The sequence below is a fragment of the Nicotiana tomentosiformis genome, chromosome 5 (assembly GCF_000390325.3).
Source record: "Nicotiana tomentosiformis chromosome 5, ASM39032v3, whole genome shotgun sequence".
In the NCBI taxonomy this organism is placed as follows: Eukaryota; Viridiplantae; Streptophyta; class Magnoliopsida; order Solanales; family Solanaceae; genus Nicotiana; species Nicotiana tomentosiformis.
This window is the reverse complement of record NC_090816.1, coordinates 30,069,478-30,130,425: the sequence shown is the minus strand read 5'-3', so window position 1 is coordinate 30,130,425 and position 60,948 is coordinate 30,069,478. Positions and strand designations below refer to the sequence as shown.

At 39.2% G+C, this 60,948-nt stretch overlaps 4 protein-coding genes across 5 annotated transcripts; 2 read left to right on the top strand and 2 right to left on the bottom strand.

Moving 5' to 3' along the window:
* Positions 1-1,352: 1,352 nt before the first annotated feature.
* LOC138892104 (secreted RxLR effector protein 161-like) lies at positions 1,353-1,883 on the top strand. The gene has a single exon (XM_070175799.1). It carries the CDS (start codon positions 1,353-1,355, stop codon positions 1,881-1,883), a length of 531 nt encoding a protein of 176 aa, XP_070031900.1.
* A 781-nt stretch (positions 1,884-2,664) lies between these two features.
* On the top strand, positions 2,665-4,720 carry LOC138892103 (uncharacterized). The gene is made up of 5 exons (XM_070175798.1): positions 2,665-2,726; positions 2,846-3,080; positions 3,230-3,514; positions 3,617-3,722; positions 4,008-4,720. Exons 1-5 carry the CDS (start codon positions 2,665-2,667, stop codon positions 4,718-4,720), a joined length of 1,401 nt encoding a protein of 466 aa, XP_070031899.1.
* Positions 4,721-29,740: 25,020 nt separating this feature from the next.
* Positions 29,741-35,247, bottom strand: LOC104090942 (protein trichome birefringence-like 14). 2 transcript variants are annotated; one of them, XM_009596156.4, is made up of 5 exons: positions 35,079-35,247; positions 34,206-34,458; positions 32,830-33,033; positions 31,390-31,585; positions 29,741-31,070 (listed from the first exon to the last, which is right to left on the bottom strand). In XM_009596156.4, the coding sequence occupies exons 2-5, from the start codon at positions 34,360-34,362 to the stop codon at positions 30,242-30,244; spliced, it is 1,386 nt and encodes a 461-aa protein (XP_009594451.1). In that variant the 5' UTR covers positions 34,363-34,458; positions 35,079-35,247; the 3' UTR covers positions 29,741-30,241. The 2 variants fall into 2 exon arrangements, with proteins under 2 accessions (XP_009594451.1, XP_009594450.1); XM_009596155.4 differs by having other exon boundaries at positions 34,206-34,417.
* Positions 35,248-51,590: 16,343 nt separating this feature from the next.
* On the bottom strand, positions 51,591-53,429 carry LOC104090941 (uncharacterized). The gene is made up of 3 exons (XM_009596154.4): positions 52,928-53,429; positions 52,298-52,737; positions 51,591-51,896 (listed from the first exon to the last, which is right to left on the bottom strand). The coding sequence occupies exons 1-3, from the start codon at positions 53,207-53,209 to the stop codon at positions 51,845-51,847; spliced, it is 774 nt and encodes a 257-aa protein (XP_009594449.1). The 5' UTR covers positions 53,210-53,429; the 3' UTR covers positions 51,591-51,844.
* Between the last annotated feature and the right edge of the window lie 7,519 nt (positions 53,430-60,948).

The following is a 60,948-nucleotide window of genomic DNA, read 5'->3' as shown; positions in this document are numbered from 1 at the left end:
TTGGTTTAAGTCATTGAAGTATTATATTGGTAGTTGATGCCTGTGTAAAACAGTTCAATTTTGGTCCTTGGATATGTTTGTGACTTTGTGCTGGTGGTGTGACAATGTGGTCAGTTGTCTTTTATTTTCTTTAAGTATTTCAAGCAATACTTATTTTTAGGGTCTAAAACATCAACTTTATTTGTTAATTGTAGGCCTAGATTATGCAGATTCAAAGAAGAAGAGCAATTTTGTTGGTAAAATTCTTATGGATGCTATGCTAACAGCACTATGCATTCTTATGCTTAAGCAGTCCCTATCTTCTAATGCCCCAAGCAGTCTACATTATTATGTATGAGACAATAACCATCCTATTGAATGTAGTTGATATATATGTATGAGAAATGTTGAATGTATGAGAAATGTTGACTGTGCTGAAGTATGTTAAGTTTTAGTCAACTGAAACTAAACCGATAACCGCCCGATAATAGCTAAACCGATACCAATCCGTCTGATATCTTATCGGGTGGCTAGCGGATTAATACATTTAAAAGACGATAACGGATAAGCCAAACCATTAAAAGTAAATAACCACCCGATCCGCCCGATAAGCAGCCCTGGATCAAAAGCAAGAAATTCACTTGCCTTTTCAGCCTTCCTCTCCCAAATAGAACCCAAAATATTAAGGAAGCCTTGAAGGATGCAGACTGGATCACAGCTATGCAAGAAGAGCTGCATCAATTTGAAAGGAACAAAGTATGGCATCTGGTACCTAGACCCTCAGATAGAACTATCATAGGGACCAAATGGGTGTTCAAAAACAAGCTTGATAAGCATAGAAACACTACAAGGAACAAGGCAAGGCTAGTTGTTTAAGGCTACAATCAGGAGGAATGGATTGATTATGATGAGACCTTCACTCCAGTTGCTCATATGGAAGCCATCAGAATTCTCATTGCCTTTGCATCACATATGGAATTCACCTTGTTCCAAATGGATGTCAAAAGTGCATTTCTGAATAGTTTTCTCAAGGAAGAAGTCTATGTTAAGCAAACTCCAGGTTTTGAATGTCATGAACATCCTGAATATGTGTTCAAATTGGACAAGTCATTGTATGGTTTGAAGCAGGCTCCTCGAGCTTGGTATGAAAGGTTGTCAAAGTTTCTCTTAGAAAATGGCTTTACAAGAGGAAAAATTGACAACACTCTGTTTCTGAAGAAACGAGGAAGGAACCTGCTCATTGTTCAGGTATACGTTGATGATATTATCTTTGTGGCAACAGTTGACTCACTTTGTGAGAAATTTGCAAAACTCATAGGAAGTGAGTTTGAGATGAGCCTGATGGAGGAGCTAAATTTTTTCTTGGGTCTTCAATGAAGCAGTCCACGAAGGGAACCTGTATCAGTCAGCAGAAATATATCAAGGAGCTTTTGAAGAGGTTTGATATGGAAGAATCAAAAGTGATCGACACTCCCATTGCCACTGCCACTAGATTGGACTTTGATGAACCTAGCTCTTTCGTAAATCAAACAATGTATCGAGGCATTATTGGATCTCTCCTCTATATCACTGCCAGTAGACCAGATATTGTATTCAGTGTGGGGCTATGTTCAAGGTTCCAGTCAAACCCCAAGGAATCTCACCTAAAGGCTGCCAAAAGGATTCTGAGATATCTTAAGGGAACACAGGACCTGGTTCTATATTACCCTTCAGGTGACAATTTTAATCTTGTTGGGTATGCTGATGCATATTATGCATGTTACTTGGTGGACAGGAAAAGCACATCCGGAATAGCTCACTTCCTAGGATCCTGTCTGATTTCATGGGGCACAAGGAAGCAAAACTTTGTAGCTCTCTCAACAGATGAAGCAGAATATGTTGTTGCAGCTTCTTACTATGCCTAACTCTTGTGGATTAAACAATATTTGGAGGATTTTGGAGTATACACTAACTGTGTACCTCTTCTATGTGACAACACCAGTGCACTCAACATGGCAAAGAATCCGGTCCAGCACAAGAGAACCAAGCACATTGATGTGAGACATCATTTTCTCGGAGACAATGTGGAGAAGGGGCTTATTTGCATGAAGTTCTGAAGTACATAAGATCAAATTGCAGACATCTTCACCAAAGCTCTGAGCAGGGAACATTTTGAGAAAATAGGATGGCACTGGGGTTAATCAAGCCTAATTGAGAACCTGATTTCCTTCCATATGGCTATGAAAGTTACATTCAGGTAAATCTAGCTAAAGTGTTTTCCGGCCAAGCCTAACTCACCTCTATACCGTTGCAGGTAGACACGCATGATGATTATAGAAGTTGAAGAAACAATGCACGAGCGGTAAAAGAGAGTTGAAAAATCTTTTCTGAAAGACCGGTCAAGAACCTGGTTCTTGTACCACAGGTTAGTAGTCGTGTGTTTTTTTCATGCATATCTCGAAAGAAACAAAATTAACTGCCGTGTCATCCACCTTTTTAGACCCTGTATATCACGTATTTTCTTTCAAATATTTTCACTTTCCTCTGCAACGTTGCATCTTCCCACAAACCTACAGCCGTTTCAGAACCTGTTTCTCTTCCCTCATAATTACCCTTCCCCTCCTTAAAACCCCTACATCTCCTAACCTTAAGCGATCATCCTTCTCTCTTTCCACTCTTCCAGAACCTTCTACCCAACTATCTACCATGGCTGAAGAGCAAGCAAACCTACCCACCTCTGAAGAGAAAACCCTTGACTCATCCGCCTTGTTAGAAACTCCACCAAACGTCCCCTCTTCCACCATTGCTGACCCAGAAACACCCAAACCTGATTCCCTTTCACCCCTATCTCTCTCATCACTCCCTATGTCGATACTCCTTCCTTAAGTGTGGAGGACTTAGAAGCACCAAAATTAGATAGTGTTTATTCTTTGTTGCATGATACTCTCAAAGAACAGAACAATGATGAAGAAAAGGTTGAAACTCAACAAGGAAAAGTGGTGTCCGAGGAAGATACTTATCAGTGTGCTAGTCCTCTGGTTACTGTTGCTGCTATGGAACCTCAGGAAAAGGAGGCCATTAAAAACATGTTGGCCATTGCTGCCGAGAAACTGGTGAATGAGGTAACTTCTTTCATGCCTGAGTCTTAGGGGGAAGGGACTCCGCTCTTAGGAGAAGAAGAAACAATGGTGCTCTTCAGATCTTCTGCATCTGAAGAAGCTACTGGGATCCCTGCTGATGAACATGATCCCCTCCTGAGGAAACAGGTCAGGAATCATCTTCCCAGGTCAGCTTCGATCCTTCTCTATCTCCTCACTTTGATGCTGAATCGTTGGAGTACATCCCTCCCGTTGTGAGATCTAGTGATGAGGATGAACATGGTGATATGGTTCTCAGTGCACGCTTTAAGATTAGAAAGCCCCTGGTCACTCCTGAGCCCCCTCCTAAGCGACCTACCACAAGGTTGCAACTGAAGGAGGCTTTTGAGTCTACCTTAAAGAAAAGCAAAAGGAGTAGCAAGAAAAAGAAGAAGATGCTGGTGAAGGACGGGGAAATTGTATGTGACAAAAGTATACCTGTGGTGGAAGTGGATGAGGATGATCAAGAGGAACCAAGTTCCCTGGTTAAGATATCTCAGAAAAAGAAACAATTTGTTTAGAGTGCTTCAAAGGAAGCTGTTGAAACATCAAGTAAAAAGTCTGTGAAAGGTAGTATCAAGTCTAAGCAAGTTGTGGAGGATATTCTAGTGAAATCAAGTAGCAAAGGTAAGTCCATTGAGAAGTCTGGTAAAAGTAAGTTGGAAACTGTTGGGGCACCCAGTTCTGTCAAAAGGATGAAAAGTGTAAGTGTGCTTGGGCAAGAAAGGCTGCGGTACCAGAAGGTACTGTAGGGTCGCATGTTTGACCCAGAGATTTCTGAAATGGTAGGTATGAGACAAATTCTTGAGATGGTGGAATTTCAGCAGTGGGGCCATCTATTCAAAGAGGATGTGCCCAAGGTGTATGAGGATGAGATCTAAAGTTTCTATGTTGAACTCTTCACTGTTGAAGATGACCACATCCGTGTCCTAATGAATGATGTGGATATTGTTATAGATGCTACTGTGTTGGGAAACATTCTCATGGTTCCATCTGAAGGGTTGTCATCTATAAGAGGCGCTTGTGGCTCTAATTTTAGGCGTGCCATTGTGAAAGAGAAAGCTGTCCAGCATGGGGAACGGGTACACAAAAAGGCTCTGCTTCCTGTGTACCAACTATTATTTGAGTTGGTTAATAAGGTTCTGCTCTCTCATGCTGAGAGAAGGTCCATCACATCCCGGTCTGATCTATACTTAATGGAAGCATTGGATGAGTTCCGCTCTATCAATTTGCTTGCCATTATGATTGAACATATGCAGAAAGTGGCATCTTTCAAGGATGGGAACCATGGACTCCCTTATGGATTTCTTCTCACGCGTGTCTTCAAGTTCTTTAATGTGCCCTTAGGACAGCCCAAGATGGGAACCGGGAAACAGACATTCTCGAAAATTACACTGGAGGAATGTGAATGCGTTAAAAAGGTTGGAGGAATGGGCAGCACTTCGACGATCTCCCAACTGATCAATGCCCAGAATAGTGCTACAGAAGAGATCAGGAAGCTGAAGTCAAGGAATGCCATTCTCGAGACTCATCTAAGTCAGGCCATAGGGGCACCAGGACCTTCCAGTTCATCAAGTGAAGAAGTTGCTCGTCTATCAAAAGAAAATGCTGAGCTCAGGCAATAGGTGGAGAACCTGCGAGAGAAACTGCTCGCAGAGCAGATGTACGCAAATGCTCGGATTGACCTTGTTCTCATCACTCTTGTGGACTCCTCCAAGCCTTCTTCCTCTAGTACTCCCTAGGAATATCTTCCAGTGACCAGTGACTAGTGTCAAGTTTCTCTCTTTTGTTTTGATGACTTGTGGTAGTTTTTTTTTTTTTTTTTTGTGATGTGGATGGATTTCACCTGAACTGCTCCCTCTTTCAACAGTCCAAACTTGCCTCTGCTTTCTTGGCAGAGGCTTATGTATTATAAATCAATGAAGACTTTTTTTTGCTGTTAAATCCTTGTGTTTTTCTGCTTCTCTTTTCTATCATGTTGTGTGCACAAATGTGGCATGAGTTAGCTGGGCTAGACTTCTTTATGCTGATCACTTGCTTTTGTATTTTTAATTATGCCAAAAGGGGGAAGACAAATTGAAGCAGGGGCATCTGATTAAGGGGGAAGGTATAGAGTCAGGGGGAACTTGTGAAGTTCCTAGTACTTTATCTGGTTTATTGTGTTCTACAAATGGTTTTCAATTTTTAAGTTTGTCATCATCAAAAAGGGGGAAATTTATGGGTTTAAAGTATCTTAGATTTATGTTTTGATGATCTAACAAACTTATTGTTAAGAACCAGATAAAGGACCTGATGTACACTTGGTATATATCTCTATCAACGGACTCAAGCTAATATGTGTTGTATGACTTCAGACAGAAAAGAATTAACTCAGGGACCTGATCCCTTTGAGTTTCCCTGAAAGCAGTACGAAGTCAACTCTAAAGTTGGAAAGTGACTGACTGCACTGTACATGCTACAGTGCATAAACAGTGCAGCAGTCACTTCCCATTGGGAAAGGCTTTTTACCAACCAAGTGTTTACATCATCCAAGTGATGTCATCCAAAGGATATTAACAAGAAGCATTACAACAAAGCATCACTTGAACACTTGTGAAATAATTCAAGCACTCAAGATCTGATAATCAAGCATTGAAGTCACAAGTGCATCAAGAACAAAGTACAATACTACTACGGACCAATTCCTACAATAAGTCTTTTGTATGTCCTTAGTTGAGTTGTATCTTTGTATTAGTTTTTCATTGTAATTCCTACTTTGCTTATTTAGAAGCTTTAACTAGGAACCTCCAAAAACCATAAACCCTTAGAGTTTATGTCGTGACTAGAGTTAGTCATGAGTTGAAGTCTTTGTAATAGGTGTATTGCAAAGTGACTTGTAATAGGTGTATTACAAGTTAGTGAGGGATTAAGAGTTTAATTCCTAGGTAACAATAGGTTGTAATCTAAATATTGCTCAAGTAGTGAAGTTAAAATCCTACAAATTTAGGTCGTGATTTTTTATCCCCTTGAGCAGAGATCTTTCCACGTAAAATCTCCTGTGTCATTTACTTACTGGTTCATTAGCTATTTCTGTGGTAACTGGTATAGGACCGGGTCTCTATACAGTTTGGCGGACTCATACATTCTATCATTAACAAATCAACTCAACCCCCAAGCCCAATTTATTAAATCATCAAATAAAATGGAACTATACTCAAAGACTTCAACAGTAATCAAAACAACATGAAAACTCAAAAGTTAAAATCATCCCAATGGCTTAAAAATTACCCAATAACAGTGATGGCTCGAAAGGTGAGCTTTCATGAAGATTAAGCAGTAAAATAAAAAAATTAAAGCCAAAAAAACATACTCACAAGTATTAAACTTCAATTAAAGCAAAGCACATAACTGCATGTAAACAAAGATATTTGCTACTTATAGATTGACAAATGAGAATGACTAAGCATTTAATCAAAGAGAAACAGTAAACATGATTGAAGCATGCAAATAAGAGATTAAACTGAAATTAATAACATGTTCATCAGTAACATAACACTTTATGCTCAAAGATATTCAACAAAGACACCCAAAATAATGTATTAATTGGAAGAGTAAAAGAGTGCAAAAGATGGACCTTTTATTGCTGAAATTTTTTAGTGTTTACAATAAAGAGGAGCTCCAAAAATGCAAACCCAAAACGATCTATAGACGAGAACTTTGACGAACCCGAAAACCTCGAGTTGAACCTCATTCTAGTGGTAGTTTCCAATAGCGTTTTGGTTGTGGATTCGAGGGTCGTTAGCCGAGTTTTCGTTGTTGTTTAAGGGTAGTGTAAGGCTAGTTTTTGATAGTGTTTCATCGGTTTTGGGTGCTAGTTTTTGGGACAGATTTGAGGTCATTTTTGCAGCTGTTCGCAACTGTTTTTGCTGCACTTTTGGGGTGGGATTTGAGCGGGTTTTAGGGAGAAATTTCAGTTGTGTTTAAGTGACGTTTTGGGACTGTTCTGCAGCTTATTTCAGTCGTGTTTTGGGGATGTATTTGGGGTGGTTTTAGGTGACATTTTTTTGGAGTTTTGCTGGTGTTTCAGCAGTGCGTTGGGGTCATTTTAAGTAGAGGAAAGCATCTGGTTTTTGGAGCTTGAAGGTGGCTTATTTTCCTGCGTTTTGGGAAGGTTTTCGGGGTGATTTTGAGGTTGTCTTGGAGATCATTTTTTGGAGGAGGAAGAAGGTATTTTCTGGCTATCTATGAACGAAGAAAGGGCTGCCCTTTAAGGGTGTTTAAATAATAAGAAAAAAGAGAGGAAGAGTGAGAGTTGTTAAAGAGGAAGAGTAGAGTGTGAGTTGTTAAAGAGGAAGAGTGAGACTGTAAGTTGTGAGGGAATAATTGTGTTGGTGGTAAGATGTGTGCTAAGTGATGTGAGGGAGTTGGGGGAAAGGGGTAAAATGAGTGGTGGAAGTGGGAAGTGAGGTATTGGTGAGATGAGTGTGATATAATTTTCTTAAGTAATAACTATAAAAGATGAAATAAGAGCTAAAACATGTAGATTAAACTTAAAATATGTTTACATATTAAAAAGTGGTGAAACATTCAAGCATGGTAAAGAATTAGGTACTCACAACATGCCCCTCTTTGCTTTGAAACATGAAGAGTTTTCAGGTAAAGAAAAGATAAGTGATATGACTAATATTTGGCCATACCATTATTCAAAAAGGAAGAGATAAGATAAAAGAGTGCAACAGAGTCCTGGTTTTGGACAACCTACATATCCCAGGTTATAAAGGAATCAGGCTGCGTGTAGTTCAAAGAAAAGGATGGAATGCTGAGTTGGAGAATCGAGTGAGGTTCCGGTTTGTAGTCATGTTATTACATCAAAATCAAAAGAAACTATACAATTCTATCAGCTATGAGTTACAAGATTCATATCTATAAGTTTTCTAAAACTTGATTTTGAGTCTTGACTGGTTCCTCACGCAGACTCTGATCTGAACCTTGATGCTTGCTAGCTGCAGGTGCTAGTTCATTCTTCTACAGCTTCTTCTGATCAAAACGGGAAATGTACAACTCATAACTTCAGTCATGTCTTAAGCAGTCCATATCCTTTCCATCTGCTTTTGCATTTGGATTCACTTCTTTTCCTTTTCTTTTATTTATTTTGGATCCATACCTCGAGGTAAAACCTACTCAGATACCAGAACAATCAAACGAACGAAATTTTTCTGTCCCAATTTTCACTAGAAAAATTTCGTGAGTTGTTATAACAAAATTCTAAACTACTTCTTTATTAAAAGCACCAAAGTGTCGGGAATGGTGTGCCTTAGGAACATGATAATGATGTTCTTTTTTGGAATGGTGTACCCTTCTTGTTAAAATAATGTCTTAACTAAGGATTGGTGTACCTTATGTTGGGGAAATGCGACTAGGGAATGGTGTACCTTGCATTTAAGCTCAAATCAACTAGAGAGTAGTGTACCCTATGTTACTAAAAAAAAATGTAACCAGGGGTTGACACCCTCTATTACTGAGAAGGAATGTAACCAGGGGCTGATACCCTATATTACTGAAAAGAAATGTAACTGGGGGTTAGTACCCTGTATTACTGATATGAAAAGTAACCAGGGGTTGACGTCCTGTATTACTAAAAAGTAAATATAACCAGGGGTTGGTGCCTTACATTACTGAAAAGGAAATGTAACTAGGGGTTGGTGCCTTGTATTACTGGTATGGAAATATAACCAGGGGTTGATACACTATATTACTGAAAAAGAAATGTAATCAGGGGTTGGTGCCCTGTATTACTAAAAAGAAATGCAACTATGGGTTGGTGCCCTGTATTACTGAAAAGGAAATGTAATCAAGGGTTGGTCCTGTATTACTGAAAAGGAAATTTAACCAGGGGTTGGTGCATGTATTACTGAAAAGGAAATGTAACCAGGGGTTGGTGCCCTGTATTAATGAAAAGGAAATATAACCAGGGGTTGGTGCCATGTATTACTGAAAAGAAAATGTAACCAGGGGTTAGTTCCTTGTATTACTGAAAAGGAAATGTAACCAGGGGTTGGTACCCTATATTACTAATAAAATATTAAATGTTTCAGGCAAAAAGGTTCTACCCGGGTTAAACTACGTAAAACAAACCTGGGCGAAGAGTACTTCTAGCCGGAAATATGATCTAAATCCCCTTAGGCGAAAAGGTTCTACCTGAGTTAAGCTACGAAAAACAACTTGAGCGAAGAGTACTTCTACCCGAAAATATAAGTTAGATCCCCCTAGGCGAAAAGGTTCTACTTGAGTTAAGCTACATAAAACTACCTGAGCGAAGAGTACTTCTATCCGGAAATATGAGTTGGATCCCCTTAGGCGAAAAGGTTCTATCTGGATTAAGCTACAAAAAGCAAGCTTGGGCGAAAAGTACTTCTACCCGGAACTATGAGCTGGATCCCTCTAGGCAAAACGGTTCTACCTAAGTTTAAGCTACGTAAAACAACCTGAGTGAAGAGTACTTATACCCGGAACTATGAGCTGGATCCCCTTAGGTGAAACGGTTCTACCTGAGTTAAGCTACGTAAAACAACCTGAGAAAAACGTTCTTCTACCCGGAACTATGAGCTGGATCCCCCTAAGCAAAAAGTTTCTACCCGAGTTAAGCTACATAAAAGAGCCTGAGCGAAGAGTACTTCTACTTGGAAATATGAGCTAGATCCCCCTAGGCGAAAAGTTTCTACCCGAGTTAAGCTACATAAAAGAGCCTGAGTGAAGAGTACTTCTACCAGGAAATATGAGCTAGATTCCCCTAGGCGAAAAGGTTCTACCTTGGTTAAGCTACATAAAACAGCCTGAGCGAAGAGTACTTCTACCCGAAAATATGAGCTAGATCCCCCTAGGCGAAAAGGTTCTACCTGGGTTAAGCTACGAAAAGTAGCCTGAGCGAAGAGTACTTCTACCCGGAAATATGAGCTAAATGCCCTTAGGAAAAAAAGGTTCTACCTGAGTTAAGCTACAAAAATGAGAGGTATGAACAATAATGATGCATGCTAAAAAAAAGGAAAGTGGATATTTTGAGGAAACTTACCTTTGGTGACATTCGACCTTTAGGAATCGCCATTCTGCACTGCTTTGTTCATGCTACAAACAAAGAAAAATTGTGAGTGTTCAAAGTGGTGGTCAGTTTGTGGCGTTGATGTCCTTACAGAGGTTGGGTGCCTTTTCAATGTATCCATTCGATTCAACCGAGAGCCATGTAATCGGTCTTACCATCATTTCTTTGCCTTTAATTTGACACGAAGTTATACCGAAAGGGATTCAAAGAAAAACAACAATGGAATGGCGAATGAGTTTAAATAAAAGGTGTCCCTTTCGGGGAACAAAAATTAAAGAAGGACTTATCTGGGAGTACATACGGACTTTAATGAACATGACATGCCTTTTGGACTGGATGCCTGATCTGTGTAAACCGTTCGACTCTTAGCAATTCATCATAAATTTTGCCTTAAAACCGAGAAACCTTGCCTAGGACTGTGTTGATGCCAATGGCTGTGAAGATCCTCATTTCGATCAGTAGTGCTCTTTGCGAGTTTTCACCAGCTGACCTCTCTTATTTCTTTTCTAACTATCGCCTTATAGTGCCCTTTGCGGGTTTTCACTAACAAGACTCTCTTATTTTTATTTTCTCTGCTCGTCATCGCCCTACGGTGCACGTAAGGATTTTCACCAATAAGACTCTTATTTTATTTCTCTTATTTGTTTGTATCAGATCCAAGTAACTGTATCCTCCTATTCTTGAACATTCTCGTTGATTGATCGGAAGGACTTGAAAAGTATTTGGGTAAAAAGGATTTGTATTGAATTACAACTTTGGAACCTTTCTGGGGAAACCATCGCCGAACCATTGTAACATCTCCCACAGTTTTAACTTTTTTTTTGTTTTTATTTTTTTGGGGAATATGGATTTTTATTTTGGTGTGACTGAACCCTATAGAGAGGCAGCCTATGTATCCTTTCGGAATCAAGTCGAACGTAGTTCAAGTAACTTTGTTTTTGATTTTCTTTTGTCTTTTTTCTTTTCTTTTCTTTTTGTTTTCTTCTACCAATTTTTTGTCTTCTTTGTTTTGGTTTTTTTCTCTTTTTTTTTTCTTTCTTCATTCTTTTTTTAGTAATATCTTCAGGTTCCAAAGAGGATAATCAAAAAAAGGTAACCGACTCAAAGGGTTGGCAAAAAGGTTAATGGTGTTTGGGTAGCGAGAATGAAAGTCTTCGTCATCCCAATCAGAGAACATTAATACTACATAGAGGGTCAAACATAATACCTTTTGGCTGCATCCACGTTGACAGTTATTTCAGGGACATTTCCTTCTATGCTTCTCAGGTACAACGCTCTCTTTTGGTAATGCTCTCGTTACAATGTATGGACATTTTCACATTTGAGCCAATTTTCCTTTAGCTTCTTCATGAGGTGGGAGAATACGTCTCAGAATGAATTGTCCTATTTCAAATTTCTTGGGCCGCACTTTCTTGTTGTAGACACGAGTTATTATTTTTTGGTACAACTGCCCGTGGTAAACTGCGATCGATCGTTTTTCATCAATCAATGTTAATTGTTCTAATCGGTTCTTGACCCAATCTTTATCCTCAATCTCGGCTTCAACAATGATCCAAAGAGAGGAAATCTCAACTTTGTTCCAATTTTCTATTTATTTTCTTACAAGCCTTGTCTTCAAAATATTATGTTTCTTGACTCATTATTTCGGGGTCTGACAGCGTTTTAGGATCTGGGCATGAAGTCCGCAAGTATGTCATGTTATGTCATTAAAATCTGCATTAAAAGAACTGAAAAGAGAATAAGAAAGGTGACAATATTAAGAAAATAAACATTCCTAGACAATGAAATATTAATTTCATTTGATTTTATTTATTTTTTAATTTGTAAAGACTTAAGGGTTTACATCAGAAAGCAAAGCAGTGAAGTAAAACATCCGGATTACACCCTGAAATAATCCGAACGCAGAAAAAATAGCAAGACCGGCTACTGAGACTCCCATATGACAGAGAAGTTTTCAGGTTTGGCGGCCGTTTTTAGGTTTCTTTTCTACCGCGACAATGACTACTATGGATTTAAATGCTGAATCATCAATTCTTCAACTGCCCTTTTGAGGTTCTGTATCATATCCCACTGCTCCAGAGTGGTATTTACATCTAGCATCAGCTTGATGCGAGGGGGACTCGGGGTTTGGCCGGTTCGGGGACACTGGCTGCAACAGACCTAGCCCGATTAGCTTTTGAAATAAATTTGAATATGATTCACCAATATGGGTGAACTGATTCCTTCTGAGGGGCTCTCTTGGGCGAAAACATTGGTTTGGGGATTATATGGAGTTTGGTAGGGACATGCATTTTTGGGAGGTGGAGCTCAATTTTGTGTATAATGTTGTAGTCGCGTGTAAGGTTGCGCGTTCATCACCGCATATGGAGGCGGTGCCACATCATTAGCAGCATCTTGATGGGGATAATAGTGTTGTGGGACCTTAGAAAGCATATATGATTGGTTGAATGACCTGTGGGCCCCCTTCGAGCTCGAAGCCATCAATGGCTCCCTCTTCCCTCCTGATTCTGTTCTTCAAACCCCTCGAACTGTTCTGAACGGTTTGTGATGTGGACTTAAAGGCAACATGACTCAAGATTCGGCCAATTTTTAAATCATTTTCGACCATCTCCCCAATTTTGATAGCCTCGGTGAATGGATTACTCATAGTGGACATCATGTTCTGGAAGTATTCCGCCTCTTGGGCCTGTAGGAAGACCGTAACCATTTCTGCTTCGTCCATTGGAGGCTTTACCCTGGTGGCTTGCTCGCGCCATTTGACAGCATATCCACATAAGCTTTCCGCGATTTTCTTTTTCAAATTGGACAAAAAGTTTTTTTTTTCCGCTCTTTGTTTTTCTTTGTTATTTTTTTCACTCCTTTCTTTCTTTTTCTTTATTCTCTTTTTTTTTCACTCGGTTTATTTAATGTCTATGATCGAATCCGATGGGGATTGCCTACGTATCATGACGCCACATGAATCAGATCATTACGTAGTTCAGGAATACCGGGAACAAAGTATATAAGCTAGATTTATTATTATTATTATTATTATTATTATTATTATTATTATTATTATTATTATTATTATTATTATTATTATTATTATTATTATTATTATTATTATTATTTCTTTGGGAATTTTTGAAAGAAAATACTTCTAAAGAAAAAATAAAATATTTTTCGGATTTTGATTTATTTTGGGAAATTTTGAAAGAAAGATTACTAAAGAAGAAAGAAAATATTTTTCGGATTTTGATTTATATTTTGTTTTTGTAATTTTTAGAAGAAAGATTTCTAAAGAAGAGGGAAAATATTTTGGATTTTGATTTGAATTTTTTTTTTTTAATGAAAGACTTCGGAAAAGAAGGAAAATATTTTTGGATTTAATTTTTTTTTTTGGATTTTGTAAGGAAAGAAGAGGGATTTTCTAAGGAAAGGATTCTAAAGAGTGAATTAATGAAAAGGAAAATATTTTTGGATTTTTTTTGAAAATTGGGGCCGAAACCGATGAGGTTTGCCTGCGTATCTCACATCCAGTGAGAATGAGACATGCGTAGTTCGGTCAAACTGACTATTTTTCTCCTTTTTGCTTTTTATGAAAATTAATCTTTACGCCAGACCACTACAAAATTTTAGTAAAAAGGGATTATTTGTACCAAACTAGGAGAGTGATTTTTTTTAATTCCGCTAAACTAAATTTCTAAAGCCGGTCAACAATGTAAACAAGTCTTCCAAATGATGTAGCAGCTAGCACATAAGTGGACATGATGGTCTCAAAGAGGATACCTGTCTTATACGGACTCGGCCCCTTTGCTGAGTTTTGCTAAGTCAAATGCTCATGATGCAAATAAAGCGAACCTACTAGAAATATCCGGCATGAGGTTTGTTCTTCTAGATTTAAAATCCTAGTGGAAAAAGTATCTAGACTGGCTTACTCGAGCGGACAACTCGAGCCGAGGAGGGTCAGCGTACCGATAGCATTGCTTTCCGGCTTAGCTGATGGTGCTCCTCGCTTAAAATATGTGTGACTAAAAATCCTTCATCGGGTGGAAAGCACCTCGGTTGTCTCAAAGAAAGCGGGTTATGTCAAACAAATGCCCAATTTAAATTTCAAGAAGACTCAGAGAGGGTGCGTGAGAAGACAATTTATAATGTACAGTTTAATAATATCAAAGCGGTAAAAAGCAGACAAGTAGCATATTAGGCCAAACAAATCACAGTATATACAAAATTAATAAAGCCAAATAAAAGTCAACATGTACAAGCTCGAATTTTGATTTTCCCCAGCAGAGTCGCCAGAGCTGTCACACCTCTTTTTTACCCCAAAAAGATATGTGTGTTTATGGATTGTTGTGGGTTAAAGAGTTTTTCTAATTAAAGTGACAAGTTTTTGATAGGGATTATTTTATTTGCAGAGTCGCCACTTGAAATTGAGTTTTGGTGTTCCAAGTCACCTTATTGAATTCCTAATCAAAAGGAAATTGACTATACTTATTATTGGTCTACGAAAATAAATTCTGGGTAAGGAATTCTGTTGACCGGAGAGAAGGTGTAAGGCATTCCCCGAGTCCCGTGGTTCTAGCACGGTCGCTTTATTGACTACATTTGGCTTATATTATTTGATTATTACATGTTTTAGACCTATTTTGTGTTTTTATCTTTTACCGCTTTTAATTGCTTGTTGTTTATAATTATGGAATTATCTTGAAACGAATCATGCATAAGTGTATTCGTTTTATTTGGTATGTCAAAGTCATGTCACGCGTACGTGTACACGACTAATAACACTTTATTAATTTACGATTGTTTTACACAAAGTTGCGCGAACGCATACCTTGGTTTTAATTTTGAAAATCATAATTATATCACGGGAACGCATACATAATCACGATAATTGATTAAAGGCGTGCCTAAAGCATTATACGAATTAAGAATTATTTTTTCTAAACTAGTTTTGAGATTATTGCAAGGTCATGAATTATGGAATATAGAATTATTTGATGAACAAAGTATTTTCGGAGAGATTGGATTGACTTATGATTTGTAAAAAGTGGCCAAATTATATTGTTCTTGACTAGTAGACTATTGCATTAATTAAAGAAAATGGCATCTTGTGCAATTACAAAAATTGGGCCAGCCTCAATTAATTGGTCTCGGCATAAACAAATTAACTGGCCCATTTATTTCTGAAAAAGTCTGCATCTTAACAGACCAACTCAACCCCCAAGCCCAATTTATTAAATCATCAAACAAAATGGAACTATAAGACTTCAACAGTAATCAAACCAACATGAAAACTCAAAAGTTAAAATCATCGCAATGGCTTAAAACTCACCCAATAATAGTGATGACTCGAAAGGTGAGCTTTCATGAAGATTAAGCAGTAAAATAAAAAAAATCAAAGCCAAGAAAATATACTCACGAGTATTAAACTCCAATTAAAGCAAAGCACATAACGGCATGTAAACAAGGATATTCGCTACTTATAGATTGACAAATGAGAATGACTAAGCATTTAATCAAGGGAAAAGGCCCAAAAATGACCTTGTGGTATTCGAAATGGATCAATTATAACCTCCGTTTAACTTGAGTCCAAAAATGACCTTGCCGTTGTAGAATGAGTCTAATAATGCCCTTGTGTTATTCGAAATGGATCAATTAAAACCCTCATTTAAATTTGAGCTCACCAATGACCCTGCCATTAAAGAATGGATCTAATACTGCTATTTCTCTCAGTTAGTAATGATTAGGGGTGTAAAATAGATATTTAAAAACCGACAGAACCGTGTCGAACCAATTTTTATGTATCTTTTAATAAAACCGTAGGTTTTTATATAAATCTATAACTGTACCGATAATTAGGGTAGGTTTTTTATTTTATAAAAATAAACCGAAAAAATATTGAATCGTACCGAATAAATTTACATGTGAATATATGATTCACATGTAAATATATGATTCACATGTAAATATATTCGAACCGTACCAAATAAATTTACATGTGAATATATGTTTCACATGTAAATATATCAAACCTATTATTAGACTCAGTATAAATATATGTTTTACATGTAAATTTATTCGGTACAGTTCGATAATAAGTTTAAAAATGATAATTGGTCTAATATTTATAAAGAATGGGTCGAATAAGTTTAAAATTTGAGCCCACTAATGACCATGCCGTTAAAGAATGAGTCTAATAGTTATATTTGTAAATAATAATGTATTAATATAAATAACGTATAAATTTTAATACATTATTATTTTTAAACTTAATATATAAATATATGTTTCAAATATAAATTTATTCGGTACGGTTCGATATTTTTTCGATTTATTTTTATAAAATAAAAAATCTACCCTAATTATCCGTACAGTTATAGATTTATATAAAAACCTACGGTTTATTAAAAAAAACCTAAAAATTGGTTTGACACGGTTCTGTCGGTTTTTAAATATCCATTTTACATCCCTAATCATTACTAACTGAGAGAAATAGCAGTATTAGACCCATTCTTTAATGGCGGGGTCATTGGTGAGCTCAAATTTAAACGAGAGTTATAATTGATCCATTTCGAATAACACAAGGGCATTATTAGACCAATTCTATAACGGCAAGGTCATTTTTGGACTCAAGTGTAAACGAAGGTTATATTGATCCATTTCGAATACCACAAGGTCATTTTTGGGCCTTTTCCCTTTAATCAAAGAGAAACAATAAATATGATGGAAGCATGCAAACAAAAGATTAAACTAAAATTAATAATATGCTCATCAATAACATAACACTTCATGCTCAAAGATATTCAGCAAAGACACCCAAAACAGTGTATTTTTTGGAAGAGTAAAAAAGTGCAAAAGATGGACCTTTTATTGCTGAAATTTTTCAGTGTTTACAATAAAGAGGAGCTCCAAAAATACAAACCCAAAACGATCTAAAGACGAGAACTTTGCCAAACCCGAAAACCTCGAGTTGAACCTTATTCTAGTAGTAGTTTCTAACAACGTTTTGGTTGTGGATTCGAGGGTCGTTGGCCGAGTTTTCGTTGTTGTTTAAGGGTGGTGTAAGGCTAGTTTTTGACAGTGTTTCATCGGTTTTGGGTGCTGGTTTTTGGGAAAAATTCGAGGTCGTTTTTGTAGCTGTTCGCAACTGTTTTTGCTGCACTTTTGGGGTGGGATTTGACCGGGTTTTAGGGAGCAATTTCAGTTGTGTTTTAGTGATGTTTTGGGACCGTTCTGCAGCTTGTTTCAGCCGCGTTTGGGGGACGTTTTTGGGGTGGTTTTGGGTGACGTTTTGCTGGAGTTTTGCCAGTGTTTCAGCAGTGCGTCGGGGTCATTTTAAGTGAAGGAAAGCAACTGGTTTTTGGAGCTTGAAGGTGGCTGATTTTGCTGCGTTTTGGGAAGGTTTTCGGGGTGATTTTGAGGCTGTCTTGAAGGTCATTTTTTGGAGGAGGAAGAAGGTGTTTTCTGGCTATCTATGGACAAAGAAAGGGCTTCCCTTTAAGGGTGTTTAAATAATAAGAAATAATAGAGGAAGAGTGGGAGTGAGAGTTGTTAAAGAGGAAGGGTGGGAATATGAGTTGTTAAAGAGAAAAAAATGAGAATGTGAGTTGTTTCTCGAACCGTTGCTCATGGGCCTCTGCGAACGCTGTTCTCGGGGTCAGTTGGCAGGTGGGCATCGATAGCAACCTGTGAGTTGGCGTTGATTGGATCGGCAGCTGGGACTCCGTTGGGATCAACAGGGGGTACCTTATTGCTAGGCTCCAAGTTGTTGTTTTCGCCATGATGGCCAGACTCAGCCTCAACGTTCAAGTGAGCAGACTGAGAGTTTGACATTTTTAAGCAAACCTAAAATTGGAAACTTAAAGAACAAGCATAAAATAGAGAGTGTTATAGAAATTCATATTAAATTACCACTACTATCCTTAGCCCTACGGTGGGCGCCAAACTGTTTACTCTTAAAAATGGATAATAATTGAATTTATATGCGATTTTTAGGCTATGTGGACTGATTCAATACGAGTGATTAATAACGTTAGATGAGCAAATTAGAGATAGAATAAACAACCAAACCAGTATTAGTATTGAGTCCGGGCTCGGTTATGAGCTTAACAATTAGCCTGCCTTCAGTTCGGAGCCAAACGCTTATGAAGAACTATGAGCATAAATTAAAGCTTTTTATCACTTTTAGAAGTAGAGAAAACAAATGTATATTGCTCTGGTATGCGTGTTACCATGCCTCTCGAATAAAAATTATCTCTTTTATATAGTAGGAGAGTTTCATCCTAAGTACAACTCTAAGAAAGGTAAAAATCTTCTTTTTCGTTAATCACCGATCCGTTGTCGACACGGGCCGATATTCACGTCGTGGTATCCGGTCGGGCGCGGATATCACGGCCCTTCGTTAGTCGAGTACAACCATTTGGTTATGCCTTTCGAGGTTTCGGAGCTCGAACCGGATCCGGGTGCATGGTCTCGATGGCTCTGAGGGCAGGTGTTTTGTTCAGGCCTTGATACGAGAGGCTACTAGCTTCGAATTTGATTCCTTGTAGTTACGTCCTTGCTTTGTTTGTCCCATCGGGAAATCGGGGTGCTCATTAGCCCCGGTTTTACCCGTATACAGATAGTCCCCTCGTTTCTTAGAGAGTAGGTTCGACGAAACAATGAAAAACGATAGATGTTCTCCGGTTCCCTCCTCCGTACACTACAACAGAAATGACGAAGAAGTCGGAATGTCCCATCAGTCGCATCGTTATGACTTTGGACACGTGTCAACTATCGGCTGGTTGCCTCCGAATGTGAAGCGTCGCAAACTTCCCCTATAAAATCTTTTGTCCCCTGTTCCTTTTTCACTTTCCGATCAATCTTCTACCTTTGAATTCTCTAGCTATCACCAACTTCCTTCAAACCTTTATATCTTTATCCTTGATCTTCACATTCTCATAGTTAGTCTTAGGTTCTTACCCAGATTTTCTTCAAATCTTCATAATCTATTCTTCAGCCTTCAAACCTTCGTATTCTTTCTTTAAATTTTCAAACTTTTCCAGATAACAATGGCTAAAACATCTAAATTAATTCCTTAACAGGCTGCCTTTTCATCTTCCCAACCGGTCGTCGGTACCGAAGCGGCTGCTCCCGAAATAGTTGTCCTCGACATGGCCGCTCTCGAAGTGGCTACCACCAAACCGACCCCCGACCCCCTTGAAAATGTTTATTCCCAGAGGATGTTCAATTGCGGATGACTTCAAGATCGAGAAGGCCTCGTCCAAACAAGACCGAGGTGAATGAGCATCGAGATATATATGATCTGCCACCGAAGATACTCTCCCTAATATCCGAGAGGACTGTAAATGGGGATATAAAGACGTGGTAGTCCCCGAGCCTGAAGACGATATCACTACCCATGTGAAGGGGTATTTAAGTGTTTACACTTATCCCTTCACGTTGGGTCCGGTGACCCAGTCGTTTTGGATTTTTGCAAAAGATACGAGGTGTGCCTGGGCCAAATCCACCCATCTCTCTAGAGGATCGTGATCCTCCTTCGTTATTTTGTGAACAAAATCGAGTCTCCTCAGTTCACCCTCGACTACCTACTTCATCTATACAGTCCCCAAATTTTTCGAGGAAGACTGATCAAGCTCGAGCTCGTCGGGCCAGCAAGGCTCCCTTCTCGAGTATTGACGAAGATCGAGACTGTGGTTGGCAGGGATGCTTCATTCGGGTGAAGATCGAAGACTTGATCCCTCCCGAGTTCATGCCATTCCCCGAGAAGTGGAATGCATCTCGTAAGTGTAGCCTTTCCTTAAATGTCAATTTTACTTCATTTCCTTTCTCACCATTCGTATTTGTGGTTGTACAGCTGTTGCCTGGGTTCCAAATGTTGTCCCCCGGCTCAAGGAGTGGATCTAAGGCATCTATAAGCAGATGTCATACTTAGAGCGCTCATGGAGAAAGCTTTCGAAGGGCCGATTGGAGGCCCGTTCTCATGGTAAGGTTCTCATTCAAATAGTTATTATCGCGCTCTTAACTCACATCATACTGACCTTTATTCTTTCTTTTATAGGTTTGCCTAGGACCACCGAATTTAGGCCTTTGGAAGGGGACGAGGACATGTACTTATCCGTTGATCCCTCCATTACGATACAGCCCGGGGCTGTCTCGGGGAAAAGAAGAAGAAGAAGAAGAAGAAGAAGAAAAGAAAGGCTTTGGGCTCCCCGAGCTACTAGATGAAGCCAAAGAAAAGAGTGGCTCGTAAGCCCAAGAAAAGCTCTAGCTCTGGGGTACTAGATTCCGATTTGCTCTTTCGGCTCAGGGATGAGTCTGAAGCAGATGATATTCTTATTGCCCACGGATCGACCCTCACCAGGGAGAAGGCCACAACTAAGGGGACGGGCCGTGAGACGAACCTCCCTCTGACTCAAGAGGTCGAGATGGAGACGGGGGTTGAGACCTTCCGAGAAGTCAGTTCTGCACTAAAGGAAGCAACCATTGTAATAGAAATCATGGGAATGCCCTCTTATACTGAGTCCATACTTAAGGAGGTCCAAGTAGGAAAAAGAAGTCAGGTGAGGGAGTCTAAGGTGCGGACGACCCCTTTCATTCCTTTTTCGATAGTGTGGACTCGTCCACTTTGGAAGGTTTTTTCCAGTTGGGCGACCTGGAAGTCCCGAAGAAGGATGAATCTTCAGAAGTTGGTGGGCCGAGTTCGAGCCCAAAGTTGGTTAATTAGTTTCCCGCTCCGAGTGTGGACCCCGGTCGCAAGAGAGTGGTTACTCTTACTGTCCTGTAGGATGCCCGGGTTCTATCTGCTCCCGTAGGCGTAGCCAGCTACCTCCGATGCCTGGTGATCGAGGAGGACCAGACAAAAATGAACGAGGTGGACGTGTCGTGTCTTTTTAATGAGGCACAACAGGCGCTGAACCGGGTAAGACATCATTTCATCTTTTTGAATTTTACTTAGGTTTTGATATCTCTCACGACTTTCATTGTTTTGTAGGCCTCGGTACTCCATCATGAGAACTTCCTCTGGTACCGTGTCGAGGTCAATCGGTTCGAGCTCGAGCTCAAGGAGCAGGCTCGAAAAAGGGATATGTATAAGATCCTCAGCGAGCAACAAGACCGGGCCATCAAGGACCTTCAGGTCGAGCTAGATAGGGCTCAGAAGGAAGCTTAAACCCTGAGGCGGGAACATGCTGACCTGGTCGAAAAGGTAAAATTCTTTGAAGTTTGTAACGAAGAACTAGTCATGGGGACTAACGACAAAACCTCGCAGGTCCAGCAGAAGATCATGATCGACCAACTCTGGGTTGAAATGAACGAGGTCCAAGCCATGGCTGATGGGTGGAAAAGCAAAATGGACCTGCTCTCTTTCGAGAAAGAAACCGCCGAGGAAAAGCTGGCATCGGTAGAGGTTCAACTTCGAGTGGCGAAGGAGAAAGTCGACAAGCGGTCCCAGCTTAATGACGATCTCCGAGCACAACTGAGCTCGGCTCTAGCATAGCGGGATGCCCTCGGTAAAGAATAAGAAGCAACAAAGTCCAAGTTGGACACAACCTCTGTCAATGCCAATGAGATGGTGGCCCAGTACAAGGCCGATGTCGAAGCAGTTGAGGCTCGCCTGAATACCAATGCCGAATATATGAGGTGGTTGTCTCGAAGGGAGACCTTATAAGATATCCATGCTCGAGGCTTCGACCTATCGGCCGAGATCGAGGAAGCAAAGAAGCTTGAGGCCGAGGCGAAGAAACTTTCTGAGCCTGAAGGTGCAGAAGGCTCCGAGGGTTCTGAGGGATCCGAAGGCTCTAACGGTTCTGACAACGAACCGGGCCCTGGTGAAGATCAGGCATGAATGCCTTAGAACCTTTTTAGTTTTTGTCTATTTTTCGTTTATTTTGAGGCTGCTTTTGTTAGGCCTTTGTAAATACATTCCGAAATATATAAAATTTCTCTTTCTCGCAATTTCGAGTCTCTACTTTTTTAGCATTTCTTCATAATTTCTGTTCTTGCAAATATTTCTAATGCCTTAGCATAGAATCAAATGTAGTAATAAGTCGCTCATTTTTCGGAGGTCCGAACAGAGCCTGACTTCGATACAACTTTATTTGCTCGAGGCTTTGAAAAATTGGAGTGAACGGAAGTTTTCCCAAGATGCTTAAGTGATTTTAGATGATGCTTTTGCCGAGGGTAACCTTTTAGCAGGTTTTGAATTTTTATGAAGGCCTTATATTTTGATTACGAGCTTCGGACGTCTCCGAGCTATTTTTTAGGGTGGCTATGGCCTTTTGTGTTTAGGCACTACCTAATAGGTTTTGTGCCTCTGGGATTTGTTAGCCCGAGTTGCCCGAGCTTCTTTCGGACGACAGTCCCCGAGTAGGGGTAGCCTTTGGGCTCGATAGTCCCCGGATAGGGGTAGCCCTTGGTCTCGATAGTCCCCGAATAGGGTTAGGATCTATGTTTTAAGAGGCAAAAATGTGTGATAGCAAGGTGGAAATCTTCTTTCATTTCTGTGTGTAAAGTACATGAACGAAAGCGTGCAAAAGCTTGTATCACAGTTAAGGTGGCCTATACGGGCACGGTTTACTTGACCGTTTGGACCTTACAATGAATCCTAACCACCAAGCCTAAGCTATTCAAGTACAAAGTTTCCTTTCGTCCTTGCTAAGAACCTTAACCCGAGGGTGATGGCCCCCAGTATTCGAGGTCGATCTTGAGAGGACTCAGATACTGTTGATGTGCCCATTGACTCCGATCTAAGATCGGCCTTCAAATCTAAGTTAGCACGGTTTACTGTTGCCTCATTAAAAACCTTACCGAAAAACCCATTTGAGACAAAACCGGTTCAAAGGAAAAAAAGTGCAACGCGTGCTTTCAGACCTAATAGTCACATTCTCCCTTGGCCGTTGCCTGTAAGTATTAGTCCGATTCATAATATTATAAAAGAGTAAATGCGATCATACCTTAGAAGTAGTATCGCTTTAAGTGCGTCATGTTCCAGTTGTTCGATAGCTGCGCACTGTTTCCTGCTTCGAGTTTGTACGAGCCTTTGCCGGTAGTTCTGATGATTCGATATAGTCCTTCCAAATTTAGCCCCAGCTTTCCCTCGTTCGGGTTCCGGGTATGCAGTGTTACTTTTCTTAACACCAAGTCCCCGATCTTGAAGTGTTGGAGGTTGGCCCTTCGGTTGTAATATCTTTCTATCCATTGTTTCTGGGCGGCCAATCGGACTATGGTGGCCTCACGCCTTTCATCCAATAGTTCCATGATCGTGCTCATGGCCTCACCATTCGATTCCTCGGTCGCATATCAGAACCTAAGGCTCGGTTCTCCTACTTCAACTGGTATTAATGCTTTGGCACTGTAGACCAATGAAAGCGGGGTGGCCCTGGTAGTAGACTTTGAAGTTGTACTGTATGCCCACAAGACCTCGGGCAATATTACTTTCCATTTCCCTTTGGCATCAGTCAACCTCTTTTTTAGGTTTTGAAGTATAGTCTTGTTTGTTGATTATGCTTGTCCGTTCCCACTAGGGTGATAGGGTGTCGATAGTATCTTTTTAACCTTATGGTCTTCGAAAAACTTGTTTACCTTGCTGCCGATGAATTACTTCCCATTATCAAACACGATCTCGGCCGGTATGCCGAACCGGCACATTATGTGGTTCCAAATGAAGTCAATGACTTCTTTTCCACGGACTTTTCGAACGCCTGAACTTCGACCCATTTAGAAAAATAATCGGTCATAAACAGTATGAATTGAGCCTTACCAGGTGCCCATGGCAGGGGACCGACGATTTCCATTCCTCAATTCATGAACGGCCATGGGGACAAGACCGAATGGAGTAGCTCTCCGGGTTGATGAATCATCGGTGCGTGTCTTTGACAGCCGTCACATCTTCATACAAAGTCCTTTACATCTTTCTCCATGTTGATCCAGTAATAGCCAGCCCTGATTACCTTCCGAACCAAAGATTCCGCCTCTGAATGGTTTCCGCAGGTACCTTCGTGAACTTATCTCAAGACATATTCGGTATCTTCCAGCCCCAAGCATATGGCGAGCGGGCCATCGACTGTTCTTCTAAACAAAGTCCCTTCGGACAGGCTGAACCTGGCCGCCTTCGTGCACAGAGCTCTTGATTCTTTAGGATCCGAGGGCAACTTCCCAGTCTTCAAATAGTCTATGTATATATTCCTCCAATCCCAAGTTAAACTTGTTGAGTTTATTTCGGCATGACCTTTTTCTACTACGGATTTCATGAGTTGTACGACTGTTCTTGAGCCGAATTCATCATTACCAACTGAGGACCCCAAGTTAGCCAGAGCATCGGCCTTACTATTTTGATCTCGGGGCACATGATGTAGGGTCCATTCCTTGAATTGATGCAGTGTTACCTGCAATTTATCTAAATACATCTGCATCCGTTCCTCTTTTACTTCAAACGTTCCATTCATTTGATTTACCACAAGGAGGGAATTGCACTTAGCTTCGACCACCTCGGCCCTAAGACTTTTAGCCAATTCGAGACCTGCAATCACGGCCTCATTGTTAGTCAATTTCACAGTTCTAATAGACTGCCTAACTACGTTACCCGTAGGCGGCTTTAACACGATGTCGAGTCTGAACCCCTTTGCGTTCGAAGCACCGTCCGTAAAGAGGGTCCAGATTCCCGAGAAAGTCCCCGAGGTTAACAACAATTCCTTTACGACATCGGGTATTAAGGCCGGCATAAATTTGGCCACAAAATCTGCCAAAATTTGTGATTTGATGGCGGTTCGGGGTCAGTATTTGATATCGTACCCGCTAATTTCTACGGCCCATTTGACCAACCGGACCAAGAGCTCGGGTTTGTGCATAATGTTCCTTAGTTGATAAGAGGTTACGACACATATGGGGAGGCATTGAAAGTATGGTTTCAACTTTCTGAAGGCGCTTAGCAAAGCGAGCACCAATTTTTCCAGGTGAGGATACCTCGTTTCGGCCTCGCCTAAGTTATAAAAATATAGTAAATAGGAAATTGCGTACCTTCCTCTTCTTGGACTAAGAATCCACTTAGCGCCACCTCGGATACCGCCAAGTAAAGGTACAGCTACTCATCCACCTTCGGATTATGGAGCAGGGGTGGACTCGAAAGGTACCGTTTGAGTTCTTCCAAAGCATGTTGGCACTCTGGAGTCCAAGAAAAGTTATTCCTTTTCTTCAATAGAGAGAAGAACTGATTGCTTTTGTTTGAGGATCTCGATATGAATCGGCCCAAGGCAGCGATGTGCCCGGTTAGTCTCTGAACGGCCTTGACACTATCCACCACGATGATGTCTTCTATAACTTTGATTTTATCGGGATTGATATCGATCCCTCAGTTGGACACCATGAACCCAAGGAATTTTCTGGATCCGACCCCGAATGCGCATTTCTCGGGATTCAGCTTTATATTGCATCTCTTTAATATGTCAAAGGTTTCCTGCAAATATTTCAAATAGTCCTCTGCTCGCAGGGATTTGACTAACATGTCGTCAATATAAACTTTCATTGATTTTCCTATTTGTTCTTCGAACATCTGATTTACTAGGCATTGATTAGTGGCACCGGCGTTCTTTAGTCCGTGCGGCATTACATTATAATAATAGGTGCCGAATTTAGTGAAAAAAGAAGTTTTTTCTTGATCGCCTGGGTCCATCCGAATTTGGTTGTACCCGAAATAGGCATCGAGAAAGCTGAGTATCTCGTGCTCTTTGTAATCTACGCACATTCTTAACTTATTTCCCTTTTTATGAACTACCACAACATTAGCTAACCTGTCCGGGAATTTAACTTTCCGGATGGAACCTATTTTAAGGAGTTTAGATACCTCGTCTTTGATGAAGGCATGCTTGACTTCGGACTGAGGCCTCCTCTTCTGTTTAACCGGGTGGAACTTCGGATCCAAACTCAGTTTGTGAGTGGCTATCTCCAGCGGGATCCCTGCCATATCAAGATGGGTCCATGCAAAACAAGATATGTTAGTTTTAAGGAAACTAATGATTTCTTTCTTGAGCTCGGGGGTCAACCCCATGCCCAGGTATACCTTTTGATCCGGCAGGTGTTCGGTCAATATAGTCTGCTCCAGTTCTTCGACCGTAGATTTGGTGGCATTGGTATCATCTGGAGCTATGAATGATCTAGGAACTCCGTAATCATCTTCCTTATCGGCTTGTCGTCCCTTCGGTCCGACCGGGACCGGCATCCGTGCTTGCTATATAACTTCGGCCTTTCTGGCTGGTTCCCCATTTTTTTATGCCGAAACGGCGGGTATCGGGAGTACTTCATCGACTGCGAATATTTCCTTTGCGGTCGGCTGCTCTCCGTACATTGTCTTGATCCCTCCCGATTTAGGGAACTTTAATGCCTGGTGCAAGGTCGAAGGTACCTCCCTCATGTTGTGAACCTATGGCCTTCCAAATAGAGCATTATATCTCATATCATTTTCGATCACATAGAATTTTGTTCCGTGAATGGTCCCGGCGGTGTTCACCGGTAGGGTTATCTCCCCTTTCGTAGTTTCACATGTCATGTTAAATTCGTTCAACACCCGGATTGCTGGCACTATTTGGTCTTGTAGACCCAACTACTCTACGACCTTCGATCTGATGATGTTGGACGAGCTACATGGATCAATCAACACATGTTTAACTCGAGATTTATTTATAAGTACAGATATTACCAGTGCATAATTATGCGGTTGTACGATGCCTTCGGCTCCTCATCGTTGAACGAGATGGTTCCCTCGGGGATATAATATCGGGTTCGTTTTTCCATTGTGATGGACACCTTAGTGCGCTTTAGCATTGGTCCCTGAGGGACATCGACTCCTCCAATGATCATGTTGATGACGTGCTGAGGTTCCTCTTGTTCGGTCTGTTTGTTGGAGTCCCTATTCCTGAATTGATTTTTGGCTCGATCACTCAGAAATTCCCGGAGATGACCGATATTGAATAACCGGGCCACTTCTTCTCTTAACTGTCGGCAGTCCTCGGTTCTATGGCCATGAGTGCCATCATACTTACACATCAAGTTAGGGTCTCTCTGGGTAGGGTCGGACTGCAATGGTCGAGGCCACTTGGTATCCTTGATTAGCCCGATGGTAGACACGAAGCTCGCAGCATCGACATTGAAGTTATATTTCGATAACCTTGGTGCCTCCCTGGCCCCGAGTGGCCTGTCGAAACTGTTTTTGCTCATGAGTCCTCGGCTATTGTGGCTTCGATCGTTCCTCTTTTCGTTTCTCGCAGGGTTACGCCTAGATCCATTACCCCTTTGATCTCCGCTATACGGTTGATACCGGTCTCTTTTCGGTCTTGGTTCATGATCGACGACTCTCTTAGACCTGTCATTAGTTCTGATGGGATAAACGGACCCGGATGGGGCCCCGAGCTGATCGTCCTCAACTCTGATTTTTGACTGGTACCTGTTATGGACGTCGGTCCAAGTTACCGCCTAGTACTCTATTAAATTCTATTTCAACTGCTGTGAAGCCAAGGAGCTTCGGGGGTTGAGTCCTTGAGTGAGCGCCTGAACGGCCCAATCATCCGACAACAGAGGCAAGTCCATCCGTTCTATTTGAAACCTCGATACAAATTCCCTGCCCTGAGCATTTCGTTATCTCTTTGTTTTACTTTGAAAAGGTCCGATTTTCTGATCTCGGCCTTAATGGCCCCGGCATGCACTTTCACAAAGGCATCTGCAAGCATATCAAATGAATTAATAGAATTTGGGGGGTAAGTTGTGATACCATATCATTGCTCTTTTTGACAGAGTTTTTCCGAACTTCTTTAGCAAAATCGACTCGATTTCGTCATCTTTCAAGTCGTTCCCCTTGATGGCGCACGTGTAGGAGGTCACGTGCTCATTTGGATCCGTTGTTCCGTTATATTTCGAAATATCGGGCATACGAAACTTCTTCGGGATTGGTTTCGGTGCCGCGCCCCAAGAGGAAAAGGCTTTTGGACAAATTTCTTGGAGTCTAGGCCTTTTAATATTGGGGGTGCTCCTGGGATTTGATCGACCCTGGAGTTGTAGGTCTCCATTTTTTTGTCGTTAGCCTCAATTTCCTTCTCCCCTGATTCCACCCTCTTTGTCAATTCCTCAAGCATTTTCATTATTTCGGGGTTGGTCCCAGGCTCAGCTTCATCCGCCTTCCCGGTGTTTTGCTCACTTCTTCGGGTACTCCCCCGAGACCGTTTGGGCTCGACCCTATCAGGAGTGTGGCCTTGATTTTGCAGTTGCGCTATCGCCGCCTGTTGAGTCTGCAACATTTCGAAGATCAGCCGCAAGCTTATCCCATCACCTCCGCCTTCGGGTGTTTCTCGAACCGTTGCTCATGGGCCTCCGCAAACGCTGTTCTCGAGGTCAGTTGGAAGGTGAGCGTCGATAGAAACTTGTGAGTTAGCGTCGATTGGATCGGCAGCTGGGACTCCGTTGGAATCAACAGGGGGTACCTCATTGCTAGGCACCAAGTTGTTGTTTTCGCCATGATGGCCAGATTCAGCCTCAACGTTCAAGTGAGCGGACTGAGAGTTTGACATTTTTAAGCAAACCTGAAATTGGAAACTTAAAGAACAAGCGAAAAATAGAGTGTGTTATGGAAATTCTTATTAAATTACCACTACTATTTTTAGCCCCACGGTGGGCGCCAAACTGTTTACCCTTAGAAATGGATAACAATTGAATTTATACGCGGTTTTAAGGATATGTGGACTGATTCAATACGAGTGATTAATAATGTTAGATGAGCAAATTAGTGATAGAATAAAAAGCCAAACCAGTAGTAGTATTGAGTCCGGGCTCGGTTATGAGCTTAACAATTAGCCTACCTTCAGTTCGGAGCCAAACGCTTATGAAGAACTATGAGCATAAATTAGAGCTTTTTATCACTTTTAGAAGTAGAGAAAACAAATGTATATTGCTCTGGTATGCGTGTTACCATGCCTCTCGAATAAAAATTATCTCTTTTATATAGTAGGAGAGTTTCATCCTAAGTACAACTCTAAGAAAGGTAAAAATCTTCTTTTTCGTTAATCACCGATCCGTTGTCGACACGGGCCGATATTCACGTCGTGGTATCCGGTCGGGCGCGGATATCACGGCCCTTCGTTAGTCGAGTACAACCATTTGGTTATGCCTTCCGAGGTCTCGAAGCTCGAACCGGATCCGGGGGGCATGGTCTCGATGCTCCGAGGACAGGTGTTTTGTTCGGGCCTTGATACGAAAGGCTACCAGCTTCGATTTTGATTCCTTGTAGTTACGTCCTTGCTTCGTTTGCCCCACCGGAAAATCGAGGTGCTCATTAGCCTCGGTTTTACCCGTATTCAACATGGATGAGTGTTTATTGTGCTTGATGATTGAGGTCAAAGTCTCCTCAATTTGACCAATTTCTTTACTTCATTTCATATATTTTCTATTTTTCCTCTTCTAGAATTTCGATCTATAGCAATATTTGTTGATTCTAACATTTAGTAAGTTTATTCCATGATATTCAAACCAAAAAGACAACTCTGTTAGAGACAGTGAGTTTTATAGTAGATTCAAAGAATAACAGTAATAACTAGATAAAAAGGACTGTAAGTAATCGTGAACTTCTATTGATGAGTAATAAATCGCAATTCTGTTACAACACCGAATCTATCAAGACTAAATCTCTAAAGAACATCTGTTGATGAGTATAGGCAATTGGTATAAATCCCAGAATTTAGGGACATGCTTGCAAAGCTTCAAACTAAGAATCCCTAATATTCTGATGAATGTGAGCCTACATAGAAGAAACTTTTCGTGGAAAAGAAAATCGTGGTATCGTTCAAGTACTGCAGCAGCTTCAGTATCCTTTGCGGATGAAGCATTTTATCCCATATCATGCATGCATTGTGTTTTGCACTTTGTTCTGTGTCTGATTTGACTTGGGAATAGCTGCTTCTTTTCCCTGGTAAATGAATAACTCTACTTACAAAAAGAATACAATAGAATACACGAGCGAGCAAGCTGGATTGGACCGAACACGGTTGACAGGTCATCACATTGGTCAGGTTGGATGAGCTTCATGCTTTCTCAGCAAATGCTATGGACACTAAAGTTGTGCATACAGGAGTTCATTCCACGTATCAGGTATGCCGGGTAGGCACCAATGCAAGCAGTCGTTTATTCCTTCTGATGATTTTAAACTGTAATGAGATATATGACCCTCGTCCCTTAGTTCAGAAATAGCTGTTATGTCCAATAACTTAACCTTTGTGCCCTTCACAGCACCCCCAATAACTGGATCACTTGATTCCTCTTGCTGGACTTCATTTCCTTTAGTAAGTGGAACAGTATTATCACAGCGACCTCCAGTGTTCCAGTCCCCATTCAAGAAATGTCTGGGTGATATGGTCCGGAAGAAAGCCTTAAGCTGTGGACGTGAAGTGATTTGGGAATCAAGCCATCTGGCAATACTATAAACTGTGAAGTTTTTAGCATTTCCTATTTCTGCAACCTTCCTGTCTACAACAGGCTTTCCATTTACATGCATCACCCATCGGTTTGCATTAACCTTCCCTCTGTTCCAGTGATGACCTGTATTCAGCACCACAACATCAAATTGATCAAGGTATTTCCTCAGAAAGGCAGGAGGTTGATCTAAGTTCATGGCCGACTCTGTGGCGGGATCCGTGACGTTGAAGGGCTCTATACCACAAAGACTTGCTGACCAGTAATACAAAATTGTGGTGTTTGTGTTTGGAAACCTATAAGCCCATCCATCGGGACGTACGGCTCCACGTGGTTTAACCAAGCCATACTTCCATCCTACGTTTTCAACTTCAAGCTTCTCCTCACCACCAGTGACCATACACATGAGAGACTGGAATTGCTGTCTGCCAAGTGAATCTCCGATAAAAGCAATAGTTTTGTCCTGCATTCTGAAATAAAGTTACATTAAGGGGTGAGGCTGAAATCTGCTCAAAACAATTGGTTCAGATTCGCCTTTTAATATCTCATCTCTTAGTACCACCTTTTACAGTGTTTATTTATATCAAATCTCATAACACATGGGTGACTACAGTTGCAGAACTGCATCTTCTTGAATATTTATGTGTGGTGATATGCAAACTTAGTAACCAATTCAAACTTCAGATAGCCACAGGCATAATGCGTAACTCATATACTTACCGCCTCTCTCCACCGCACCTTAGACAAAGATGGCAATCATTGAAAATGGAACAAAAAAAAAATGTATACCTTCTCAAGAATTCTGAACCACTAAAATCTGGCATCACACAATTTTCTGGTTGCCAACGATATCCCTCGTAGGAAAAGTCAGTGCGTTGGGTCAATCTACATGCCCACATTTCAGATAACCATTGCTTACATTTAAACCCAGAGTATAATGGTCGTCTACTGTCTGCAATCCACCTGCCTTTAGCAAAATTGCAAGCTGCAACAAAAGAACAGGAACATGAGGAATCATTCTTTAGTCTTTCGGATGAAAAACTAAAGATTTTGCTAGTATTTTCCCCTTACACATAAATATATTAAAGCCAATATCAGAAAAACCGGAAAACTTTTGTAGATTATAGAAGTCGGGAGATACATTGGTCAAAACCAAACTCAAAGGACATTAGAGATTCAAAGGCCAGAATCAGCAGTTTCTCCAAACTGGAACATTATGTTTTCTAATGCAATGGATCTCATTCAGTCTCTCACTTTTTCCTTTGATAGGAAGTCATAGAGTTTTACTTTGACTGAAACATGAACTGTACTTATGGTACAAGTGATCCATTTTCATTTATTTCTTTTTTGTTGTTTTGATAGCACTTAAAAGCAAAAAGTCCTCTGGCAGTAGCCCCCAGGGCTTAGTTCAAGCGGCAAAGGTTGAGGGACTTGTGACTTAGGTCACAGTCAGTGGTGGACCCAGGATTTTGTGCAAGCGGGTTCAATCTTAGAAATACATAACTTTAGTCGTAAAATAATAGCTGTCTAGTGGGTTCAAATAAAATATTTATACAAATTTTATGCAGCTTTAATCGTAGTTTATACATATACACAGTATTATTTTTTGACAAAGCGGGTTCAGTTGAACCCGCTTTCCAACATGTGCGTCTGCCACTGGTCACAGTTCGAGCCCTACGCCATGCGAATTAAGCTTGGTATTTAAGTGGAGAAGGATGGAGGGTGATCCCATTATCCACAAGTTATAAGGCTGCACGGTCCTAAGGGTCTGCCCCAGACGGATTCTCGGTCATAAAATAAAATAAAATAAAAACTTTTGGCAGTATGCAATCTTTGGTACAGTTTGTTAAAATAGAATTAATGCGTCTCTAATTATAACTAATTTTGTTTAGAGCATCTTTGCACTTCTTATGTTAAAAGAGAACTTGTAACTCTTTCTCTCAACCTAATATATATCTTATCTCCCCTTTCTTTTTTCCTAAAAAAACTTTCTTCTTGTAATTGATCCTTCAATGATCTCATAATATGGTATAAATACTAATCCACCAAAAAAGGGATTCCCAATTCTGGCAAAACATTTAAACAGATTAGTTCAAAAGCAATCAGATCTTCTAAACTTTTCTAAACTAGCAATGTGCTTTATAATAATCTAGCAAGGCAAGGAAATAGGAAAGAAGTCTACATATCAATTTTTTTTAATATAATGAACAAGAAAAACATAGACCTTACCTTTTCCTTCTAATTGGGTAGTCATAATCTTTTTATCATCTCTCCTTTTAGTGGAAGGCATGACTGTAACATTCTTAACAGAACTATCAGATACTGCCAATCTATTTTCCACTATTCTGCCTTCTGCTATTTGTGAATTTGAATGCTCGTCCATAATTTGTTCCTTTGATCTCAATGATACTGCAGATTCATCCACTGAAATCTCTACAACAAGAAATACAAAACAATAAGAACGGAAATAGTGAGTACTTCGAAAATAATTCATTGAGATCACTACCTTATTGACACAAGTTATAGACTACAACTTCACATAATGGAGCTATAAACACTAGACACGAGGAAAAGAGAGACAGATAAAGACATAAAGTCATGAAAAAATTTCCCACAGAACATATTCAACATTATAGCTCCAAATACAGGCAGAGGCAAGTCCAAACAGGCACACACACCTTCAGGAGTTTGAAAAGAATTGTTCCTTGGCACTGTTGTATCTGTTGCCCTGGTTTTCTTTTACTTTCTTCACCCCTATAACTAATTGCCTTTTAGGCAATTATTCAGTCAGAACCAACTAGGGCACTTGATTATTTTGGATGAAGAACATCCAAATTGGGGTTAAGGGGAAAATCAATTCGATTTTAGCAAGTATGTCATCCCAGAAGAATAGGCAAATATGCCAATCAAAAAAATCTATCAACATGATCAGATAGGCATGTAGATGAAGTTAATCCATCATAACTTCGTAGAAAAAGTTCAGCAAAAGATTGTACAGTACTTATCTGGGGAAATGGGAGGCTAAGAACCATAACTAATTATGGCACTAAGCCCAACCGTTCACTAGTCCCGCATAATACATTAATAACATTATATCAATGGCATTCATGCAGGAATGAAGCTTCAACGTGAGTCTTCTATCTAATCACCGCTCTCTCCCATCATGGCAGCTTAATTAAGGAAAAAAAATTCAAATTGGAGGGGAATGAGGGATTATCAGGAAACCAAACTGAATGATCAAGGTTGCAGTGGATCATTAGTGATCAACTAGAACAAGCACGGTCTTCAAATTATTTTTTTGATTATGCATAAAGGGTGAGGAAAAAGGCACTTAATAATCTAATTATCACTAGACGACTGCTAAATATCCTCCTATCAAAGTGTGCTATTCGAGTACGACATAAATATGGAGTGTGGATAAATGCTTGATTTTTCTAATAAAAAACTAAAAAGTCAAGACAAGAAAAAAGTTCACCGGAAAATAATAGAAGAGATCTTGACTGTTAAGTTCATACTATCTTCTTTGTCTCTGGTGTAATATCTTTTGTGAAAAATTCAACTTTGACAAGTTATTAACGCTCGCAAGTTTTCAATCGAGTGCAAACCTGAGGACTGCATTATGAACTGATCTTGAGCTGACAATAAGCTAGTAAGAAGTGGATTCTTCTCCCAGCACCAAAGAAATATAGTTGTAAATAAGATAGCAGCCAGGAAAAAGGAGAACTGTCCTCCCCAAAATCTACCAACATTTCCGCCTTTCATCTCTCAATGCACACTCCAAGCAGAGATATACTTGTGAGTCGCTGCTGTTCTTCCGCTACAACACAAATGAGAGTACATGTGTGAAGTGAAGAACATCTGGGACATTCGGACAACAACCATCACGATTTTAGCTACAACTTTCACAGGCCTGAGCTCTTGAAACTATATGATAGAAGCTAAAACAAAGAACCACGTCAAAATAACTACTCAAGCACTCAAATCCAAATGTACTTTATTACCTGAAGAAAGATATTGTAACAGATAAAATATCATATCAAAGTTTAAAATTCGAAAAGTTTGGGAGATTTCAATTCTAGAAAGCTATGAAAGTTGTACAGAGATCCAACTTCAAACATATTGGACGTTTCAAAACAGAAAGAACGTTATATAAATCAAGAGCAGATTAAAACATAACAGAAAAGAACAAAAAGAAAAAGTTAAGGAAAACTCATTTGACATATTTCCATCCTAAAGCTCACTTTCCAAAAGCAAATGTCAAATGGCAGCATTACAACGAAAAGAAAATGCCAATTCCATAATTTAACACAAGCAAATAACACAGAAATGTAAACGCCAATTTTGAATCAAGTTTTGTCCTTTGTTTCACAATTCTTCCAATTTCTTCTATAAAAAATCAACTCAAATAATTATATGAATCTAAATCACAGAAATGTAAACATTCATTCAGATATATAAAAGCATAAAAATAAAGGTACCTGTTTTTAGCAATGCTGATAGATTCCCCGACGTTTCTCCGTTCTCATTGGCTGCTATTTGATAGATCGGTGTATTTGAGTTTATTAATATATGTAATGTAAATACAGTATTTGTAAATTATGGGTGTGGCGCAGAGAGAGAAGAAGCCAAGAATGGAAGGTTTGCGGGTCGGGTCTGAATAATGGAGCTTTGAATTCAGGTGCCGACATTTGATAAGATAAATTGGAGAGATATCTGCTGTGACAGGGACTACAGAAAAGTTTTGTGGAAACGTGTTGGCCAATAGGAGAGGATATGAATAGGGGTAATTTGGTAAATTAGTTGAATAATAGGGTGACTTTCATGAGGATGGTGTAGTCAAATGTGTAGCCATGCATGGGAACGTGCACGGAGTGTGCTGTTGGGCAACGAGTGCGGCGTACGCGATGATACGGTTTAGTATTTGAGAAAATGACTTTATTGATTGACGAAATGATATTTCAAAAGTATGCTTGTACATTTTGATGTTAAACATGTTATATAAAAAAGTGTTAGAGGATAAATACAAATACTACAAATAAACAGTTTCTGAGTATAAGAATAAATTCAAAAAGTCTTTTATTCAAGGAACTTCGTCTATGTAAATCTAACGTAGTGGCGAAACCAGAAATTTCGCGAAAGATGTTTAAAATTGTCACACCTCTTTTTTACCCCCAAAAGATATGTGTGTTTATGGATTGTTGTGGGTTAAAGAGTTTTTCCAATTAAAGTGATAAGTTTTTTATAGGGATTATTTTATTTACAGAGTCGTCACTTAGAATTGAGTTTTGGTGTTCCAAGTCACCTTATTGAATCCCTAATCAAAAAGAAATTGATTCTACTTATTATTGGTCTGCAAAAACAAAGTCTAGGTAAGGAATTATGTCGACCGGGGAGAAGGTGTAAGGCATTCCCTGAGTCCCGTGGTTCTAGCATGGTCGTTTTATTAACTACATTTGGCTTATATTATTTGATTATTACATGTTTTAGACCTATTTTGCATTTTTATCTTTTACCGCTTTTGATTGCTTGTTATTTGTAATTATGGAATTATCTTGAAACGAATCATGCGTATATATATTGGTTTTGTTTGGTATGTCAAAGTCATGCCACGCGTACGTGTACACGACTAATAACACTTTATTAATTTAAGATTATTTTACACAAAGTTGCGCGAACGCATAACTTGGTTTTAATTTTGAAAATCATAATTATGTCACGCGAACGTATACATAATCATGATAATTGATTAAATGCGTGCCTAAAGCATTCTACGAATTAAGAATTATTTTTTCTAAACTAGTTTTGAGATTATTGTAAGGTCATGAATTATGGAGTACAGAATTATTTGATTAACAAAGTATTTTCGGAGAGATTGGATTGACTTATGATTTGTAGAAAGTGGCCAAATTATATTGTTCTTGACTAGTAGACTATTGCAGTAATTAAAGAAAAGGGCATCTTGTGCATTTACAAAAAATGGGCCAGCCTCACTTAATTGGGCTGGACATAAACAAATTAACTGGCCCATTTATTTATGAAAAAGTCTGCATCTTAACTGATGGGTTTAAAGTATCTTAGATTTATGTTTTGATGATCTAACAAACTTATTGTTAAGAACCAGATAAAGGACCTGATGTACACTTGGTATATATCTCTATCAACGGACTCAAGCTAATGTGTGTTGTATGACTTCAGACAGAAAAGAATCAACTCAGGGACCTGATCCCTTTGAGTTTCCCTGAAAGCAGTACGAAGTCAACTATACAGTTGGAAAGTGACTGATTGCATTGTACATGCTACAGTGCAGAAACAGTGCATCAGTCACTTCTCATTGGGAAGGGCTTTTTACCAACCAAGTGTTTACATCATCCAAGTGATGTCATCCAAAGGATATTAACAATAAGCATTACAACAAAACATCACTTGAACACTTGTGAAATAATTCAAGCACTCAAGATCTGATAATCAAGCATTGAAGTCACAAGTGTATCAAGAACAAAGTACAAAACTACTACGGACCAGTTCCTACAACAAATCTTTTATATGCCCTTAGTTGAGTTGTATCTTTGTATTAGTTTTTCATTGTAATTCCTACTTTGCTTATTTGGAAGTTTTAACTAGCAACCTCCAAAAACCATAAAACCTTAGAGTTTGTGTCGTGACTAGAGTTAGTCATGAGTTGAAGTCTTTGTAATAGGTGTATTACAAAGTGGCTTGTAATAGGTGTATTACAAGTTAGTGAGGGATTAAGAGTTTAATTCCTAGGTTACAATAGGTTGTAATCTAAAGATTGCTCAAGGAGTGAAGTTGAAATCCTACAAGTGTAGGTCGTGATTTTTTATCCCCTTGAGCAGGGATTTTTTCCACGTAAAATCTCCTGTGTCATTTACTTACTGGTTCATTAGCTATTTCTGTGGGAACTGGTATAGGACCAGGTCTCTATACAGTTTGGTGGACTCATACATTCTATCAATTGGTATCAGAGCGGGTTTTTTCTAAAAGGTTAACACCTAGAGAGGATCCTCACCATGGCTGCTCCACCAAACTTCGAGGAAGGACAATCAACCTACAGTCCCCTGAGATTCAACGGCCAATACTATGGCTGGGGGAAAACTCGAATGCATGACTTCATAATGACAGAAGACTCCGAGTTATGGGATGTTATTTGTGATGGTCCATATGTCCCAACAAAAAAGGTAGGAGAACCTACTGTAATGGTGCCAAAAACCAGGAAAGAGTACAATGATGCCGATAGGAAATCTATAGAAAAGAACTTTCGCGCCAAAAAGATTTTGGTGTATGGTATAGGACCTGATGAATATAATAGGATCTCAGCCTGTTAATCCGCCAAAGAGATATGGGAAGCTCCACAAATGGCACATGAGGGAACCACTCAAGTAAAGCAGTCCAAGATCTACATGCTCACCAATGAGTATGAGCTCTTTAAAATGAAGGATGATGAATCCATTCAAGACATGCATATCTATTCACTTCCATTATAAACGAGCTACACTCTCTGGATAAATCATTCCTAGGAATAAGCTCGTGAGGAAAGTTCTTCGCGTTTTACCCAGCTTCTGGGAGAGTAAGGTGAACGATATTACTGAAGCCAATGATCTGCAAACATTAACTATGGACGAGCTGGTTGGAAATCTGAAGACCTATGAGATGAAGTGAAAGAAGAATAGTGATAGAAGAGAACCAAAGAAGGAGAAGAACCTGATACTCAAAGCTGAAAACAATGATTCGAGTGAGGAGGATAGAGATATGGCATACCTTACCAGAAGGTTTCAGAAAATTGTTCGAAGGAATGGAGGTATACTAAAGAGAGGCAGTTCCAGCAAACCAAAGAATTATGACCTTTGTCATAAGTGTGGAAAGCCTAGGCATTTCATCAAGGACTGTCCTCTTCTGAAGCAAGAACATTTCAAGCACAACTCTGATAAAGCAGCCAAGAGGAACCCGGTTCCTGACAAATGCTTCAAAAGAAAAAACGCAGCTAACAATATTGTGAAGCAAGCTCTTGCAGCATGGGGAGACTCCTTCAGTGAGTCTAAAGAAGAAAATGATGCAGGTGATAGCTCCATGTTGGCAATTGAAAGTGAATCAAATGAATATAATTCAATATTTGCCTTGATGGCTCAGTCAGACGATGATGAAGACGATGACAATGATGAGGTAAATTTTAGGGATGTTCAGAGAAATCTGAAATCCTATTCTCCTAAAAAAACTCATGGCATTAGCTAATGTATTGATTGATGCATATCATAGTCTGATGAGTGATAAGGATGCCTTAACCATAGATTTAGAAGATGTTGAGCAGACTAGAGATGACTTGGTTGTTTGTGTAGTTGACCTGAAGGAAACTATAGAAAATCTGAAAAATGAAAAGGAGGTTCTAACAGAAAAAATTGCTAGTGTAGAACATGAAAGAGATGATTTGATAGTAGTTGTAGTTGACTTGAAAGAAACCACTGAGAACCTTAGTAAAGAAAAGAATGCCTTAGTGCAGAAAGTTTCTATCACTGAGCAAGAAAGAGATGATCTCCTAGACCAAAACTAGTTTATGTGTTGAGCTTGAGAAAAATAGGCAGCTTCAAGCAGAATTGAAAAAAGTAAAAAATGATCTTGAGAAATCTCTTAAGTGGACCTGGTCCTCAGATGCTATTACTGCCATGTATTTTAACAATGGTGAGCACCCTCCACTTCCAACCAAGAGGTTGTGAGTTCGAATCACCCCAAGAGCAAGGTGGGGAGTTCTTGGAGGGAAGGGAGCCGAGGGTCTATCGGAAACAACCTCTATACCCCAGGGTAGGGGTAAGGTCTGCGTACAAACAACCCTCCCCAGATCCACTAGTGGGATTATACTGGGTTATTGTTGTTGTATTTTAACAATGGTGGAAACATGCAGGGAATAGGGTTCCAAAGGGAGAAAGTTCCATATAACCCTCATAGCAAGTACGTCACTGTACCTGATAACTGGCTTTGTACCCACTGTGGGAACAATGTGTATTTCAAGGAAAATTGCCAAGCCAGAGTCCAGTCTGTTCAGAAAAATAAAGTTTTTGCTGAAAAAGTAACTACTGGAAGAGGACCAGGTGCCACTCACAAAAAATGCATGTTGCCTGTATGGACTAGAAGAGCTCACATTCATCCCTTTTTCTCATTACAAGGGACCTAAACTTATTTGGGTTCCTAAATCTAACCCTTGAATTCCTTGTGCAGGGAACAGTGAGAGGAAGCAATCAACAATGGATCATGGACAGTGGATGCTCTAAGCACATGACTGGGAATACCATGGACTTCCTTTCACTGAAAGCCCTGCAAAGAGGGAATGTATCCTTTGGAAATGGGAAAAGGGGTACATTCTTGGTGTTGGAAAAATTGGAAAGTCTCTCTCACACTCAATCGAGAACATGTATTATGTCAATGGTCTGAAGTACAGTTTCTTTAGTGTTTCTCAAATTTGTGATAAGGGAAACAAAGTGGAGTTTTTGTCAAAGATATGCACAATTACTAATCTGGTAACTGGTGAAGTGGTACTTGTGGCCAAAAGATACAAGAACATCTACGTTGCTGATTTCGAGTCCCTACAAAGTGGTGACATGAGCTTCCTGAAAGTTGTTGATGATGTCGAGTTGTGGCACGGAAGGCTGGGACATGCAAGCTTCTCTCTTCTGAACAAGACGATACAGAAGGACCTGGTTCGTGGCTTGCCAAATTCAAAGTTCAAAGAGCACAAAGTATGTGATGCATGTGCTAGAGGGAAACATGTGAAATCTTCATTCAAGCCAAAGAAGGATGTTAGCACATCAAATCCACTTGAACTACTTCATATGGATCTATGTGGCCCTATGAGAGTGCCAAGCAGGGGAGGAAAAAGATACATTTTTGTGATAGTGGATGACTACTCAAGATTCACTTGGACGCTATTTCTCTGAACAAAGGATGAGACTTTTGAAGTATTTGTAGCCTTTGTGAAGAAAATTCAAGTGAAGATGGAATCAAAAGTGGCTTGCATCAGATCCGATCATGGAACAGAATTTGACAATGGCAAGTTTGATGAATTCTGCAATGAAAATGGCATCACCCACAACTTCTCAGCTCCAAGAACTCCATAACAAAATGAAGTTGTAGAAAGGAAGAACATAGTCCAAATTAGGAAGGACTATATCGAGTCATCGAGATTACCGGTAAAGGCTCATACAAACTCGAAGCAGGAAACGGTGCACAACTACCGAATAACAGGAACATGACGCACTTAAAGCGGTACTACTGCTAAGGTACGATCTCATTCATATTCTATGATATTATGAATCGAACTAACACTTGTAGGCAATAACCGAAAGAGAATGTGACTATTAGGTCTGCAAGCACGTGTTTCACTCTTTTTCCCTTGAATCGGTTTTGTCCCAAATGGGTTTTCCGACAAGGTTTTTAATGAGACAACAGTAAATCGTACTAAAATAGAATCAAAGACCGGTTTTAAATCGGAGTCAATGGTCTCATCAATAGTATCCGAGCCCTCTCAAGATCAACCTCGAATACTGGGGGCCATCACCCTCGGGTCAAGCTTCTTAGCAAGGAAAGAAGGAAATTTTGTGCTTGACAGCCTAAGCTCGGTAGTTAGGATTTATTGTAAGAGCCAAACAATCAAGTGAAATGTGCCCACGTAGGCCACCTAGCACCAGCTTTTACATGCTTTCAATCTTTTACTTTACACACAGAAATGAAAAAACATGTCTACCTTGCTATTGCATATTTTTGCCTCTTAAAGCATCGAGTTATCCCTACCCGGGGACTATCAAGCCCAAGGGCTACCCCTATCCAAACCCAAGGGCTACCCCCACTTGAGGACTATCGTCCAAAATAAGTTCGGGCAACTCGGGTTATCAAAATCTGGAGGCACAAAATCTATTAGATAGTGCCTAAACCTAAAAGGCTACGGCCACCCTAAAAAATGTCTCGGAGACGTCTGTAGCCCGTAATCAAAATGTAAGGCCTTCGATAAAAATTCGGAACCTGCCAAAAGGTTACCCTCGGCAAATGCATTGTCTGAAAAACACTTAAGCATCTTGGGAAAACTTCCGGTCACTCCGAGTTTTCAAAAGTTTCGAGCAAAAATTGCATCGAGGTCAGGTTTTGTTCGGACCTCCGAAAAATAAATGACTTATTACTACGTTTGACTTTGTGCTAAGGCATTAGAAATATTTGAAATTATGAAAGGGTGCTAAAATAGTAGAAACTTGAAATTGCCAAAAGGGAAAATTTTATATATATTCCAGAATATCTTTACAAAGGCCCAACAAAAACGGCCTCAAAATGAACAAAAACTATGTACATAATACAAAAACTAAAATATCCTAAGGCATTCATGCCTGGTCTTCACCGGAGCTCGATTCGTCACCAGAACCATCGGGATCTTCGGATTCTTCAGAGCCCTCGGAACCCTCCGTACCTTCGGGCTCGGATAGCTTCTTCATCTCGACCTCAAGTCTTTTTGCCTCCTCGATCTCGGCCGACAAGTCGAAGCCTCGGGCATGGATCTCTTTGAGGACCTCCCTTCGAGACAGCCACCTCATATACTCAGCATTGGTCTTCAGTCAGGCCTCGGCTGCTTCAACATCAGCCTTGTACTGAGCCACCATCTTGTCGGCATCGGTTGAGGTTGTCTCCAGCCTAGACCTCATTGCTTCGAGCTCTTTACCAAGGGCATCCCATTCTGCGGCGGCCGAACTCAGTTGTGCTCGGAGATCCTCATTTAGCTGAGCTCGTTTTTCAGCTTTCTCTTTCGCCACCCGAAGCTGAACCTCTGCCGAAGATAGCTTTGCCTGGGAGGTTTGACTCTCCGAGGCCAGCAGATCCACCTTTGTTTTCCACCCGTCGGCCATGACTTGGATTTCGTCCATCTCCTTTCTGAGTTGGTTGATCTGGTCGATCATTTCCTGGACCTGCAAGGTATTGTCGTTAGTCACTATGACCAGTTCCTCATTTATAACTTTAAAGACCTTTACCTTTTCAACCACGTCGGCATGCTCCCGCCTTAGGATCGATGCTTCTTTCTGAGCCCCATCCATCTCGGCCTGAAGGTTCTTAATGACCCCTTCTTATTGCTCGCTGAGAAGCTTGTACATGTCCCTTATCTGGGCAAGCTCCTTGACTTCGAGCTCGAGCTAATCGACCTCGACCCTGTACCGAAGGAAGCTCTCGTGATGAAGTACTGAGGCCTGCAAAAAGATGAAAAACGTGAGAAATATCAAAACCTAAGTAAAGTTCAAAGAAACATAATGATGCCTTACCCAGTTCAGCGTCTGTTGCGCCTCATTGAAAAGGCACAACACGTTCACCTCATTCATTTTTTCCTAGTCCTCCTCGGTCATCAAGGCATCGGAGGTAGCTAGCTATCCCCACGGGAGCTAACAGGACCCAGGATCCTCCGGGACGATCAGAATAATCGATCTCTTGCGACCGGGATCCACAATTGGAGCACGGAACTGACAGATCAATTTTGATCTCGAACTCGGCCTGCCAACTTCCGAGGATGTGTCCTTCTACGGAACTTCTAGGTCGCTCAGCCCGGAGAAATCTTCCAAAGAGGACGAGTCCACACCATCGAAAAAGGAATGAAGGGGATCGTCCGTGCCATGGACCCCTTCATTGGACTTCTCCATTCCTGCTTGGGCCTCCTCGAGCATGGACTCGGTGTAGAAGGGCATCCCCAAAATCTCTTTTATATCGGGCGCTTCCTTCGGAGTGGAGCCAGCGTCTTGGGGAGTCCCACCCCGAGTCTCCATATCAACCACTCGAGTCTGAGGGAGGTCAGCCTCATGAGTTTATCCGTCGGATGCTTCTTGCCCTTGGGAAGGGTCGTCCCGTGGGTGACGAAAATGATATCTTTCTCCGGCTCAGGGATGAGCCGGAGAAGAGAACTAGAGCTTTTCCTGGGCTTGCGAGCTACCCTCTTCTTTGGTTTCTTCGCCTCAGGGCCTAAGGAGCCTGAAGGTTTCCTTTTAGAAAATGATTCTGTTGATACATTCGAGTAATTAAACGTTTCACAATTAGGAAACTTAATTTATTGTTATAACCTGGATTTTCCAACAAAATCGACCTATTTCTATTTAAACCATGATCATGAGCAAGTGCATAAATATACTCCTGAAAGATAAGTGGATATAGGAAGTTGTGTTGTTGCGATCTATCTGGCTGTAAATATCTTTGGATTTCCTCCATTTGAAATTCGATTTGAACCAAAGATGGAAGATTTTGAGGGTTATCAAATGATACATAGTGCGATACAGTTAAAACAAAGTATTATAGTAAGAATAGATACCTTGGATACAGGTAAACTTTTCACCGGATTCTCTATCATCTCTTTTTTTTTCGTTTCGTTTAATTGGTCTATGTTATAGTGTTATAGGATAATAAGATGGTTAGAAATCCTTTATTTTTTCAACCTAATCGCTCTTTTGACTTCGGAAAAAACTTTCTTTATCAATATACTGTTTCTTCTACACACACATCTCCATAATAGAAAACTTTTCCTCCACGGCATCCCCAGGCTACCCGCAATTGAGGGATTAACGTATAAGGACACGTCCTCATCCCCTTCCAAAGGCCTAAATTTGGTGGTCTTAGGCAAACCTGCAACAACAAAGGGGAAGGAAAGTTAGAAGCATGGTATTAACTATTCAGAGAGAGGACTTACCATGAGAACGGGCCTCCCATCGGCCCTTCGAAAGACCGCGCCATGTACTTCGGAGTATGTCATCTATGTACATATGCCTTCAATCCATTCCTTTAACCGGGGGACTGTATTTGGAACCCGGACGACGGCTGCACAACCACATGTATGAATGAGAAGGGAGAAATAATAAAAAAAAAGATAAAAAAAAAAAATGAGAAACTGCACTTACGAGATGTGTTCCACTCCTCAGATAAAGGCATGAAATCGGGGGTAATCAAATCTTTGGTCTTCACCCGAATGAAGCGTCCCTGCCAGCCCCGGTCTCGGTCTTCGTCAATGCTCAAAAAAGGGGCCTTGCTGGCCCGACAAGTAAGCTTGATCAGTCCCCCTCGAAAAATTCGGGGACTGTGTAGACAAAGTAAATGATCGATCGTGAACCAACGAGACTCAGTCTTGTTTACAAAGTAGCGAAGGAGGATCACGATCCTACATAAAGATGGATGGATTTGCCCGAGGCACACCTCGTACCTTTTGAAAAATTCCAAAACAATCGCGTCCACCGGGGCCAGTGTGAAAGGGGTAAGTATAAACACTTAAATACCCCTACATGTGGGTAGTAATGGTGTCCTCGGGCCCGGGGACTACCATATCCTTGCCTTCCCAATTGTAGTCCTTTCGAACCACGGGAAGAACATCTTTGGTTACAGAGCATATGTACCTTGATGCTCCTTCACCCTGGTCATGTTTGCGCGAGGGTTTCTCGACCTTAAAGTCGTCTGCAATTGAGCAGCCCCCGGGAATAAACGTTTTCAAGGGAGGGTTGGGGGCTGGTTCATTGGCAGCCACCTCGGGAGAAGCTGTTTCAAGGACTACTACTTCATGAGCAGCCGCCTCAGTACCGGTGGCCGGTTGGGAAGATGAAGAGGTGACTTGTTGAGGAACGAATTTGGATATTTTAGCCATTGTTATCTGGAGAGGTTTGAAAATTTAAAGAAAAACGGCGAAGGTTTGAAGGAACAAGTTTGAAGAATGATAAACAGAGTATGAATATTTGAAGGAAATTTGGGTAAAAACCTGGAAATCACTACGAAAGTTGAAGAACAAGGATGAAAATATGAAGGTTGGGAAGAAGTTTGATGATAGCTCAAAAACTCAAAGGTAAAAGCTTGGTCGAAAAGTAGAAAAGAACAAAGGATGGAAGCTTTTATAGGAAAACAGGCGATGCTTTGCATTCGGGGGCAACCAACCGATGATTGACACGTGTCTGAAGTCAGAACGACGCGACTGATGGAACGTTTCAACTCCTTTATCGTAACGTACGAAGGAAGGAACCGGAGAGTATCTATCGTTTCCCATCGTTTCATCAAACCTACTCTATGAGAAACGAGGGGACTATCTGTAAACATCGAGTCCAATGAGCACCCCGATTTCCCGGTGAGGCAAACGGAGCAAGGACGTGACTGCAAGAAATCAGAATCAGAACCAGGAGCCTCTTATATCAGGGCCCTAGCAAAACACTTGCCTTCGGAGCCATCGAGACCACATCCCCTGGGTCTGGTTCTAGTCCCAAGACCTCGGAGAGCATTATCAAATGGTTGCACATGATTAACAAAGGGCTGTGATATCCGTGCCCAACCGGATATCACGGTGTGAATCTCGGCCCGTATCGGCGAAAAATCAGTGACTAGCTAAAAGGAAGATTTTTACCTTTCTTAGAATTGTATCTAGGGTAAAACTCCCCTACTATATAAAGAGGAAGCTAATTATTCATTGGACACACTGTAACATGCATACCTAGGCAATATACTTATGTTCTCTCTGTTTTTAAAAGTTATTCAAAGTTCTTATTTTTGTTCATAAGTTCTTCAAATGTACAAGCTTGGAACCGAAGGCAGGTTCCTTGTTAAGTCTTTAACTAAGCTCGGACTCACTTATGGTTGTCCAACGGGACGGGACGGGACAAAATTAACGCGACGGGACGGGACGAAACAGGACGAGACAAATGGGACGAAACGGTAGGCCCATCCCGTCCCGCTAACAAACGGGACGGGACGGGATGGGACGGGTTCACGGGCCTTAAGTGCCGTTTTTAAAAATATTATTTAAGCATTGAGTTTGGCAATGGATATTCTTTTGACAATGACTAAGTTTTTAAAGTTTGCAACATCTAGTTTTTTGACTTATTTAATAAACTTAAAAATTAAACGGAAATTAGGAAACTAGTAAAGAATTATAAAATATTAAAATAAAAGACTTGTAATGAAATATTCTAGTAATTATAAATTTACAATAGTGTTATAATTTATTTAATATAATTTCAAGCCATTAAGTAACTAAGTAAGAGTGTAAGACAATTCATAGAAAAAATTCAATGCTTAGAGCCTTTTATTTTATTAATAAAACTTTCAAATCTCATATACAAATATAATTCTTTTGAAGAGCACCTAATCTACGCAGCTACCTTCTAGGAAGGGTTCTGTTTGAACTAGGCCTCTTAGTAGCCACCTGATCAGCGGGGATACCATTATGCATATTAAATACCTTTTGTATAGGCACCCGATAATCATAAGCAACTTTAAGCATTTCATAAGTAGAATTCTACCTAGTACAAAACATCTTTTGGAACTTTTCTATATGGAAGGTTAGCACTAGCATATTGTTGAGCAAATTCACGAATTCTACTCGCTTTATTAGCACGAAAAATATAGCCGCAAGCATGTTGTACTCTACTACAAGCATCAGAAAATAAATTAATACCATATTTTACAACCAAGTTAAAAATATGGCATGCACATCTAACATGAAAAATTGCCGGATTAATTGGACAAAGTCTAGTTCTTAAGCTAGTTTCTGTAGTTATGTTAGCTGAAGTATTATCTAAGGTGATAGTTAAAACTTTATCAACGAGTCCATAAAAATTAAGTATTTGTAGAAAAGTAGTTGCAATATATGCTCCAGTGTGTTTTGAATCAACAAATTTATAACCAATAATACGTTTTTGAATGATCAAGTGATGATCAACCCAATGACATGTAACAGTTAAATAATTACAACCATTAGAACTAAGACCTATATCAGATGTGATAGACACTTTACAATCTAAGTGAAAAAATACACAACGAATATACTTAAGATATTTGGTTTGAAATTTAAAAACATCATTTCTAACTGTAGTCTTAGGAAAATCTTGAAAAGTAGGATTATAAGTTTTTTGTATATAATGCACAAAAGCAGGGTGAGAAGGAAAAGTAAAAGGTAAGCCACAGACAGCTACCGTTTTTTGCTAAGTTCTCACGATATCTATCTTTGTTATATGGGCGTAAAATAGTACCAGAAGCAGGGTCAAGCTGTTGTTGTACAAAATCAGAACCCCCGCTAGATCCACTAGGAGTTAGAAATGATCTAGTTGCCAAATAAAAATATCATTGCCAAATTGTCTTTGTAAAGTTTCATGATCTAGTTGTTCTCCGAAATTAATATTATAACATGTGGGGGGTTGGAAAAATAAAGTTTCATCAACATGAGTCATTTCATCTATATGTTTTCTAATTATAGGAGAAGGGATAGGATTAGGACTAAGATTAGGATTACTACTACTTTCACCTTTACTAGTTTTTTTAAATATGCCAAATACATTTTTAGGTGCCATAATTTAAATACGAAATTAAATTTAAAAAGTGAACACAAAAATTAAAAACACAAATGAAATACGAAAATAGAACATGTAAAGTAAACACAAAAATTAAGCACTAAAATAATGCGCAAAATATATATATTAAAATTAAGATATGGAACGAGTGCACCGTGATTAAATATTGAAACTTGAAGAAATTACCCAAAATATTGCTCCAAATACTTGACGAATTAATTTGAAGCTTGAAAGTTGCTCAAAACATTTGCCCAAATACTTGAAACTTATCACTTGATTGCGAGAAAATTGAGAGAATAATATAGATAGAATATAAGAGATTTGAGAGAGAATGATTTATTTTTGTGGGAAAAAATGAAGAAGGATGGGGGTATTTATAGTAGAAAATAGGGCCAAAGTGTAATTTAATAAACTTAGAGATTATATTAAAAGTTTGGGGGTAGGGGTGTTTTGGGGGGTGGGGTGGGGTGGGGGGCCAAATATGACTGTTTTTTCCCGTTGGGAATGACTGTTTTTGTAATTATAGTTGTTGCCAACGGCTATAATTCAAAAATAATGTGACGCGGGACGGGACGGAACGGGCGGGACGGGATGAAATGGGACAAAATGACAATCTCGTCACATCCCGTGTCCCGTTTAACATGGGCACATACCGTTTAAAATTAAGTGGGACGGAACGGGACAGGACGGGACGACCCGTCCCGTTGGACAACCTTAGACTCACTATCATCGTTGGCTTGGCTATTTACTATATCTTTTATTTGCTTTATCTAACATCATTTATCACTTGTATTAAATTAGTCTACATATACTTAAAACCGCATATAAATTCAATTGTTATCCATTTTCAAGGATAAACAATAATACTGCTCATCTATTTTAATTTATGTGGCGTTTTTTCCTTTCTAGTCCGTTTTAAAAAGAATGATATTTTTTTAAACTTAAAAATAGTTTAATTTAAATTTTATATTTTATGATTAATGACAAGTTTTATAGTCGTACAAACGTCGCAACATTTAATATCATAAGACCACAAGTTTCAAAAGTCACTATCTTTCTAATTATGCCGTATAGACAATGGCGTAGCCACATGCATTGAAGGGTGGTCAACCGAACACTCTTTTTCGAAAACTTATACTATGTATATAGAAACTTATATTGTGTATGTACGTCAAAAATTATTTTTTATATGTGTATGTTCAATTTTTATGATCGCCTAATTTTTTACCATACTTGAATTTTTCACCACTTTTTAGTATGTAAATATATTTTAAGTTTAATCTACATATTTTAGCTCTTATTTCACCTTTTATAATTATTACTTAAGAAAATTATATCGCACTCATCTACTAATACATTACTTCCCACTTCCACCACTCACTTTACCCCATTTCCCCCAACCCCTTCACGTCACCTAGCACACATCTTACTACCACACAATTATTCCCAGAGGTGATGGGATAAGCCTGCGGCTGATCTTCGAAATGTTGCAGGCTCAACATGCAGCGATAGCGCAGCTGCAAAATCAAGGCCACACTCCTGGTAGGGTTGAGCCCGAACGGTCCCGGGGGAGTACCCGAATAAGCGAGCAAAACACCGGGAAGGCGGATAAAGCTGAGCCCCAGACCAACCCCGAAATAATAAAAATGCTTGAGGAATTGACAAAGCGGGTAGAATTAGGGGAAAAGAAAATTAAGGCTAACGACACAAAAGTGGAGACCTATAACTCCAGGGTCGATCAAATCCCAGGAGCACCCCCGATATTGAAAGGCCTGGACTCCAAGAAATTTGTCCAAAAGCCTTTTCCTCCGGGCGCGGCATCGAAGCTAATCCCGAAGAAGTTTCGTATGCCCGAAATTTCGAAATATAACGGAACCACGGATCCAAAGAGTACGTGACCTCCTACACGTGTGCCATCAAGGGGAACGACTTGGAAGATGACAAAAACGAGTCGGTTTTGTTAAAGAAGTTCGGAGAAACTCTGTCAAAAGGAGCAATGATATAGTATCACAACTTACACCCCAAATTCTATTGATTCGTTTGCTATGCTTGCAAATGCCTTTGTGAAAGCGCATGCCGGGGCCATCAATGTCGAGACCAGAAAATCAGACCTTTTCAAGGTAAAACAAAGAGATAACGAAATGCTAAGAGAATTTGCATCGAGGTTTCAACTGGAACGGATGGACTTGCCTCCGGTTGCGGGTGATTGGGACGTTCAGGCGTTCACTCAAGGACTCAACCCCCGGAGCTCCTTGGCTTCACAGCAATTGAAACAAAATTGAATAGAGTACCCAGCGGTAACTTGGGCCGACGTCCATAACAGGTCCCAGTCAAAAATCAGAGTCGAGGGCAATCAGCTGGGGGGCCCTCCGGGTCCGTTTATCCTTAAAATTGCGTATAAATTCAATTGTTATCCATTTTTAAGAGTAAATACATGCCTTTTGAGTCTACTCAATTCAATTGACTTCCATGTCAAGCTTCCAGGTTTTGACTCAAAAAAAGTCTAGTCATTTCTCAGTGCAAGTTTCTGACTTCATTCAAATTAATTGCTGGTTGCACGTTCACCCATTTTTCCACCACTATATTCTAATTTTTTCTCTATGAAAAATAATGTTGGACTCCGCCTATTGCAACACAGAGCTGGTTCTAAATCCTAATAATGAAGGAGTTGCGGCAGTTTGATGGTCAGTGTAAAAATAATCATATTATTGATGATACACAAGATTTATTCATTTATTTACCGATCTCAACTAGTTTGAGGCATAAATTGATTGATTTGACATATTGCCATTGAGAGGGACTGGTGAATGGTTTGGAATCCTCTACCCTTAGATGTCTCGAATTCAAGCTCTTGGAATGGAGAACCATTTGACAGGGAGCGTTTACCCCTTAGTAGGTCTACCAGGCAGAGGCGGATGTAACCTTTTGACTATGGGTTTTAATTACGTATGGTTAAACAGAATATAGAAAAATATGTAAGCTTATTGCAGGTGCTGTTGACTTTTTTTTCCTGTAGGCATCATTGCATTATCATATCTTAGTTTTTAGTTCCTTGAGCCTAAAACCTACTTGCAGAAAAGCAAGCAGCTTATCCCTCTATGAGGGTTAATTTGCCTATGTAAGGGGTTGTTTGGTGCGCTGGATAAGCAAAAATAATTATGGGATAAAAATTTAGTACCGTCTTATCTGTTGTTTGGTTACTATACCTTATTTAGTTATCTCAGGATTAAAAAATAGTACACGGATATCTTATATCGGCCAGATGGTGGAATAGTAATCCCAGGATAAGCAGTAAAATTGACAATCCCAGGAGTAATACAACATATCAAACAGTCGATAAGAAATAATATCACGATAACTAATCTCAACACAACTAATCTCAATATAACTAATCCCAACATAACTAAAATCAGTATAACTAATCCCATCATAACTTGTCTTCAAACAAAACGACCCTTAAGTGTTAGATCAATTCATCTTCATGCTTGTTCTAAATTTGACCAGCTTGGTTTACAGGGTGTCTCAAGAGGAGTTCTTTTGACGAAATACTGAAGATGATGCAAGATATTAAGAAATATTTACATTATTCCATGGAAAATGTCCAAGTAAGATGGAAAATATAGCATATAAAGTTGATGATCCATTTGAATAGATTAATTGTAGTAGGTAATCCAACCTGTACAGAACTTTCAACTTATGTATAGAAAGATGTTCCTGCTTGTGAAATCCAATTGCTGCACTGAAAAGTGCACCATAACTATGACAGCAAATAATTTACAGGACATCTGTGACAAAAATAAAACTTGTGCTCGAGTATTACATGCAGAAACCTCACTTATTTGCACCTTTATTTTTCTAAATCCTGTTTTCTATTTGCTCTATTCTTCTATTTGTTCATTTCTACTACTAAACTAAAAGAAACACCCTCTTTGTTTCCTCTGTGTGCAGTTGTTTTCAACCAACCTGCAAATATCAGGTACCAGAAGTTAAATAACCAGAAGTTGAATCCGATAATAAAAAGAATGCACCACCACGTAAAATCTCAAACTAGTTGAAGTCGGCTGGATTCATCTTAATTTCATCTTAGTTTCATACTGCCTATTCTTTGCTCATAGGATGAGTTATGGTTCATGCCACGTGGAACTTTAGCCGGATAAAATGATACTGTATATATAAGTCAAATATTACTTTCTATAAATATATATTAAATCTTGAACATCCTTAGTGAAATTCCTGGCTTCACCACTGGACTTCATACTATATAATGCCTTGAAAATTTATAAAAAGATTTTAAATGTTTTCTTTTGTGTAACTGACTTAGTATGTTATATGATGTTCTTTTGGGAGAAAGGTTGAACTTTTACCTGCTTTTGCTGCTGCTATTGTAACTCATGCTTTTCTTGATGCTTCTACTATACTTATTCTCTTTTATAACTACATATATAATCCTCCACCAGTCCCTATTCATGGATTTCTCCGATTCGTCGACAGGTGTTTTTGGAGAAACTTTTGAGCAGTTCCTTGGCTTTAGTTTCTTCTTGCTACCTATAGAAGAAGGGAGGAACATTTTTAATAAGAAAACCCCACTATCCATGCTTTCACTTCTTGATATTTGACTCCTCTTCAAAGTTTTGCTCTGTTGTGGCATTCTAACTTTTGGATTTCTCCTTTCTAATGTTTCAGCATGTTGGCCCTCTTCTGTGCTTTGTTGATTGTCAACAATATCTTTCAATGACAGTTCAAAAGATGACTCTGGCAAGTCCTGAATCATCCTCATGAGGTGCTTCCTACCATCCCTAATCGCCTGAAAATGCGAATGAGCATATAATCAATGAGTTCAACTCAACCAATATTAACGACACATGCATGATATATATGTATGTGAAAAATCATTAAAATTTTGACAGGTATTAAATTGTGAGCATATAATTTCATAATGTAGAATCTAAAGATTGAGCATATCAAAATTAAATACTGAATGTGCCTCTGATCACCTGTAATCTTGATCCTGGAAAAGGATTACCAAAATAGTCATAGCATGGCAACAAAGTAGAAGCTTGATTTTTGGTATCTCTTAATGCCCTTTGAGTCCATAAAGGTGGAGAACAAGGACTATAGCCATTTGTGATATGTTCACAAGCTTGAAACTCTATATCATCACTCTCTTCTTGTCTTTGTTCATTCCATGGTTGAAGTGTTGATACTTTGCTGTCCTGATTGTATGCATTTTTTGATTCAAGAAAAGGGTCTAAAGTGTGAAAATGGTCTTTTTGCATGGCTCCTTCCTTGAATTAAAGTATGGTTTATAATTGTAATAAGATTTGCTAATAGCCTCTAATTTGTTTTGGAGTTCAAGAAACAGGCTAATATTAATGGCTGTTTTATAGGGTACAAAAGACTTGGTCAATGTCATTTTCCACAAATCTTTAGTCATTGCCGTCTTAAAGGGGAGGACAAGAAAAATGTCTCATTTTCCAAATTCTTCTACTTGTGACATAAAAAGGGAGTCAAAAACTCTATTCTTTCATGGGATCGAATTGATCATTTTTTGTAGAATTTAATGTAGTAGAAGCTTCTAAAGACCTTTAAGCAATCTGGTGGTGAAATGTTCATTGTTCTAAGCACATTTTTTTTTAGCCAAAATGCTTAGAATGTCAGTTAATAGCCTGTTTGGCAAGCTTCTAAAATCAGCTTATTTTGAGAAGTGATTTTCTCAAAAGTACTTTTAAAAGTAAAAAGTAATTGTATTTGGCTAATTAATTTGAAAAGCACTTTTGAGCAGTAATTAGTGTTTGGCCAAGCTTTTGAAATTACTTCTAAGTGTATTTTTCTCAAAAGTATTTCTCAGAAGAAATTACTTTTTTCTGCTTCTCAAAAACTGCTTCTGTTTCTTGTCAAAAGCACGTTTTTCTTTCCAAATGCTTGGGCAAACACCGGTCAGCTTAAGTGGTAAATTTCAATCTCAAACCTATGGACTTGGTTGTGCAAGTCACATTTGTAGACTTGCAATTGACTTGGTGGGCATCATGTTATTGACTCCTACATAACTACATTTTAAACAAGTAGTAATTCATATGCAATTTCTTCTCATAAACATTTAAGGACTGATTTGTCAAATTCATTTTACTAAATTGATATAGTTCCAATGTTTATTTATTTTCATTATAATTATACCGCTAATATTTTCATATATTAACCACAGATCCCTATCTATTAGAGCATCTAATCTACTTAAGACGAATTTCCTTATCCCTTCCAGACAAAGAGCGGAACTACTTTTCTTAGCTCAACAAAGAATTAATTATCTCAAACTACTCTTTAACTCTAGAACAAATGAATTCGAAAATGGAAGAACTATGGAGTTCAAGAAGAAAATAAAAAAAAAATCTGGTTGGAGCGTTTCCCTTTAATGGATCTTACGTGACGCGAATCCAAATTAGTCGGGACCTCAAAGGAAGTGCCTTTGGAACTATCTTTCTTTTCTTGGAATCAGAATTTTAAATGACTAACATTTTACAATTAAGAAAATAATTAATTATATCTCGAAAAGAATAATACCGTTCATTCAGAATAAGTATCTCGATTACAACCATCTTCCTTTTCTTATTTTTTCCCTGTCAAAAGAGCTTTATGTTATATGACGTTTTCATAACTCATTGAGATTGAATTGTTAATTTGGTCTACACGTTATTTCTTAGTGGATGACGGGGAAAAAGTTATCTTAGTTCTCCTTTTGTTTTGGCAAATGATACATTGTGAAATACCGTTCGATTAATCACACAATAGTAACAAAAATGTAACTAACTAATGAAATTATGCCAAATAAATTAAGACCTTAAAAGTCAAAAGATTTTCTTGAATCTAATAAAAAGGAGCAAATAAACCTTGACATTTACGGTCATCTTACATTTGTCATCTATTTACCTACTATCCATAAAAGTTCCCCTCATCTCAAATATGCCCCTTCTACTAACTGTTTTCAGCCGCGGAATAATTGGTCAGATTTGGCTGATATAGTAGAAAGTAGAAACCATATAGGAATATATTTGGATCTTTTTCAATTGTTCAAAGGTATATATAGATATTTCTAATTGTTTTGCTCAGGCTTCAAATTATTGAAAATGATATTATATATAAATCGATTTTGTAGTTTAGGGGTAAATTTAAATTTTTTGTTTGTCTACGTGGCTCCACTATGACAAATCTCATAACCAAATTGGACAGCCACTAATTTTGTGAATGTAACATCACTTGAATTAGCTTTATTTAAGTCGCATTTAATATTTGACTTCCTCAACCTCAATTAGGCCACAACTTTTTAGCTCTTGCTGTGTAAACAGTGTAATACATCACTAGCATTAGCTCTTCGTTTACTTATTTTATATTTTGCTAGCAAGTTTTAGTTTAATGTTTCTTCCGCCCCTCTTTGTTGTCACATCATTTACTAGTATTATATCATTATATGTATACATATAATAAATTTCACTTATTATATTGATTGACAGAAATATAAAGAACTGTCTTTTATATATGCATATATCTACTTGTATCATGACTATCATACTCCGAAATGTTTGTGTCATTGACAAAACCTGTATTATTTTTAAAAACTTTGTTTACGGACTTAAGTATATAAATGGTGCTTTTTGTATACACAATGACATGTCTATCCGAGGGAGAAGTTTTACGAGGGAGATCAGTTTTTATTGCCTATTACAAATATTCGTTTAGTTGTTGGTATTAGTTATACTTGGTAATACAAAGTCAAAGATTTCTTTGTGGTGCTTTTTCTTTCTTTACTTCTTTGTCTTTTGTGAAAGACAAAGTGTCCCCCTCCATTGGTTGTGAAAAATTCTTTTCTTTTCTTTATATCGAATTGCTCTTTGTTGGGCTTGTAAAGAGCTAGTAAAAGGAAGCAGTCCCACGTACATGAGAAATTGATCCTGAATGCAAAACGGGTCGAATTGCCCCCTGCGCGCGAGATATACGTGAGGCCTAATCCAAATCTGATTTTTCATAACCCCAATTTAATTCTCCTTCTTGTAACAGATGTAGCATCTTATCTATATTAGGAGCTGTTTTGTGAAGTTTTCAAACACAGAAAAACTCCTTCATCTTCTCTTCCAAACTTCAAGCCAGCGGCTTGCCACGACATATTATTTTTTGATAAACTGTTTTTGTTTCCTTCTTGTTCTTGGTCAATATTATCTACTCATTTTTCTTACAATTTAAAAGCAATTTTTATATATAATATTGACTGATGGCTACCACTTTGAACAAAACACTTCCTGACCTGTCAAAGCTTGAACCTTTAGATGAAAATAATTATAAGTATTGGTCTTAGAAACTTTTAATTTTTCTTGAACAATTAGAAGTTGATTATATTTTGTTTAACGAACATCCTGCTGATATTGCTTATGCTGTTAGTAGACTGAATAGATATACTCACAACCCCGGTAGTAAATACTGGAATGATCTTCATCATTTGTTAAGGTATTTAAGAGGTACTATGGATTGGTGTTTGTATTTTAATAAATTTTCTGCTGTCTTAGAAGGATTTTGTGATGCAAACTGAGTTACTGACAATGATGAAGTTAGCTCCACTAGTGGCTATGTGTTTACTTTAGGTGCGGGTGCTATTTCATGGAAGTCTTCAAAACATACTTGTATAGCACGATCTACTATGGAGTCTGAATTCATTGCTCTTGAGTTGGCAGCGCAAGAAGCCGAGTGGTTGAGAAATTTATTGGCAGACGTGCCTTTGTGGGGAAGACAAGCTTCAGTAGTTTCTCTACATTGTTACTCACAGGCGGCAATTGAAATTGCCAAAAATAGTGTGTACAATGAAAAAGAAGACATATATGCATTAGACATGGTGCGGTAAAATAATTGTTGAAATATGGTGTTATTTTCTTGAAATATGTAAAATCCGAAAGAAATTTGGCGGATCCTTTAACCAAGGGTTTGGCAAGAAGAGTTATCCTTGAAACGTCGAGGGGGATAGGGCTAAAGCCCATGGATTGAGGAAGTATGGTGGATACTCGTTTCTGGTCAAATGAAGCCATATGAGACCTCAATATGTACTACATTTCCTATCCCTATGGTGTGTGGTAGTGCTTTATAAGGTTGAGCTTTATTTTTTTCTTAATGATTCCATAGCCTTAAGGTGGTCTATGTATAGATAGACTTAATGGAATTACCTGCGTGAGTGTAAATGCGGGGTCACCTTTTATGAAAGACCTGGGATGTCTTTCTAGAGCACTCATGAGACTCAAGATATGTGTATGACCATAAAAGTAATTTGTTAGTATCGTAGAGTTTGCATAAAATCAAGGATATAGTATATGTTGTGGGGGTCTCAACTAATGTTCATTCAGTTCAAGAGTACTTCACTTAGTTATTGCCTCGAAAGATATTGACATTTACGTGTTCCTTCTTTTGCCCAGAATTATTCTTATTCTAATTTTGTCTTTACATTAGAGGGGGATTGTTGGTATTATTTGTACTTGGTAATGCAAAGTCAAAGATTTCTTTTTGGTCCCTTTTCCTTCTTTACTTTTTTGTCTTTTGTGAAAGACAAAGTGTCCCTCATTGGTTATGAAAAGTCTTTTTCTTCCCTTTATATTGAATTCTTCTTTGTTGGACTTGTAAAGAGCTAGTAAAAGGGAGCGGCCTCGCGCACATGAGAAATTGGTCCTGAAAGCAAAATGGGTCGATTTGCCCCCTCCCCCTGCGCGCAAGATATACCTGAGGCCTAACCCAAATCTGATTTTGCTAAAATTATTTCATTTTTTGAGCTTACCAGAATATAAACAGCTACCTTGTAGCAGTTATACTTTTTTATTTTTCATAACCCCCAAGTTAATTCTCCTTCTTGTAACAACTCTAGCATCTTATCTATATTAGAAGCTGCTTTGTGTAGTTTTCAAACACAGAAAAACACTTTCATCTTTTCTTCTTCTTCAACCGATTGCTAGGCAATTATTTTGTGCAAATTCATAACTTTCAGCCAAGTCGGGACGAAATTGCTTTCAAGGCAGTGGCTTGGCACGACACCGTATTTTTTGATAAGTTGTTTTTGTTTCCTTCTTGTTCTTGGTCAATATTATCTACTCATTTTTCTGACATTAGTTATATGTGTTTTTCAGTCTATGAAATATAACACACGAAATTGGTAAATAAAATACAGAAAACCTTTGTAAAATGATTTACTTCTATTCAAGTTATAACTGATTGTGGGAGATCATTACTATAAACCATGTTCAAAATAATAAAAAAATAAAATAACTAAAATAACCAAAATGTGTATCCTTAAAAAGTTTAATCTCCCTGCAGTATTTGAGGTGTTGAATTACTTTTCCAAAATAAAAATATATACTTTTGTTGGAATAGCGGTACTTTAAATTCCAACGAACGTCAAGATACAAATCAGAAATAAAGTACACAACACAGATTCTATTTGTCTTTTTGAAAATATGCAGAAGAGCTCAAAACTCTCCAGTAAAAAAATTTGAGGCAAGGCCTTTGCACTTCTAGCCAACAATTGAGTGAGATGAAAAAGTACAATCAAAGATTTGCCTTTTTGAAAAAAAAATCAGTGCCTTTACGAAAGAGGCCACGAAATAAAAGAAAATTTGTGGAATAAGAATACAGAAAAGTCGTTGGTTCAAAAGTTATCATTGACATTTGATAGGTTATGTGTCTATGTGCCCTGTTATATTTTAACGATCTAACAAACTTAATAATACGAACCAGATAGGGAACATGTTCCACATCCTCAACGTACTCAAGATCAACAAGTCTCAAGTCTGGGACATGTTCCAACACTCAGAGTCAAAGAAACAACAGAGAGAACAAATGGACATCAATTCCCTTGCTGTCTGTACCAGTCAACACCCCACAGTTGTAAAATCGCTGCAACTGTACCTCTGCACACATGCAACAGTGCAAACAGTGCAACCGTCACTTTATGGGGAATGCCCTTGTACCAAATATGCTTGCATCATTCAAGTGATGTCACTTGTATAATATTAACATGAAGCAAAGGGAAAACAACACACTTGCACATTCCAGAATTTATCAAGCTTTCTCTTAAGTGTGTTGCCAACTTGCAAGTGACACTCAGGGCTTCAAGAATAGAGAACATCATAACGAAGGATTAGTTTCCTACATTGAGTTATTACATATCCTTAGTTATGTTGTACCTTTGTTAAAGTTATTTACTTGTAATTCCTACTTAGCTTAGTTAGAAGCATTGTGTAGGAAACCTTTTATAAAATCATAAACCTCGTGTTTATGTCTTGACTAGAGTGAGTCGAGTTGTGAGCTTTGTAATAGTGTTATTACAAAGAGGCTTGTAATAGAGTCATTACAAGTGAGTGAGGGATTAAGGTGTTAATTGATCTCGTCCAATTTCATGCCTCAATTCAAGGTTATGAAACGACCGATTGCAATAGTAGTACCCAACAAGAGTCAGGGTCGATTTCCACAGGGAGTTATATATGGGAGTTAGGCGTATATATTATAGTACGTGAGTTTGAACTACCTCAATTTACACTTCCACAAATTGGAGTTGATTCTATGTCTAATTCAAACTAAGATTGCAGAGTTAAGAAATGAAACTAAGAGAATTGTTTTTGTTGTTTTTCAAGTTTTGTAAAAGCCTAGGGCTATGACCATCACCTAGGTGTTTGCCTAATGGGATATAAACTTTAATGCTCATTTTATTAATCGGGTGTATTATAGCTATCAACTCTCAATTATCCATTCAATACCTCTCGGTCAGAGAGTGATTTTGCCCAATTTGACTTTCTCAAGTCCAAATGATTATTGCACGAAACGGTTGATAAAAGCTCAAGTCGGGTTATTACTATCTCGAAGTTGAACCCTTTAATTGGGATTATCAATCTCTCGATTGACCCAATTTCTTATTAGCCAAGTTTTTCTAGACTAAGTCTCTCTTTCTCAAGTAGAGACTAAGTCAAATAGGCATGAACTAATGTTTGCAACCATTAATCCTACAAATTAAAGCATGAACAAGGCAAACTAATAAACACCCAAACATAAATAAGCATTAAGTTAAACATTCATAAGGTCTACACACTAGGGTTGAGTCACAACCCTAGTAAAAATCTAGCTACTCATTCTTGGAATTGAAGAAATAGAAGAAGAAATGCTAATTAAACTCATATTGTAAAATTAAAATGATAAAACCTATGTTAAAATATCTCAAAATATGAAAAACTACTAAAAGAAGTAAAGAGAAATAGCTATTGTAGCCGATGATGTCAAAAGTTGACCTAAATTTGTGAAACTCATCTATTTATACAGGGCTAGAAATTTCGAACATATATGACCTTCGGGAGGTTCTGCGGCCGCACAATTCCATGTGCGGTCCGCAAATTTCTTCAACTTGTTAGGAACTGGAGGTATGCGGCCGCTTAATTCTGATCTGCGGCCGCGAGGCATTCTTTCTGTGGTCCGCAGATTTGTAACTACGGTCGCAACTCGGTTTTGCGGTCCGCACTTTTACTTCTTCGGCCGCACACTTCTTCTGCGGTCCGCACTTCTGAGGAACTTGGAACTTGGGAAATTACACATTCTCTCAACTTTGTTCCTAGCCCAGTTTTTGCGGCCACACAATTCATGTGCGGTCCGCACTTTGCACAAAAGTCTGCTAGGCTTTCCTTCATCATGTGCGACCGCAGATGAAAGTCTGCGGTCCGCACTTTGTGAGCTTCTGTGCCTTTTATTGCCTTGAGTTTAGATTACTCCTTTTTGAGTTGGATTTCATCTCGGGAATCCATCTTCCAATATTCCTGCAATTTAGCACATTTCATCAGTTTCGGGAACACAATCCAATGCTTTTAGACTAAAATAAAAGCTAAAAGGTGCTAATAAGTAGTCAAAATCTCCACTTATCAACTCTCCCAAACTTAAGTCTTTGCTTGTCCTCAAGCCAATAAAATAGTCCCCACCTCCACAAGTTAAAGGGCCATTACAACCAATCAAAGGT

Bases quoted from the DNA above. Each gene is read 5' to 3' on its own strand.
- LOC138892103 (XM_070175798.1), top strand. From the start codon at position 2,665: ATGGCTGAAGAGCAAGCAAACCTACCCACCTCTGAAGAGAAAACCCTT. The intron at 2,727-2,845 runs GTTAGAAACTCC...TCCTTCCTTAAG, and splicing joins ACCCTTGACTCATCCGCCTT to TGTGGAGGACTTAGAAGCAC. The intron at 3,515-3,616 runs GTATGTGACAAA...CAATTTGTTTAG, and splicing joins TGGTGAAGGACGGGGAAATT to AGTGCTTCAAAGGAAGCTGT.
- LOC138892104 (XM_070175799.1), top strand. From the start codon at position 1,353: ATGAAGCAGTCCACGAAGGGAACCTGTATCAGTCAGCAGAAATATATC.
- LOC104090942 (XM_009596156.4), bottom strand. From the start codon at position 34,362: ATGAAAGGCGGAAATGTTGGTAGATTTTGGGGAGGACAGTTCTCCTTT. The intron at 33,034-34,205 runs GTTTGCACTCGA...TTCTTGTTGTAG, and splicing joins GTTCATAATGCAGTCCTCAG to AGATTTCAGTGGATGAATCT. The intron at 31,071-31,389 runs GTATACATTTTT...ACTTTATTTCAG, and splicing joins GGTTCAGAATTCTTGAGAAG to AATGCAGGACAAAACTATTG.
- LOC104090941 (XM_009596154.4), bottom strand. From the start codon at position 53,209: ATGCAAAAAGACCATTTTCACACTTTAGACCCTTTTCTTGAATCAAAA. The intron at 52,738-52,927 runs GTGATCAGAGGC...TCGCATTTTCAG, and splicing joins TTCCAGGATCAAGATTACAG to GCGATTAGGGATGGTAGGAA. The intron at 51,897-52,297 runs GTAAAAGTTCAA...TGATATTTGCAG, and splicing joins AATAGCAGCAGCAAAAGCAG to GTTGGTTGAAAACAACTGCA.